Source organism: Budorcas taxicolor, chromosome 4, assembly GCF_023091745.1.
Source record: "Budorcas taxicolor isolate Tak-1 chromosome 4, Takin1.1, whole genome shotgun sequence".
Classification (NCBI taxonomy): Eukaryota; Metazoa; Chordata; class Mammalia; order Artiodactyla; family Bovidae; genus Budorcas; species Budorcas taxicolor.
In genome coordinates this window covers 2537932-2610020 of record NC_068913.1, presented here as the reverse complement: position 1 = coordinate 2610020, position 72089 = coordinate 2537932, and positions in this window count along the sequence as shown.

The following is a 72089-nucleotide window of genomic DNA, read 5'->3' as shown; positions in this document are numbered from 1 at the left end:
ACTAATTACATAAATAGTTTAGTTCAGTTCAGTCACTCAGTCGTGTCCAACTCTTTTCGACCTCATGAATTGCAGCATGCCAGGCCTCCTTGTCCATCACCAACTTCTGGAGTTCATTCAAACTCACGTCCATTGAGGTGGTGATGCCATCAAGCCATCTCATTCTCTGCCATCCCCTTCTACTCCTGCCCCCAATCCCTCCCAGCATCAGACCTTTTCCAATGTGTCAACTCTTCGTATGAGGTGGGAAAATACTGGAGTTTCAGATTCAGAATCATTCCGTTCAAAGAACACCCAAGACTGATCTCCTCTAGAATGGACAGGGTGGATCTACTTGCAGTCCAACGGACTCTGAAGAGTCTTCTCCAGCACCACAGTTCAAAAGCATCAATTCTTTGGCACTCAGCTTTCTTCACAGTCCTACTCTCACATCCATATATGACTAGAGGAAAAATCATATCTTTCACTAGACAAACCTTTGTTGGCAAAGTAATGTCTGTGTTTCCAAATATACTATCTAGGTTGGTCATAACTTTCCTTCCAAGGAGTAAGCGTCTTTTAATTTCATGGCTGCAATCACCATCTACAGTGATTTTGGAGCCCAAAAAAATAAAGTCTGACACGGTTTCCACTGTTTCCCCATCTATTTCCCATGAAGTGATGGGACCAGATGCCAGGATCTTAGTTTTCTGGACGTTGAGCTTTAAGCCAACTTCCTCACTCTCCTCTTTCATTTTCATCAAGAGGCTTTTTAGTTCCTCTTCATTTTCTGCCATAAGGGTGGGATCATCTGCATATGTGAGGTTATTGATATTTCTCCCAGCAATCTTGATTCCAGCTTGTGTTTCTTCCAGTCCAGCGTTTCTCATGATGCACTCTGCATACAAGTTAAATAAGCAGAGTGACAATATACAGCCTTGACATACTCCTTTTCCTATTTGGAACCAGTCTGTTGTTCCATGTCCAGTTCTCACAGTTGCTTCCTGACCTGCATACAGATTTCTCAAGAGGCAGGTCAGGCGGTCTGGTATTCCCATCTCTTTCAGAATTTTCCACAGTTTATTGTGATCCACAGAGTCAAAGGCTTTGGCATAGTCAATAAAGCAGAAATAGATGTTTTTCTGGAACTCTCTTGCATTTTCGATGATCCAGCGGATGTAGGCAATTTGATCTCTTATTCCTCTGTCTTTTCTAAAACCAGCTTGAAAATCTGGAAGTTCATGATTCACGTATTGCTGAAGCCTGGCTTGCAGAATTTTGAGCATTACTTTACTACCGTGTGAGATGAGTGCAACTCTGTGCTAGTTTGAGCATTCTTTGGGATTGTCTTTCTTTTGGATTGGAATGAAAACTGAACTTTTCCAGTCCTGTGGCCACTATTGAGTTGTTCAAATTTGCTGGCATATTGAGTGCAGCATTTTCACAGCATCATCTTTCAGGATTTGAAATAACTCAACTGGAACTCCATCACTTCTATTAGCTTTGTTCATACTGATGTTTTATAAGGCCCATTTGACTTCACATTCCAGGATATCTGGCTCTAGGTGAATGATCACACCATCATGATTATTTGGGTCGTGAATAATTTTTTGTACAGTTTTTTCTGTATATTCTTGCCACTTCTTCTTAATATATTTTGTTTTTGTTAGGTCCATACCATTTCTGTCCTTTACTGAGCCCATCATTGCATGAAATATTCTCTTGGTATCTCTAATTTTCTTGAAGAGATCTCGTCTTTCCCATTCTTTTGTTTTCTTCTATTTATTGGCACTGATTACTGAGGAAGGCTTTTTTAAATCTCTCCTTGCTATTCTTTGGAACTCTGCATTCAGATGCTTATATCTTTCCTTTTCTCATTTGCTTTAAGCTTCTCTTCTTTTCACAACTATTTGTAAGGCCTCCCCAGACAGCCATTTTGCTTTTTTGCATTTCTTTTCCATTGGGGGTGGTCTTGATCCCTGTCTCCTACACAATGTCACAATCCTCAGTCCATAGTTCATCAGGCACTCTGTCTATCAGATCTGGTCCCTTAAATCTATTTCTCACTTCCACTGTATAATCATAAGGGATTTGATTTAGGTCATACCTGAATTGTCTAGTGGTTTTCCTACTTTCTTCAATTTAAGTCTTCAATTAAGGCAGTAAGAGGTTCATGATCTGAGCCACAGTCAGCTCCTGTTCTTGTTTTGCTGACTGTATAGTGCTTCTCCATCTTTGGCTTCAAATAATATAATCGATCTTATTTTGATGTTGACCATCTGGTGATGTCCATGTGTGGAGTCTTCTTTTGTGTTGTTGGAAGAAAGTGCTTTCTATGACCAGTGTGTTCTCTTGATAAAACTCTATGAGCCTTTGCCCTGTTTCATTTCATATTCCAAGGCCAAATTTTCCTGTTACCCCAGGTGTTTCTTGACTTCCTACTTTTGCATTCCAGTCCCCTATAATGAAAAGGACATCTTTTTGGTGTGTTAGTTTTAAAAGGTCTTGTAGGTCTTCATAGAACCGTTCACCTTCAGCTTCTTCAGCCTTACTGGTTGGGGTATAGACTTGGATTACTGTGATACTGAATGGGTTGCCTTGGAAACGAACAGAGATCATTCTGTCATTTTTGAGACTGCATCCAAATAGTGCATTTCAGACTCTTTTGTTGACCATGATGGCTACTCCATTTCTTCTAAGTGATTCCTGGCCGCAGTATTAGATATATATCATCTGCATTAAATTCACCCATTCCAGTCCATTTTAGTTCACTGACTCCTAGAATATTGATGTTCACCCTTGCCATCTCCAGTTTGACCACTTCCAATTTGCCTTGGTTTATGGACCTGACATTCCAGGTTCCTACACAATATTGCTCTTTACAGCATCAGACATTACTTCTATCACCAGTCACAGCCACAACTGGGTATTCTTTCTGCTTTGGCTTCATCCCTTCATTCTTTCTGGAGTTATTTATCCACTGATCTCCAGTAGTGTATTGGGCACCTACTGGCCTGGGGAGTTCATCTTTCAATATCCTATCATTTTGCCTTTTCATACTGTTCATGGGGTTCTCAAGGAAAGAATACTGAAGTGCTTTGCCATTTCCTTCTCCAGTGGGCCACATTGTATCAGACCTCTCCACCATGACCCACCCATCTTGGATGGCCCCTCATGGGATGGCTTAGTTTCATTATGTTAGACAAGGCTGTGGTCCGTGTGATTAGATTGACTAGTTTTCTGTAAGTATGGTTTTGATGTGTCTGCCCTCTGATGCCCTCTCGCAAAACCTACCATCTTACTTGGGTTTCTCTTATCTTGGACGTGGGGTATCTCTTCACGGTTGCTCCAGCAAAGTGCAAACTCTGCTCCTTACCTTGGACGAGGCGTATCTCCTCATCACTGCCTCTCCTGACCTTGAACGTGGAATAGCTCCTATTGCTGACACTCATAATGTCAACAAATTTGGAAAATCAGCATTGACCATACGACTGCAAAAGGTAAGTTTTGATTCCAATCCCAAAGAAGGGCAATGTCAAAGAATGTTCAACTACCTCACAATTGCACTCATTTCACATGCTATCGAGGTAAGGTTCAAAATCTTTCAAGCTAGGCTTCAACAGTAGATGAACAGAAAAGTTTCAAATGTACAAGCTGGATATAGAAAAGGCAGAGGAATCAGAGATTAAATTGCCAACATCCTTCAGATCATAGAAGAAGCAAGATAATTAAGAAAAACATCTACTTCTGCTTCACTGACTATGCTAAAGCCTTTGACTGTGTGAATCTCAACAAACTATGGAAATTCTTAAAGAGGTGGGGACAGTAGACACCTTGCCTGTCTCCTGAGAAACCTGTGGCAGGTCAAGAAGCAACAGTTGGAACAGGATCACAAAAAAACTGTGGAAAATTCTGAAAGAGATGGGAATACCAGACCACCTGACCTGCTTCTTGAGAAACCTATATGCAGGCCTGGAAGCAACCGTTAGAACTGGACATGGAACAACAGACTGGTTCCCAATAGAAAAAAAAAAAGAGTATGTCAAGGCTGTATATTGTAACCTTCTTATTTAACTTATATGCAAAGCACATCATGAGAAATGCTGGACTGGAAGAAGCACAAGCTGAAATCAAGATTGCTGGAAGAAATATCAATAACCTCAGATACGTAGATGATACCACCATTATGGCAGAAAGTGAAGAGGAACTAAGAAGCCTCTTGATGAAAATGAAAGTGGAGAGTGAAAAAGTTGGCTTAAAGCTCAACATTCAGAAAACGAAGATCCTGTCATCTGGTCCCATCACTTCATGGGAAATAGATGGGGAAACAGTGGAAACAGTGTCAGACTTTATTTTGGGGGGCTCCAAAATCACTGGAGATCATGATTGCAGCCATGACATTAAAAGACGCTTACTCCTTGGAAGGAAAGTTATGACCAAACTATATAGCATATTGAAAACAGAGACATTACTTTGTCAACAAAAGTCCATCTAGTCAAGGCTATGACTTTCCAGTGGTCATGTATGGATGTGAGAGTTGGACTGTGAAGAAAGCTGAGTGCCAAAGAATTGATGCTTTTGAACTGTGGTGTTGGAGAAGACTCTTGAGAGTCCCTGGACTGCAAGAAGATCCAACCAGTCCATTCTGAAGGAGATCAGCTCTGGGATTTCTTTGGAAGCAGTGATACTAAACCTGAAACTTCTGTACTTTGGCCACCTCATGCGAAGAATTGACTCATTGGAAAAGACTGTGATGCTGGGAGGGATTGGGGGCAGGAGGAGAAGGGGATGACAAAAGATGAGATGATTGGATGGCATCACTGACTCAATGGACGTGAGTCTGAGTGAACTCTGGGAGTTGGTGATGGACAGGGAGACCTGACATGCTGCAATTTGTGGAGTCGCAAATAGTCAGACATGACTGAGTGTCTGAATTGAACTGAACTGAAGGAACAAGGACTGGTTCAAACTGGGAAAGGAGTACAACAGGCTATATATTCTTACCCTGCTTATTTAACTTAAATGCAGGTATATCATGTGAAATGTTCGGCTGGATGAAGCACAAACTGAAATAAAGATTGCAGGGAGAAATATCAACAACCTCTGATATGCAGATGAATCCACTGTAATGGCAGAAAATAAAGAGGAACTAAAAAGCCTCTTGAGAGGGTGAAAGAGGAGAGTGAAAAAGCTTGCTTAAAATTCAACATTCAAAGAACTAAGTTTATGGCATCCAGTCCCATCACTTCATGGAAAATAGACAGGGAAACAGTGGAAACAGTGGCTGGCTTTATTTTGGGTTGGCTCCAAAATTACTTTAGATGGTAATTGCAGCCATGAAATTAAAAGACGCTTATTCCTTGGAAGAACAGTTATGACCAACCTCAGTCAGTCAGTCAGTTCAGTCACTCAATCGTGTCCGACTCTTTGTGACTCCATGAATTGCAGCACGCCAGGCCTCCCTGTCCATCCCAACTCCCGGAGTGCACTCAAACTCACGTCCATCAAGTCGGTGATGCTATCCAGCCATCTCATCTTCTGTCGTTGCCTTCTCCTCCTGCCCCCAGTCCCTCCCAACATCAGAGTCTTTTCCAGTGAGTCAACTCTTAGTATGAGGTGGCCAAAGTACTGGAGTTTCAGCTTTAACATTACTAGACAGCATATTAAAAAGCAGAGACATTACTTTGCCAACAAACTTCCATCTAGTCAAGGCTATGTTTTTTGTTTTTTGTTTTTTTGTTTTTTTCCAGTAGTCATGTATGGATGTGAGAGGTTGGACTATAAAGAAAGCTGAGCGCCAAAGAATTGATGCTTTTGAACCATGATATTGGTGAAGACTCTTAAGAGTCCCTTGAATTGCAAGGATATCAAACCAGTCGATCCTAAAGGAGGTCAGTCCTGAATATTCATTGGAAGGACATATGTTGAAGTTGAAACTCCAATACTCTGGCCACCTGATGCAAAGAGCTGACTCATTTGAAAAGACCCTGATGCTTGGAAATACTGAGGGCAGGAGGAGAAGGGTATGACAGAGGATGAGATGGTTGAATGGCATCACCTCCGTAATGGACATGAGTTTGGGTGGATTCCGGGAGTTGGTGATGGACGGGGAGGCCTGGCATGCTGCGGTCCATGGGGTCACAAATAGTCAGACACGTCTGAGCGACTGAACTGAACTAAACTGGAGAAAGGTTTTTGGAAAAGTTTTCAGATGGAGTGTTCTATTATCTAATAGAACTCTTTAATTGTGACTAGAAAATCAGATAGAATATATTCTGATGCCAAACATCAGGGGCCATATTCACCTGTTTAAGGCATATCTGACTAACCTTAGTGTACCTTTTGCAGAAATTTCTCAATAGTCTAAATTATATAAAATAAATAAAGTTATACTTTACACTGTTTAGCCTAAGCATTTGACTTGTTTGAACATATATGAAAACATTATATCTACTAATGTGCAGAATCCCTTGAAAGAAATGTAGTAGACATCATAGTCAACAAAAGAGTCTGAAATGCAGTCAGTTCAGTTCAGTTCAGTTCAGTTCAATTCAGTTCATTTCAATCACTCAGTCATGTCCGACTCTTTGCGACCCCATGAATCGCAGCACACCAGGCCTTCCTGTCAATCACTGACTCCCGGAGTTCACTCAGACTCACGTCCATTGAGTCCGTGATGCCATCCGATCATCTCATCCTCTGTCATCCCCTTCTCCTCCTGCCCCCAATCCCTCCCAGCATCAGAGTCTTTTCCAATGTGTCAACTTTTTGCATGAGGTGGCCAACGTACTGGAACTTCAGCTTTAGCATCATTCCCTCCAAAGAAATCCCAGGGCTGATCTCCTTCAGAATGGACTGGTTGGATCTCCTTGCAGTCCAAGGGACTCTCAAGAGTCTTCTCCAACACCACAGTTCAAAACATCAATTCTTTGGCACTCAGCCTTCTTCACAGTCCAACTCTCACATCCATACATGACCACAGGAAAAACCATAGCCTTGACTTGACGGACCTTACTTGGCAAAGTAATGTCTCTGCTTTTGAATATGCTATCTAGGTTGGTCATATCTTTTCTTCCAAGGAGTAAGCATCTTTTAATTTCATGGCTGCAGTCACCATCTGCAGTGATTTTGGAGCCCCAAAAAATAAAGTCTGACACTGTTTCTACTGTTTCCCCATCTATTTCCCATGAAATGATGGGACTGAATACTATGATCTTCGTTTTCTGAATGTTGAGCTTTAAGCCAACTTTTTTCACTCTCCTCTTTCACTTTCATCAAGAGGCTTTTTAGCTCCTCTTCACTTTCTGCCATAAGCGTGGGACCATCTGCATATCTGAGGTTATTGATATTTCTCCTGGCAATCTTGATTCCAGCTTGTATTTCTTCCAGTGCAGCGTTTCTCATCATGTACTCTGCATATAAGTTAAATAAGCAGAGTGACAATATACAGCCAGCCTTGACGTACTCCTTTTCCTATTTGGAACCAGTCTGTTGTTCCATGTCCAGTTCTAACTGTTGCTTCCTGACCTGCATACAGATTTCTCAAGAGGCAGGTTAGGTGGTCTGGTATTCCCATCTCTTTCAGAATTCTCCACAGTTGATTGTGATCCACACAGTCAAAGGTTTTGGCATAGTCAATAAAGTAGAAATAGATGTTTTTTCTGGAACTCTCTTGCTTTTTCCATGATCCAGCGGATGTTGGCAATTTGATCTCTGGTTCCTCTGCCTTTTCTAAAACCAGCTTGAACATTAGGGAGTTCTTGGTTCACGTATTGCTGAAGCCTGGCTTGGAGAATTTTGAACATTACTTTACTAGTGTGTGAGGTGAGTGCAATTGTGCGGTAGTTTGAGCATTCTTTGGGATTGTCTTTCTTTTGGATTGGAATGAAAACTGACATTTTCCAGTCCTGTGGCCACTGCTGAGTTTTCCAAATTTGCTGGCATATTGAGTGAAGCACTTTCACAGCATCATCTCTCAGGATATGAAACAGCTCAACTGGAATTCTGTCACCTGCACTATCTTTGTTTGTAGTGAAGAAATGCAGTACTTGGATGCAATCTCAAAAACGACTGAATGATCTCTGTTAGTTCCAAGGCAAACCATTTAGTAGCAGTATAATCCAAGTCTATGCCCCAACCAGTAACGCTGAAGAAGTTGAACATTTCTATGAAGACCTACAAGATCTTCTAGAATGAACACCCCCCAAAAATGTCCTTTTCAGTATAGGCAACTGGAATGCAAAAGTGGAAAGTCAAGAAATACTTGGAGTAACAGGCAAATTTTGCTTGGAGTACAAAATGAAGCAGGGCAAAGGCTAACAGTGTTTTGCCAAGAGAATGCACTGGTCATAGCAAACACATTCTTCCAAAAACACAAGAGAAGACTCTACACATGGACACCACTAGATGGTCAATACCAGAATCTAGCTGAATATATTCTTTTCAGCCAAAGATGGAAAAGGTCTATGCAGTCAGTGAAAACAAGACTGAGAACTGACTGTGGCTCGGATCATGAACACCCTATTGCCAAATTCAGACTTAAATTGAAGAAAGTATGGAAAACTACTAGCCCATTCAGATATTACCTAAATCAAATTCCTTACAATTATACAGTGGAGGTGACAATAGATTTAAGGATTAGATCTGATAGACAAAGTGTCTGAAGAACTATGGCAGAGGTTTTTGACATTGTACAGGAGGCAGTGATCAAGACCATCCCCAATAAAAAGAAATGCAAAAAAGACAAAATGGTTGCCTGAGGAGGCCTAACAAATAGCTGTGAATAGAAGAGAAGTGAAAGGCAGAGAAGAAAAGGAAAGATATACCCATTTAAATGCAGAGTTCAAAAAAAATAGCTAGGAGAGATAAGAAAGCCTTTCTCAAAGAAATAGAGGAAAACAGTCCAATGGGAAAGACTAGAGATCTCTTCAAGAAAATTAGAGATACCAAGGGAACATTTCATACAAAGATGGGCACAGTAAAGGACAGGAATGGTATGGACCTAACAGAAGCAGAAGATATCAAGAAGAGGTGGCAAGGATACACTGAAGAACTGTACAAAAAAGATCTTCATGACCCAGGTAATCACGATGGTGTGATCACTTACTTAGAGCCAGACATCCTGGAATGTGAAGTCAAGTGGGCCTTCCTTAGGAAGCATCACTACAAACAAACCTAGTGGAGGTGATGGAATTCCAGCTGAGCTCTTTCAAATCCTAAAAAGATGATGCTATGAAAGTGCTGCATTCGATATGCCAGCAAATTTGGAAAACTCAACAGTGGCCACAGGTTTGGAAAAGGTCAGTTTTCATTCCAATCCCAAAGAAATGCAATGCCAAATAATACTCAAACTACTGCACAATTGCTCTCATCTTACACTCTAGCAAAGTAATGCTCAAAATTCTCCAAGCCAGGCTTCAACAGTACGTGAACCGTAAACTTCCAGATGTTCAAGGTGAATTTAGAAAAGGCAGAGGAATAGATATCAAATTGCCAATATTCATTGGATCGCCAAAAAAACAAGAAAGTCCCAGAAAAACATCAACTTCTGCTTTACTGGCTATGCCAAAACCTTTGACTATGTGGATCACAATAAACTGTGGAAAATTCTTCAAGAGATGGGAACACCAAACCACCATACATTACTTCTGAGATATTTTTTATGCAGGTCAAATATCAACAGTTAGAACTGGATATGAAACAACAGACTGGTTCCAAATCGAGAAAGGAGTATGTCAAGGCTGTATATTGTCACCCTGTTTATTGAACTTTTATGCAGAGTACATCATGAAATATGCTGGACTGGATGAAATATGACCTGGAATCAAGATTTCTGGGAGAAATATCAACAATCTCAGATATGCAGATGACACCACACTTGTGGCAGAAAGTGAAGAAGAACTAAAGAACCTCTTGATGAAAGTGAAAGAAGAGAGTGAAAAAGTTGGCTTAAAAGTCAACATTCAGAAAACTAAGATCTTGGCATCTGATCCTATCGCTTCATGGCAAATAGATGGGGAAACAATGGAAACGATGACAGACTTTATTTTGGGGGTTCCAGAATCACAGAAGATGGTAACTGCAGCCATGAAATTAAAGGACACTTGCTCTTTGGAGGAAAATACATGACAAACCTAGACAGCATGTTAAAAAGCAGATACTTTACTTGCCAATAAAGGTCTATCTAGTCAAAGCTTTGGTTTTTCCAGTAGTTATGTACTGATGTGAAAGTTGGGCCATAAAGAAAGCTGAGCACTGAAGAATGATGCTTTTAAACTGTGGTGTTGGAAAAGACTCTTGAGAGTCCTTTGGACTGCAAGGAGATAAAGCCAGTCAATCCTAGAGGAAATCTGTCCTGAATATTCATTGGAAGGACTGATGCTGAAGCTGAAGCTCTAATACTTCTGCCACTTGGAAGAACTGACTCATTGGAAAAGACCCTGATGCTGGGAAAGATTGAAGCCGAGAGGAGAAGGGGACGGCAGAGAATGAGGTGGTTGGATTCCTTCACCAACTCGATGGACATGAGTTTGGGCAGTCTTTGGGAGTTGATGATGGACAGAGAAGCCTGGCGTACTGCAGCTCATGGGGTCACAAAGAGACGGACATGACTCAGCAATTGAACTGAACTGATATGTAAAAACAGTAAAGAAACAAATTCTGCCATGGTAAGAAATAAAAACCTTGACTGAATCAATAACTATCAATATGTTTTTTAAAGTTTGTAATTTTTAGTAGATTTGTTGCTATTTTTCATTAAAAGATAATTAGCACACATAATACAACTGACAGAGATAGTTCACAGAAGGAAACCCTTATGACATTGATGCATATATCCTAAGAAAAATACTAGTAAATTGCCTACCATATTAAGGTAAGAAAGAAAAATAAAGAGTTTTATGAAAAGACTGCAATGACCAAAAAATATTTTAAGAATGGATTAAAATTAGGAAATCTATTAGTAATTTATATTGTCAAGTAAGCAGGCACTAAATTAAGAGATGCAATGAATTCAAATGTAACATGGAGAAAGGTAAATTTTTGCCATCTCAGATATTAGCACAAAAACTTTACCCACAGTATAGTGAAATGAAATCTATAAAATCAATGATAGAGACACAGTTTTTGCAAAAGACTTTTGCCAACTTCGTGCTCACCTCTACCCTTCCTGGCCTGATGCTCTCTGGCCAGTCCAGTGTGATCTGCACTGTCTCTTCAATGAATTATGACAGTTTCACACTGTCCATCTCCTTTAGCAAGCCCACTTCTTTCTGAACAGGGGAACAGTAGGGAATGGGTTGCTCGAATCTGTGTGCTCAGGACCCGGATTTGTGTTCATGCTCAGTCACAGCTGTCATTCTCAGGCTTTCCAAGCCCCTGGCTGAGGAGGTCCTAGCACCCGGCTGTGAAAAATGAGTAGGCACTGGAGGTCAGTGCATCAGGTGGTGAAAGGCAAAAGAAACTAGAGCAGGTAGTATCATGTTCAAACAAATCATATCAGTTTTGTGGCTCCACAGTGAGTAAAATCTCTGAGAGCAGAGAGTCTTTCCACACACTGCTCATTTCAAGGGGCATCTCTACCAAGACCTTCAACAAGTGAGTTGCCATCTACTGGAGTAGGCAGCAGCCACAGTGTGGGGAAACCTTTCAAAAGACATTAGAGATTTTCCTTCAGCTTAATTCTGTATTAAAATTACATCCTACTTTGAAATATGAAGGAGCTGAAGTAACTAATTTTCAATGCTTCAGTGAAAAGTTTGCCAACTCTAATTAACTCCTCCAGTCTCACAAGATTTTTTCAGTTGTCCCAGAAATATGTCTATAAGAATTGTGGAGAGAGATAAGCCTTATTAGCGTCACAGTTGGTAAAAAGAGACAAGTAAGAAAAAATCAAATCTTTACCAAGAGGCAGAAATGAAGACTGTGTGCCCAGAATTTCACCATCATTTGCAGTTTTCAGCTGAGATGTACATGTTACACTTCCTTTATGTCATATTTCTCAGTCTTCCAAAATCTCTAAGACTAGCGATAACTTAATAAAATAGCAAGCCTGTTTAAGATATCCTCCCAATCAAATACTGAAGTGGCATGGGATAGGGACATATTGTGCCTTCTTCTCAATGGGTGCTTTGAAAACTAAAAACAGAAAGAAGAAAAAAAAAAAAAAAAAAGGTTTAAGTAACCAACCTAAAGTAAAATTTTCCATTTTGTCTCAAATTATATAATTCTTCTCCATCATCCAGTTATATGCACTCCCCTAAATCAGCACATGTTCCATGCATGTTTCCTCCACCAATAATCAAAATTAGCATATTTGATGTAACTCAAAGATGCAGAGATGTATTATTCTTTAGAAGTCATTTCATCCTATGTTCTTAAAGTCACTCACATTTCATTGTTAACCTCTTTTTATTTCTTACATCATTTCATGTTCCATAAATGTTGCAATACTAATTCTACTTGCAATTTTATTTTCTTAATGAATATGTCTTTACAAAATAATTTAAATGATAGAAAAGGCTTAGCAGAATTCAAACTGTCAGTGTCGGATCTGGAAAGGGAAGATATTATTTTTCATCTGAGACACAGGTGACCATAACTCACAGTAGGTGCCCTGAGTTACTTGCCAAGGTCAAGCATAGTCTAAGGGCTCCGCCCTCAGATGTTTGGAATATTTTCCTTGTGCTGACACTGAGAAATCCCCAACTTATAGAGGCATTTGACCCTCTTATCCAAGATGCACACAAATCATCTTGTTTAAGTATTACTTCCTCATACTTTCTGTGTTTATGCCTATATTAGTTGATATTTTGCTATATATATAATATTTTACTTATTTATTTGTTTAGAGTCTGACACGATTAGAAAGACACAGCTCTTATATTAATTGTACAAGTTATTCTCAAGTATATTTCTCATGTGTTTAATATCAAAGATAAGAATAGTATTTCTTGGTTCCCCTTCTATAAAATACATGGACTTGTTGGCTTCCCACCCACATACCTCAACCTTGATTTTGTCTACAATAACTTAATATTCCTTACTCACTCTTCAAAAAACTATTCAGAGAAGGACTGTATGTCTCAGAGACCACAACTCTTTGTTTCTGCTTTAATACCTTGGTCTTTCTCCCAGTTGATTCTATGTTGTGTTTTTTGTTGTTTTTTTTTTTTTAATTCAAAAAAGGATGGCAGCCCTCTTTCCAGAGGGCAACTCTCACCTTTTCCAAGTTTCCAGCAAAACACTAAAAATGTGCAAAAATAGCAGAAAATATATTAATACTGAAAACTGTTTAATTAGAACTTCAGTGTTGTGTTTGTACTGAGTGGGCAACCTCATTGGTCCGTCCTCTTAACTTCCAAAAAAGTAAAATAGTTTTCTCAGAGACAGCAAAGGCTGTGCAGAATAGGCAGCATTAGTCATCCCTGCGAAGGCATCCAGATTCTGTTAGCATAAAACATCTAAACCCCGTCAACAAGACCCAACCCTAAGCTCAGAAAACTCGACTGGAATGGAGTGTAAGGAACAAACACAGTCAGTTGACTAAAGCAACAATTTGGTGTAACACAGGGAGCACACAAATCAGGGTGCTGAGCAGGAAAGGGAGCAGAGGACGTCAATACATTCGGGATGCTCTGCACCATCCCAAGAAGGGGAAGATGTCTTCACAGGGCCCAGGCCTGTGCTCCTGTGTCTGGTGCATGTCTCTGATGGATCATAAATGTGCGGCCCTCTCCTCATTTCACATCACAAGCAAATATTCCAGCTTTAGAGAGTAGGTCAGGTAACCTTGACCCTCATCCTGCTGCAGTTCTCATCATCAGTTCACATCACACCCTAGTAGCTGGTTTAATGTGAGCCTGCAGGTGAAAAATTAGTCTTCCCTTAGCTGACTGAAAACAACAGGATTCCAAGGGCAGAAGGCAAAGGTAGACTCAAAGTGGTGACCACCCCCCTCTCAAAATTCAACAACTTGGGAGGAAACTTCTTTGCTTTTATCGCTGACCTGTTGCTCTTTGCCACCAAATAATGCCATTTGTACTATAATGTATATCAAAAACCTGAAGGAATGTCTACTGTATATAGTGCCAATTGCATAAGATTAAGAATATATTTAAGAATTTAATGATACTAACAGAAGTCTGAGTCATATCTTATGCAAGAATCTTTTCACTGAGCTGTGATAACCAAACTGGGCTGCCCTATTTGGGAAAACACTGTTTTTTAATTGGGAAGTGGGGAGGGGTTTGTTTGTTTTGCAGTGTTTTGTTTGTTTGAAATGTTTGTTTTCATTTCTCTTATTGAGGTATAATTGACATAGAACATTGTAATACTAGTTTCAGGAGTACAGCATTATGACTTGATACATGTATACATGATCATCCCAATAGGTCTAGTTAGTATGCATCTATACATAGTTACAAAATTGTTTTCTTGTAATAAGAACTTTAAAAATATACTGTTTTAGCAACTTCCAGTTATACAATAGAGTGTTATTAACTATAGCCACTGTGCTATACATTTAGATCCCCATGACTTCCTTTCTTGGCAAACACTATTTGAGAGACATTCTTGTACTTCCCTCTCACACAGTCTTTTCCACTCTACAGCTCCCCTGTATGTCTCTCTAAATTCAGACCTTTGACCACAATCTTGATCATTTCTCTCAGTGGCCCCTGATGCAAATATCCTTTTAAAAAGTAAGTAATGGCTTCTTGTGACACACAAATGTTTGTTTGGTAACTTTAGCTATAATGAATTTTCCAAAATCATATCTTCCGTTACTTGTGATGTTTCACTTTTTAACAAAATTGAAACTTCAAAAATTCCCTGAGCAATTCAGAATGTCCTCAGGACTGTTTCTGCATTCACTCCTTGTCACATAAATATCTTCCCCTTGTTCCTTGTTCTCTTCCAGAAAAATGCTCACCTGACTTCTAATACTCAGCTCGAGTCAGCTTTTTTCTGCTTCCTTTAAAACATCAGTTTTTGGTTTTTTTTTTTTTTTTTTTTTTTTTTTTTTCCCCAATATCTGCACTGTACCCAGACTATGAAGTCCTTGGGCAAAACTACCAGATCATTTTCTTATGCTTATTTCTCTAGCACTTGTAATATGTCTGTATGAGACCTCACTTTTAGAAGTATTTGTAGAAATGAATTGGAAACCTGAAGTGTCAGCTTTATTATACTCCCACTGGCACCTCATCCAGGATGTGATCCTAAGAGCTCTCAAATTATTCCTGTTCACACAATTGATGGAAATGAAGATCATTGTATCTCGTCCAATCAATTCAGTTCAGTCACTCAGTCATGTCTGACTCTTTGCAACCCCATGAATCATAGCACACCAGGCCTCCTTGTGCATTACCAACTCCCACACCCTGCTCAAACTCATGTCCATCAAGTTGGTGATGCCATCCAACCATCTCATACTCTGCCGACCTCTTCTCCTGCCTTCAATCTTTCCCAGCATCAGGGTCTTTTCCAATAAGTCTTTTCTTCTCATCAGGTGGCCAAAGTATTGGAGTTTCAGCTTCAGCATCAGCCCTTCCAATGAATATTGAGGACTGATTTCCTTTAGGATTGACTTGTTTGATCTCCTTGCAGTCAAGGGGACTCTCAAGAATCTTCTCTAACTCCACAGTTCAAAAGGCATCAATTTTTCAGTGCTCAATTTTCTTTATGGTCCAATTCTTACATCCATACATGACTACTGGAAAAACCATAGCTTTGACTAAATAGACCTTTTTTGGCAAAATAATGTTTCTGCTTTTTAATATGCTATGTAGGTTGGTCATAGCTATTCTTCCAAGGAGCAAGTATCTTTTAATTGCATGGCTGCAGTCACCATCTGCAGTGATTTTGGAACCACCCAAAATAAAGCGTGTCATTGTTTCCATTTTTTCCCCATTTGCCATGAAGTGATGGAACCAGATGCCATGATCTTAGTTTTCTGAATGTTGAGCTTTAAGCCAACTGTTTCACTCTCCTCTTTCACTTTCATCAAAGGGCTTTTTAGAAGTTCTTCACTTTCTGCCATAAGTGTGGTGTCATCTGCATATCTGAGGTTATTGATATTTCCCCCCAGAAATCTTGATTCAACCTTGTGCTTCATCCAGCCCAGAATTTCACATGATGTACTCTGCATATAAGTTAAATAAGAAGGTTGACAATATACAGCCCTGACGTACCCCTTCCCAATTTGGAACCAGTCCATTGTTCCACGTCCGGTTCTAGCTGTTCTTTCTTGACCTGCATAAAGATTTCTGAGAGCAGGTAAGGTGGTCTGCTATTTCCATCTCTTTCAGAATTTCCTACAGTTTGTTGTGATCCACACAGTCAAAGCCTTTGGCTTAGCCGATAAAGCAGAAGTAGATGTTTTTTCTGGAACTCTCTTGCTTTTTCTATGATCCAACAGATGTTGGAAGTTTTCTATGATCCAATGGATGTTTGTCCCATCACTTCATGGCAAATAGGTGGGGAAACAATGGAAAAAGTGACATATTTTATTTTCTTGGGCTCCAAAATCACTGAAGATGGTGACTTTACAGACTCAAAGCAATCCAAGATTCAACACAAGGCTTATCAGTATACAAAGGGCAATTTTCACAGAACTAGAGCAAGTAATTTAAAAATTTGTATGGAAGCACAAAAGACCTCAAATAGCCAAAGCAATCTTGAGGGGAAAAAAAGAGCTGAGCTGGAGGAATCATGTTCACTACCTTTTAACTTAATACAAACCCACAGTAATCAAAACAGCATGGTACTGGCACAAAAACAAAGACATAGATCAATGGAACAGAATGGATAGCCCAGAAATAAACCCACACATTTGTCGTAAATTAATCTATTAATACAATAAATGATAAGAATATACAAAGGAGAAAAGACAGTCTCTTCAACAAGTGGTCCTGGGAAACCTGGACAGCTACATGTAATACAGTGAAATTAGAACATTCTCTAATACTCCATACAGCAAAAAACTAAAAATGGATTAAAAACCTACATCTAAGACCAGAAACCATAAAACTCACAAAAGAAAACATAACCAACACACTCTCACATAAATCATAATAGTAGTTTTTATTTGCCCCCAAAGCAAAGGAAATAAAAGCAAATATAAACATATGTTAACTAATTAAACATAAAAACTTCTGCACAGCAAAGGAGATCATTGATAAAAGTAAAAAGACAACCTACTGAATGGGAGAAAATATATGCAAATGATTATATGAAACATAAAAACATCTCGTACAACTTTTCATCAAAAAGACAAATGCTCAGATTTTAAAATGGGCAAAAGCCTTGAAGAGACAATTTTCCAGAGAAGATATACAGATGACCAACAGGCACATTAAAAGATACTCAACACTTTTTTTTTTTTTTTTTACCATTACAAAGTAATTTTATTTTATTTTTTTAATTTTATTTTTTTTTTTTTGCTTTACAATAGTGTATTGGTTTTGCCATACACTGACATGAATCCACCACGGTGTACATGAGTTCCCAACCCTGAACCCCCCTCCCACCACCCTCCCCATACACATATATATGGAATTTAGAAAGATGGTAATGATAACCCTATATGTGAGACAGCAAAAGAGACACAAATGTAAAGAACAGACTTTTGGACTCAACACTGTTAATCATCAGAGAAATGCTGGTTAAAACCACCATGATACATATCTCCTCACACCTCTCAGAATGGCTATCATCAAAAAGAACAGGAATAACAAATTTTGGCTAGGATATGGAAAAAAGGTTGGGGAAACTGTAAATTGGTGCAGCCACTGTGGAAAACAGTATGGAAAACACTAGCTAAAAAATATGCATGCAACCCAATGTTCATGGCAGACGATTTATGATTGCATTCCTTTTACAACAGCACTTACTTTTACAATTGCATTTACAACTGCATTTATACAATACAAAATATGGAAACAATCTAAATGTCTATCAGCCATTGAATGGATTAAAAAGATGTGACATATATATATATATATATATATATATATGATATATATATATATATATTCAACAGAAGACTACTCAGCCATAAAATAAATGAAATTTTGCCATTTACAACAAATGGATAGACTTGAAGGATATTATATGAAGTGAAATAAGTCAAACAAAAAGACAAATACAGTATGATGTCACTTATGTTGTTGTTTAGTCGCTGTCATGTTTGACTCTTTCTAACTCCATGGACAATAGCGTGCCTGGCTTCTCTGTCCATGGGATTCCCCAGGCAAGAATACTGGAGTGGGAAGCTATTTCCTTCTCCAGACTTAGGGATCGAACCTGCATCTCCTGCAATGGCAGATGGATTCTTTACCACCAAGCCACCCGGGAAGCCCTGATGTTATTTATTTGTGGATTCTAAAAAATACATCAAACTAATGAATATAATAAGACAGAAATAGACTCACAGATATAGACAGCAAACCCGTGGAGAGAGGAAAGACAGGGCAAGACAGGGCTACGGGATTAAGAGGCACAAACACTAAAATAAAAAGTTACAGATATATTGTACAGCACAGTGAATATAGCCATTATTTTTAATAACTGTAAATGGAGTATAATCTTTAATATTGTGAATCACTATGTTGTACATTTGAAATATGTGATATTGTATATCATCTATACTTCAATAAAGCAAAAACAGGGGAGAGGCATGAGACAGTTGATCTCTTTCTTCACAATGTAAGGACACATCAGGAAGGCAGTCAGGAGATGTGTGTTTACCAGACAAGGGGCAGGGGGAAACAAAACAAAACAAAACCTAGGCTTGAATGACTAGCAAAATTGAAAGGTGAGCTCCATTCTCTTATCTATCATGTTGGAGGTTTATGACCTAAACACTTGCTAATTTTTTCTGGGTTTTTGAACTTGTAAAATATATGGGAGCAAGGAGGTAGAATAAATTATGTTTCATTTCCCTTCTACCTGGACAATTGCCTGATTCACCAATAATTAACATAAGCATGTCACACAAAGTGTTCTTTTATTGTACAAATGCAAGTTTCACTTCTGTGAACTGGTGAAAGTGTCACAATTGCATTAATGGCCTGATTGCAAATTATCACTACACCTTTCTTCAGTAAAAAGTAGACCATCTGCCAATAAACTTGAACAGAATTGAAGTATGAAAGTGAAGCCTACTTAAATCGTCTGTAGACAGTTTTCTTTCTTACAAATTTTAGGGAAAGTTTTTCAAAGTTTAAATAGAAAACAGTCATGAGAAAGAAGCTTCTGAATGGGTTATCTTCTTAACTACCACAAGAATTATGGCAAAACTGGACAGGTGCCTTTCTGTTAAATTTATGTCTTGGTGAAATATATGTTATCATTAAATATAAATAATTTTTAACAAAAAAGGAGTCTTAGAAAAGTGGAGATTTTGGTCTTATTTAATCAAGTGCTAACACAACGTGCAACTTCATAAACTATAATTATATTGGAGCAGTTGGCAAGAAAATAAACTATTTTACTTCTCACATACGGAGAAGGCAATGGCACCGCACTCCAGTACTCTTGCCTGGAAAATCCTATAGAGGGAGAAGCTTGGTAGGCTGCAGTCCATGGGATTGCTAAGAGTCGGACATGACTGAGCGACTTCACTTTCACTTTTCAATTGCATGCATTGGAGAAGGAAATGGCAACCCACTCCAGTGTTCTTGCCTGGAGAATCCCAGGGATGGGGGAACCTGGTGAGCTACCGTCTATGGGGTCACACAGAGTCAGACATGACTGGTGCGACTTAGTAGCAGCAGCAGCACTTCTCACACAAGTTAAATAAGCAAGATTTTTTTTTTTTTTTTCCCCATTTGGAAGTAATCATAGAAAGAAGGAAAGAAAAAAAAAGAAAAAGAAACCCTATAACTCTAGGAGAAATTGACTAGTATAAGTACCAAAATAATTTAAGACAAAACCTAGTTTTACAAAGGGTTTACGAGAGGGAAAAAAAAGGCTTAAGTAATATAGTAAATAGTAACTCACATAGTATTGAAATAATTTAAAATATGAGTCATTAAAAAAATCTAGAGGCTTTTAAGTAGTAACTAGTCATTTAAATATAAAATATTTTGCATTAAATTATATCCCATTTGTACTTTAAGATTTTAGTAAAAACTTATGAAAATAATGATGTCCACATGAAATACCAAGTCTTTCAATCCCCAGTAACAAGACTTTCTTATTTAAGACCCTTCATAGGTATAATGTATTTTTGGCCATGGACTATGTCCCCATTTTGTTTGACAAAAATTACATTTGATCATTCTTCCTCTGTAAGAGAACCTGAAACCCAAAAGCTAGCACTTATCTATAGCATCTATAGCACACTGTATTACCCATCAGGGTAAATATTGGTACATAGCAAGAGGAAGCATTATGGACAAAGCTGGGTGTAGGGCTGAGCAGGACTTCCCAAGAGAACATCTCTTCCTTTGGGGTCTGGGAACCAGTATCATAATTTCTTGGGGACTTGTTTAAAAATGTGCTTTTTAATTGATCTTGCACTAAATATAACTATTAAGATAAAGAGAATCAGTATCTGTATAATATTGAATTATTTCATTCATTAACACAGAATAACATATCTAAATAATAGAATATTCATATATGTTTTAATCCTTAATGAATCTTGGCATATATTAAATTACAATAATTGCTAGCTATTGTTCTGTTTCTATTATATATATTTCTTTGTTTTCCTATAATTTCTAGGTTTTTACTCAGGTCTAGAGAAATGCAGGGCTTCCTGGGTAGCTCAGCTGGTGAAGAATCCACCTGAAATGCAGGAGACCCTGGTTTGATTTCTGGGTAGGGAAGTTTTTCTGGAGAAGGTAAGGCTACCCACTCTACTTAGGCTTCCTTAGTAGCTCAGATGGTAAAGAATCCACCTGCAATGCAGGAGGCCTGGGTTCAATCCCTGGGTTGGGAAGATCCCCTAGAGGAGGGCATCGCAAACCACTCTAGTATTCTTGCCTGGAGAATCACTATGGACACAGGAGCCTGGCAGGCTACTCCATGGGTCCACAAAGAGTTAAACACAACTGAGTGACTAAGCACAGCACAGAGAAATTTGACTGCTTTACAAATGTAATCAATTATCTACTGTAACATTTCCAGAAACTTATTAATTTTGTGTACAGAGGCTAACCTTTTTGATTTAAATCTTACTCTTCTTTCTTGTTTTGTAGACTAAGCTTGGACATCTGAAACTAAATAATAGAAATAGAGAATTGTTAGAATAAAATAAATGACTCAATTTTCTCTATCAGATATGATTTCTTTAGATTTCATTATATAATCTTTATTGATGATGGTAGGCAGAATTCTAAAATGACTCCCAATATTCCTGCCCCCTTAATGTATATGTCTGGTGTATTGCTCTCCCCTTATGTGTAAGCAAGACTTACAAATATGATGGAATTTCATCACCAGAATTACTCTACATTATATAGCAAACAAGCTAGCTTTTGCCCACAATGTGGGAGACCCAGGTTCAATCCCTGGGTCAGAAAGATCCCCTCGAGAAGAAAATGACAACCCACTTCAGTACACTCACCTAGAAAATCCTATGGACAGAGGAGCCTGTCAGGCTACAGTCCATGGCTTCGCCAAGAGTCAGATATGACTGAGCGACTTTTACTTTTCACTTACTTTTCATATGGCAAATATAATCTGAGAAATTATATTTCTCAGGAGAAATATTATATAAAAATTATATTTCCTGAGATATCTGCATGCAGGTCAAGAAGCAACAGTTAGAACCAGACATGAAACAATAGACTGGTTCCAAATTGTGAAAGGGGTACATCTGTCTGTGTATTGTCACCCTGCTTATTTAACTTATATGTTGACTGTATCATGCAAAATGCCAATGAACTGGACGAAGCACAACTTGGAATCAAGATTGGCAGGAGAAACATCAATAACCTCAGATATGCAGATGACACCACCCTTATGGCAGAAAGCGAAGAAGAACTGAAGAGCCTCTTGATGAAAGTGAAAGAAGAGAGTGAAAAGGTTGGGTTAAAACTCAACATTCAGAAAATGAAGATCATGGTATCCGGTCCCATCACTTCATGTCAAATAGATGGGGAAGCAGTTAGGGACTTTCTTTTCTTGGCCTTCAAAATCACTGCGGATGGTGACTGCGGCCATGAAATAGAAAGATGCTTGCTCCTTGGGAGAAAAGCTATGACCAACCTACATGGCATATTAAAAAGCAGAGACGTTAATTTGCCAACAAAGGTCTGTATAGTCAAGGCTATGGCTTTTCACAGTGGTCATGTATGGATGTGAGTTGGACTGTGAAGAGAGCTGAGTGCCGAAGAATCAATGCTTTTGAACTGTGGTGTTGGAGAAGACTCTTGAGAGTCCCCTGGACTGCAAGGAGATCAAACCAGTCAATCCTAAAGGAAATCAGTCCTGAATATTCATTGGAAAGACTGATGCTGAAATTTTGGCCACCTGGTGTGAAGAACTGAATCACTGGAAAAGACCTTGAAGCTGGGAAAGATTGAAGGCAGAAGGAGAAGGGGATGACAAAGGATGAAATGGTTGGATGGCATCACCAACTCAATGGACATGAGTTTGAGTAAGCTCTGGGAGTTGGTGATGGACAGGGAAGCCTGGCATGCTGCAGTCCATGGGTCTCAAAGAGTTGGACACAAGTGAGAGACTAAACTGTACTAATATGACTATAACAAAGGTGTTCTGCAGAATGTTATTATAGTTCCTAATCAGTTCCTAATCAAAAGGAAAGTTATTCTCAGTAAGTCTGACCCAGTCAAGTAAGTCATCAACAAGAGTGCCCAGGACTTTTCTGAAGTGAGAGATTTGTATCAAAAAAGGTGATGTGGCACACTTGAAGAATGAAATAGCCACATTGCAAACTGCTGCTGCTGCTGCTGCTGCTGCTGCTGCTGCTGCTGCTGCTAAGTCACTTCAGTCGTGTCTGACTTTGTGTGACCCCATAGACAGCAGCCCACCAGGCTCCCCTGTCAAGGCATTCTCCAGGCAAGAACACTGGAATGGGTTGCCATTTCCCGCTTATGGAGAGAGCCAAATGAAAAGACCTCTAGAAGCCGAGAGCAATCCCTGGTGGTCAGACTGCAAGGAACAGAAACTTCATTCCTATACCTCTAGGAACTGAATTCTGCTAACAAACTAAAATCTCTTGGAAACAGACTCTTTTCCGGCCAAGCCACCAGATGGAAGGCAGCTTGGTTAATACATTGATTTGAGCTGGGGAATCCTGTTCCATGGAAGCGACATCATAATAAATGTGTGTTTAAGGCACTAAGTTTGTGGTGAGGTATTATTCAACAATAGAAAATTAATGCATTGCATTACCTAAATGCCTTCCTCAAAATTATCAAGAATTCTACTACAAAATCATAGATAATCATTGAAAATTAACCAACACTTTTCTTAATATACATTGGCAGATCTCAAGTTTACTAGATTAGTGAATTATCCCTAAAAAGTTTATTTTTAAAGGTTCTGTTGAACTCAGTCAATATATATATTTTTTAATTTGTGGCCTATGCTCACTTGATAAATGGGCCTAGTTTTTTAGTTTATGTTTTCTTATCAGATTTGAAAATATAAATTTGGACCAGCCACAAAAAATGAATAGAGAAGCCTTTCTTTTTTTCAACCTTACTATATTTACTTGTATAAGATAGGAATCATTTGTTTTATGAAAGTTTGGTGAGTTTATAAAAGTTTATTAAAAAGTTTTATTAAAGTTTATAAAAGTATGTCCTTTCATAATGTGCATGCATATCAAATGATCATGTTGTACAGTTTAAATGCATTACAATTTTGGTTGTTAATTATGCCTCAGTTCAGTTCAGTTCAGTTCAGTCGCTCAGTCACTCAGTCGTGTACCTACTCTTTGTGAACCCATGAATCGCAGCACGCCAGGCCTCCCTGTCCATCGCCAACTCCTGGAGTTCACTCAGACTAATGTCCATCGAGTCACTGATGCCATCCAGCCATCTCATCCTCTGTCGTCCCCTTCTCCTCCTGCCCCCAATCTCTCCCAGCGTCAGAGTCTTTTCCAATGAGTCAACTCTTCACATTAGGTGGCCAAAGTACTGGAGTTTCAGCTTCAGCACCATTCCCTCCAAAGAAATCCCAGGGCTGATCTCCTTCAGGATGGACTGGTTGGATCTCCTTGCAGTCCAAGGGACTCTCAAGAGTCTTCTCCAACACCACAGTTCAAAAGCATCAATTCTTCAGCGCTCAACTTTCTTTACAGTCCAACTCTCACATCCATACATGACCACTGGAGAAACCATAGCCATGACTAAACGAACCTTTGTTGGAAAAGTAATGTCTCTGTTTTTCAATATGCTGTCTAGATTGGTCATAACTTTTCTTCCAAGGAGTAAGCATCTTTTAATTTCATGGCTGCAGTCACCATCTGCAATGATTTTGGAGCACAAAAATTTATGCCTCAGCAATGTTATAAAAGTGATGCAATAAACAGTCCTTAAATTTGGGAAACATGGATAATCAAAAATAATAAAATCACTTATCATGCCAATACTGAAGTTAGCCATGATAGCACGTTAGTGTATTTCCTTCAGGTCTTTTACGTAATTTACCTTTCACTTATTTAAAAACTATCCATGCACATTTAAGTGATGTTGAGCACAGTGTGAGGAGCAGGGACATCCTGGAACAAAGCAAGCATGGTCCCCTTCTGGCAGAGGTCATATTTTGATGATAGAGGCAGACTCTGAATAGGATCCACAGATGCAGCCGTGCTGGGACTGCAGGTCCAGGGAACATGGAGTGTAGGGACGTGATGTGACTCAAAGTCCAGGGAAAAGTTGGAATTACATCTGAGACTGAAGAGGAGATGTTGGCTGGGGGAGAAGGAAAGAACACTCCACAAGGAAGTGAGTGTGTGAAGACACTACAGTGGAGAAAAGGATACACTTGTGAAGACAGAATAATATTCAGATATAGCAGACTGCATAAAGTAAAGAGGAGGGGGCATGAGATGAGTTTGGAGACCTTGGCAGGACTTTGGGGGCTCTTTAAGCTGGTGCAGTTCCTTCTGCAGCAGTTATCTGGTGACATGGGGGTGTTTACTACATTCCTCTGGATCACACAGATTTAGGGGATGTGATGCATCTGATAGGAGGTGATAGTGTTCCAGTGAGTGACCATGAGACTGGATTAGATTGGTGTCTATTTTGGGAGTTAGGGAGATGTTTCTGAGATGTTTCTTAGAGGGTGAAAGAAATTTTAATTACATGTTCAATTTCCTTGGGATAATTTTATCTAATCAACTTTCCCTTTTTATTTGTGCTAGTTTGTTGTTGTTCAGTTGCCAATTGTGTCTGACTTTGTGACTCCATGGACTGCAGCACACCAGGCCTCCCTCTCCCCCACCATCTCCAGGAGTTTGCCCAGGTTCATATGCATTGGATTGGTGATACATCTAACCATCTCATCCTCTGTCACCCTCTTCTCCTTCTGCTTTCCATCTTTCCCAGCATCAGCGTCTTTTCCAATACGTCAGTTCTTTGCATCACGTGGCCAAAGTATTGGAGCTTCAGCATCAATCCTTCCAAAGAATATTCAGCGTTGATTTCCTTTAAGATAAATTGGTTTGATCTTCTTGCTGTCCAAAGGACTCTAAACAGGGTTCTGCAGCACCACAGTTCAAAAACATTAATTCTTTCTCACTCTGCCTTCTTTATTGTCCAGTGTCCAGCTCTCACATTTGTACATGACTACTGGGAAGATCAAAGCCTTGACTATACAACCTTTGTTGGCAAAGCGATGTCTGTGCTTTTTAACACACTGTCTAAGTTTGTCATAGCTTTTCTGCCAAGAAGCAATCATCTTCTAATTTCATGGCTGCAGTCACCATCCACAGTGATTTTAGAGCCCAAGAAGAGGAAATTTGTCACTGCTTCCACATTTTCTCTTCTATTTGCTATGAAGTGATGGAACCAGATGCTATGATCTTAGGTGGTTTTTTTTTTTTTTTTTTTTTTTTTAAATACAGAGTTTTAACCCAGCTTTTTCACTCTCCCTATCAAGAGGCTCTTTAATTCCTTTTCACTTTCTATCATTAGAGTGGTATCATATGCATATCTGAGGTTGTTGCTATTTCTCCAGGCAGTCTTGATTCCAGCTTGTATTTCTAGCTCACCATTTCTCGTGATGTGCTCTGTGTATAAGTTAAATAAATAGAGTGACAATAAACCACCTTGTCATACTCCTTTCTTAATCCTGAACCAGTCAGTTTTTCCATACAGTGTTTTAACTGTAGCTTCTTGGTCAGCATACAAGTTTCTCAGGAGACAGGTAAGATGGTCTAGTACCATCTCTGTAAGAGTTTTTCACAGTTTTCTATGATCCACACAGCCAAAGATTTTAGCATATTCAGTGAAATAGAGGGAGATGTTTTTCTGGAATTCCCTTGATTTTCTATGATCCAGCAAATGTTGACAATTTGATCTCTGGTTCTTCTACCGTTTGTAAACCTAGCTTGGACTGAAGTTCTTGGTTCTCATACAATGGAAACCTAGTATGCAGGATTTTGAGCAAAACCTTCCTAGCATGGGAGATGTGTTTTTTACTTTATTGCTATATTTTTTCATAATATTCTGATTATTTTAAAAAGCAATTTATCTTTTTTTTTAAATTCTGTGTTTATTTATTGTCTCTCCTTTTTCTTGTGGTCAATATTTCTAGAAACTTTCTTATATTTTTTTATAATTAAATTTATTTATCTTTAACTGAAGGATAATTGCTTTACAATATTGTGTTGGCTTCTGCCAAACATCAACATGAATCAGCCATAGGTATACTCATGTCCCTTCCCTTTTGAACCTCCCTCCCCATCCCATCCCTCTAGGTTGTTACAGAGCACAGATTTGAGTCCCCTGCCAGGAGCCAGCTTGAGGAACTCCACCCATGGCAAAGGTCATGAGGAAGGATGCTTGGCATACGCAAAGGCATGATCAAGCCTCAGGAAACCCCCTGTTCCTGAGCATCTACCCCCAAAACCAGAGTCTATCTATTTTACTGCCTCATGCTCTCACCTACACCTCTGACTTTATGGGGGGCTGTTCCCCACCGGTTCTCTCGGAGAAGGAGTAAACGTGCAGCTTCAAGTCAATAAAAATTCCTGGGCGTGACAAGAATGTTTCAACTTATGAACTCCTCTGAAGGTTATCTAGCCCACCTGTATAGGTTTGTCCAGCCACATGTGATTGTTTACAGCCTCCCAACCTGAGAGGCACGAGATGTTGTAGACTTAATAAAGGCAAATTCTTTTGGGGAGTTAGAAATTATTAGTATAGTGGCTTGGTTAGGAATTATATTGGTGAAGGTTTTTTCATTTGTTGTGCCAATAATTGCTGCTAATTCCCTGCCCTGGGTGTGACAAGGGTGTCTCAGGTCAAACCTCTCTGCTGGCAAACCAGCTTGTGTGACAGGATTATCCAGACTCCTGCCACTACGCACATGATTGTTTACTACCGCTCAACCATAAACAGCAGAGAGAGTTTGGAGTAATTTGAAAGTCTTAATTAGCATAGGGCTTTTCTCATTGTTGAGTCAATGATTGCCGCCAGGCCTCCATATCCTTAGGCACCTGGGAATATATTAATTAATGTATTTGGAAAATGGAAAAGGAAATATAGTAGTTTTTAAGGTTAGCAATACTAGACTTTTCGAGTTAATGAATTTTCTCTTTTGTAATAGATCACTGTCCTTTGTTATAAATCACTGTGTCCTTGCTATCTAAAAATGTAAGTTTATCACTATCTTAAGACTAAATAGATCTTAAGGGGAACATTGGGGAAAGGATTTTCATGTGTTGGGCTGATGTTTGCTGCTAAATCTCCATATTCCCTACCCTTATAATGAATATAACTAGCATATAGGAGAAATAAGTATTAACCTTTTAGGATATAGGAGAAATAAGTATTAACCTTTAAGATTAATCATGTTAACTTTGGGTTAAATAAATTCCTTTCTTGATTGTAACTCACTACACCCTCACCCTATAAGAATGCAACTTTATTTGGAAGGTGGTGCCTGATTTAAGAAAAAAACATCCTTGGAAAAAATAAGTTTTTTGGTTATCAGAAAGAAAGGGTCGTAAAATGTCAGCAGGTCTCATGGCCAGAAGATGATGTAAAACCCCTAAGATCTTTTTTATGTAAAGCACCTGATTTTGATAAAGGTCAGGACTGCTGACCCCCGCGTGACTCTGTATCCATCCCTATGTGTAACAAAAGGTATATAAGCAAACCCAAAAATAAAGAAATCGGATCAGTTTCCAGAAAGACTGATTCCCCCATGTCGTTCTTTCTTGCTTCCCGTTTTTCTGGCTGAATTTCCATCTGGAGCGTGGGTGCTCACCATGTCTACTTACTTGCCCCAGTTTTCAAGCCCACTCGAAAAGGAGCCCAAGGAGGGGCACCTTCTGATATTCAAGTGGCACCGGTGGCCCAACTTAGATGGTGCAAAATCCTTGTCTTGGAATTTTATTGATATCCCACGTAAACCGTTATTCAGCCTCTTTTTCTCTCCTACTGTTTTCTGGCCGAATTCCCATCTGGTGCACTGGTACCCACCAAGCCTGCTAATTTTGCCTGGGCTTCTAAGATCAGACCGGGGGGCCTCAGTGCCTCCTCTCCTTCGGGAGAATGGAAAGATGCCTGCGGCCTACATAGGTGGTGATTGGTATTCCATGTGAACTAAGTTATTCAGCCTCTTTTTCTCTGCTAATTTTCTAATCCCTCTCTATCTGTAATTAAATAAGTTATTTCCAAGGACGCCAACTCCATCCCCACCTTCAAACTCCCTGGATCCACCGGGGCTGGAACCCAGCAGTTCCCTAAGTCATACAACAAGTTCCCATTGGCTATCTATTTTACATATAGTAATGTATATGTTTCCATGTTACTCTCTCCATAGATCCCACTCTCAGCTTTCATTTCTTGTGTAGCCTTATGAGATTTTGATATCAAGTTTATGAAAACCATTGAGAAGTTTGCCAGTGTTTTTTGGTTTCTGAAATAATTTAATAATTGTGTTTTTATTAGCATTCTAATGCTTAAAATAATTCATTTGTGAAGCTAAGTGGACCTTTCCCTTTATTTTATGAAGGTTTGTTTATTAAGATTCAATTTCTTTACCAGGTAATAAAATTAGATTGTCTCCTCTACTGTATCAGCTTTGGCAAGCTCTATTTTTCTAATAATTGGTCCATTTCATCTAAATTTAAAATTTACTAGCAGAGTGTTGTCATTCTCTGATGACCTTTCTTAATGTCTCTTTGATCTAGATATATTCTCAACCTGATATTTAGTTCACTATTTTTCTTCAAGCATGTACGTTATTATTTTTCCAACCTATGTTCTTTCTCTGAATTATTAAATCATAATAACCAGTGTTTCTACATGGCTTCTTTTTATGACTTGTTACTTCAACATACAAAAATCTTCCCTTGTTTTGCTGGGGATATATATTGTATTTTTTAAAATTCTTAATCTATTTCTTCTTTCATTTATTTTTCATCATGTGACTTTGAGTATTCGATGTATTTATTTTGCTTTCATCATAGTTTTATTCCTTGGATAGGAACATTCCTCCCTGGCAGACTTAGTAAAGGTGCGTGAGGAATAACCTGTTTTAAGAAGGGGAAAGTGATGTGTACTGAAACCTAAATAAAACCAGAGACAAAATCGTGCTGTGATTGTGACTGCCGTTCCCCTCATGTCAGCAAGAATATGTGATATTCTCTTTAAGCTCTAAAGAAAGCAGCTCTGGGAAGTGACAGTTTCTTTTCTTATAATCTGCCTGTATTGGAAGTGTGAAGCAGGTGAGTATATACAGGTCGAGAGGATCCTTGGAGCTGGTTGTTTTTGTTTTTTCCTTACCCCAACAGATCATTAGCACTGCCCAAAACTTCTTCCTAGGTAACTTGCCTCACATGTGTTAGCAAAAACAACAACAAAGGAGCCCGTAAGGCTTCCCTGGTGGCTCAGAGGTAAAGAACCTGCCTGTTATGTAGAAAATCCCCTGCTGTGAAGGAGATGCAGGTTCAATCCCTGGGTTAAGAAGATCCCCTGGAGAAGGAAATGGCAACCCACTCCAATATTCTTGCCTGGGAAATCCCATAGACAGAGGAGCCTGGCAGGCTACAGTCCATGGGGTCACAAAGAGTCAGACATGACTCAGCGACTAAACCACCATCAGGGCTACATGGAGCAGAAGGAAATATTACTCCAACAAAATTCCTGAACGTGGATACTTGTCCGTACCTCTCCCAAAAGATCTAATCAGAACTGCATCCTGGATCCCAGACAGTCCCCACAACTCCTAATTTAGTTCTCACATTCATACTGTTCATCTATCCAGAGTTTTAAGTCATTTCTGACCTTTCTCTTCCTCCTTTCCTTCCTTTCTTCTTTTTCTAATCCAAGAATAGAGTATAAATTTAAGAAACAGTCAGAAGAAAAAAATATATATACAAAAGAAATGAGGTTTTGCTTTGCAAAACAATAGAGAAATATTGGCTACCTACTGAATGCAATGTAAACAGTCTACTCACAACTAAGATAATCTTCATAAGCACCACAAAAGGACATTTTTACAATGAAAAAATTCTGCTATCTATATATTTTAGAATATCAGAAATTTTAGAATATCAGAAATTCCTGAAAAATGATATATTTAATATTTTGCTTTATATAACTCCTGGTTCAAAGGGAAAACAATATAAACCTAAGAAAAGCAGAAGGAAATGAACACACAAATATAAGTTTAAAAAGTGACGCATTCAAAAACATAAGTACAGGACAATAGACAAACTAACCCAATAACAAGGTGTTTTTTTTTTTTTTTTAATCTATAAATTAGTTAATTATCTGGCAGTGATCATTAGAAATGAGGAAAAATAAATACAAATCAATTTTTGAGTCTGAAACAGAGAACAACAACAAAAAAAGAAATTGGCAGCAAGCTATACAGGGTGTCCTGCTTAAAGTCTAGGAATATATGTGCATATCTTCCAAATTACGTGGTTAGTGTCTGGCTCCCTCTCTTTTCCAGGTTGAACATTTTTACATTCTGATTTTTCCACATCCATTAAACAAAGATTTTAGCTGGATATCTTTTTCTTTTAAAGTTCTTTGCTGTTACTCTTATACTGAAAGTGTTGAATTACTTTATTTTTAATTCTGGGAATAAACCATTTTGGTAATGGTTTATTTGGTAAATTATCAAATGATTTACTTGGTAATATAACAATCTTTTTTTGGATTTCATTTGTTATTGTATTTATCTCTTTCATTTGTGTCATAATCTACAGTTTTAAAATCTATGTTCTCTAGGGTTTTTTCTACTTTTTGTTTGGCTAGTTGGTTTTGGAGCTGAGCAATAATAGTTAGGGTTTTAGGTATATTTTTTATATTTTGTGCTCTAGAAATTTGAAGTACCACAAGAATTATTGACTATCCTAGGCTTTAGAAATATGAAATTGGACCTCAGATCTATGAGTTGAATTCTTAGGTGATTTTTCAAAATCTACCATGTTTCACAAATATCTAGTGTTTCAGTTCTTCCTTGGAACAGTTCCAGCTCTTATCCCCAAATTCTTGAGCAAAATTGGGTTTGATAGTTTTGGCTATTTTTTTCCTAAAGTTTTCTTAAAAAAAAAAAAAAAACTTTTTGTAATTTTTTTCTTAGAGAGTTTATTGAGATATAATTTATGTAAAATAAGATTTGCAAGTATGCAAATCAAATTATGACAGGTATATATGTCTGTGTAACCAGTACTCAAGTCATTTCATCACCCCCAAGACTCCTTATAATATTTGCAGTTAGTCCCCACTGCTGCCAGGTTACCACTGTCCTGGTTTGTATCACTGTAGATCAGATTCACATTGAATATGTGTGCATGTTCTCAGTGTAATAGTTTTGTGCTTTATTCATGTTATTGCATGTAATGATAAAATTAATTGCTGAGTACAACACCAGCAATTGGAATTGTTGAGTTCCAATGTGATGTTGGAAACACATCACAATTTGTTCATCTGTGCTCTTGTTAAAAGATAATTGAATTGCTTCTGGGTTTTAGCTATTATGGAAAAATCTGCTGTGAATATTAATGTGCATGTCCTTTGGTGGACACGTGTGTTTATTTTTCTTGATAAATACATAGGAGTGTAATTGTTGGATCATAGAGTAGATGCATTTAAAAAAAAAAAAAACTACCCACAAAGGGACATAAAAAAACTTTTGGAGGTGATAGATGTCTGCTACATTGATTGTGATAATAATCTTTCAGATGTTTACATATGCCCAAACTCATCAGATTGTGTATATAAAATATGTGCAGTTTTTTGCATATAAACTGTAACTCAATAAAGTTATTATTTTTAAAAAAGAAAGTGCCAACCAATTTCCTAGAGTGATTTTACCCTTTTACATCGGATCAGTCAATCTTGCACCAAGAGCCTGGCAGGGAGGCTGGCAGGCAGGCTGGCAGGCTACAGTCCATGGGATCACAAAGAGTCAGACATGACTGAATGACTAAGCAGCAGCAGCAGACCAATGCAGGAATTCCAGTTGTCCCACATCTTTTCCAACACCTAGTATTGAGTTGTCAATCTTATCAATTTTAGCCATTTTAATCTTTATACAGTAGCATTGAATTGTGAGTTAACTTATATTTCTTAATGTCTAATTACAATAAGTACCATTTAATGTGCCTACTGGATATTTTTTTCTTCTTTTTTGAAATACCTGTTCAAGAGATATGCCCACATATTTTTCATTTGGGTTGTTTGTTTTTATCAGCATATATTTTCCAAAACTTCTCCTTAGTGCTTGCAGTTAAAAGTTTATTCTTTCATGCTAACAAGTGTGAATTCTAATAAACAATTCATGATGGTGATTAATAACAACCATATCTCACTTAATAGATGTCACAAATAGTTGTTAAATTTCAAAACTCCATTTTTTTGTGTAAAGAAAACATAATTATAAGAAGTAAAGAAATTAAAAAAATCAAGAATATTAGCCTCAATAAACAGCTAACATCATACTTAAATATGAAACTCTTGAAAATACACTTCACAAATCCTGCTATATAGTGCACTGCTAATGATTGTGAATGGTCAAACTTTTAGAAAATTTTGACCTTTTTCCTCACCCATGATCCGGAAAATGATCATACCATTGCTAACAAAATTTCAGTTACAGAAATGTTCGGATATTCATGCAGAGCTCTAAAAATAATTTTATTATAATATCATCTATAACCGAATAAATTAAAGCAACTTAAATGTCCAGTATAGGATAGGCATTAAATGTAACAAACTAAAGCAAAGTGATATTAGGCAAGCTTTCCAAGTCATATTTTAATAACATGAGAGAATGTATAAGTGCTATATATAAAAAGATTCATTTTTGAAGTGTAAGAAATAAAAAATGTTCAAAGAATAAAGAAATTATACCTTATAGTTTTAACCAGAGATGAGATCATAACAAGAATTCTTTCAACTGCATAGGAAAATAGGTTTGTGATTTTCAAACAAGACTGAGTGACTTTCACTTTCATAGGGTACCAAATGTTATCCAGATTCTCACACCTCCAGTCCTGGAAGCTCTACTTTCATAATGCCTTAACATACTATTACCCAGTCCTCAATGTTTAATTAAAATACTTTATATTAAACTTTATCTGTTGACATAACTAGCATACTTTCTTTATCTTGACTCGATCCTACCTGGTGGAGTGGGTAAAAACGAGTCCCTTCAGACCTAATCCATGATTGCCTACTAGCTTTGGAGCTGCCCTGCAGCCAGTCAGCTGTCACCAGCAGTAAGCTCCCCTTTTTGTCTCCTCTCCACCAAACTGGACACATCTGACATATTAGCCATGCATTTCTTTGGTTTCTAGCTGAAAGAGTACATCCTAAAATTATTGGCCATTTAATTGTTGTCTTAATGTATAATATTTTCATGTCCTTTAACTCATTCTTTCTCATATTTTCTTTATTTTATTCTGGTTCTCTTATATTTCTCAAGTTGAATCCTTGTATTTTAAAGTATATTTTATCAACCTGATTTTAATTTTTCATTAAATCAACTTTTGATTTTTCTTAAAATTTTTTAAGGCAAATTGACCACTGTCTGATAAAGTCCTAACTGTGGAAACACTGTCTTCTTTGGTTCCATGTTTCTAGTTTTGCTTCTCAGGTTACATCCTGTGCCAGGCTTACTTCTTTCTTCTTTTGCTCTCAGTTCTTTCAATTCTTCTGTGAACTTGATTTTACCCCATGTGCCTTGCCCTTTCTCTTCAGCACTTGGAGACTGCCCTCCCCCCCAACACTTGGCATGCCCGGGCTGCATGCTCACCTGAGGGCAGGTGATAGGCCAAGATATACTTCTATAAAACTGTAACAAAACAGGCTCTTGAATAGATTAGAAGGCTGGGATTCAAGCATGAGAGCTGGAGTTACTAATATCTAAAATTAACCTACTGAAAGAAAGAGAAGACAAAATTTATCAGTCTAGAGGAAGACAAGTCTCTAGATTTAATCGTATTTGTTCTACTTTGTCAGTGACATGTACACGTCATGGAAGTGAGAAAGGCTAAAGTAAATTGATTATGACATGGATAATAGAATATAACCTGGATACAAAGAGAAATAAAGAGGTAATTAGGAAGATGGGCCAACAAAAGGTAATGAGGTTAACAGATGGGAGGTTTTGATGGGGGTAAGTATTAGAGAGGCTGTGCTGGAAAACAGATGCAGGAAATTTAGGGAGGAATATTCAAAGAGTGGGAAATCTGAAAATAAGATTCCCATCCTACTAAGTTGTGTTTCGTAATAGTATCAGAAATAATAGAGTTCAATTATCTTAGAGCCTGAGAAGTATCAGTATCAGAGATGCTGTGGATGAATAAGAATGAAAACTTTTGGGGGACAGTATTTGGTACAGGATTATGGAGATCGTGAATCTTAGGAACATCATTCAGGAAGACACTAGGATACAGGAAAATCAAGTCACTCACATTTTTTGGTATTCATGTTTTAGTTAAATGTATAAGTATGAGATTTAGAAATCATAAAATGAGTAGATTTAAAATCACAGCCAGTAAATTTTAAAAACTATACAATGATAGAAATATAGTCTGCCATCTTTCTTCCTTTAATTATTTGTCCTTATTAGGAATAGATTTATCTTACTAAGAAAAATCTATATCTTGCATAATGATTGCCGAAGAGAGGTAAATAAAAATGAAGACAAATATTCATTCTGAAAATGCTTATTCTGAGACCTTTAAAAATATATTTGTTGGTCAAAGTGAAAAGTGAAAGTCTCTCAGTCGTATCCGACTCTTTGCGACCCCATGGACTATATAGTCCATGGAATTCTCCAGGCCACACTACTAGAGTGGGTAGCCTTTCCCTTCTCCAGGGGATCTTCCCAACCCAGGGATTGAACCAGGGTCTCCTGAATTGCAGGTGGATTCTTTATCAACTGAGCTATCAAAGAAGCCATTTGTTATTCAAAATTTAGGGCTATTTTATCATTGCAGAAATAGGTGAAATTTTTATAACAATGTGAGATCTCAAAGTTTGCATTCCATGATAAATAGTAACGAGAGAGCATGTTTGATGAAATAGCTTGTGTCTCTTTCTGTCACAGTTTTGCTTTTATTAAATAATACACGTCATTAACTGGGGACCTTTCAGGCCTGTGAAGTAAGTGCAAAGGGAAGGAGAGATAATTATTTTCTCAGAGAGCTGTGACTATATGTAAGTGGCTTAAAACATGAGTTTCACTTATTGTTTCAAAATAATTAAATTACAAAATATTAATGCTGAAATATGTACATTTTAATGAGTTTCAGAGTGCTTGTTTACTCCAGACTAATCTTTAATGCATTCTAAAATTTTCTTTCTTCTTTTCTCTTACTCATGGTTCATTAAATATTGCTCACAGTTTCCATAGAACCTTGCCTATCTCTCTTTCGTTTATTATAGACCTGAAATAGATTTTTTTAAAATTTCAATTAGTTCTATTATGCTTTAGAATGTCAGAAAAAAGAGGTGCAAAGGATACTTTTATAGGTCTTTATCTTTCTAAATTCAATGTATAACTTTTAAGTCCTGAGTTCACAGATTTATAGGCTATATTCAATATTTAGAAAGATGAATGAAGTTCTGTGCATTTGTGTGGTGGTTTTCATGTTTAGGACCCATCAAAATCACTCTGGAGACAAAGATTGAAAATAAAAGCCTGGCAATCAAAGCAATATTCTCTAAAATTGATAGATATAACTTAATAAATATAAAGAATGGCCCAATCCAAGCAACAAATTCTTAGCTTCATAAAATATAAATATGCATTGCCTTTTAAATATACGATGCATAGCTTACATGCAGGAAAACATGAAATCTTAATTGCAGTTTATGAATTTTGACAAATATATACACATTTAACCAACACAAGATATAGTGCATTTCCTTTATCACCAATGATTTATCATGCTCTCTCCCATCAAAGTCCCTACCTCACAGAAGAGAAAATTATCATTGATTTCTATCATAGATTAATCTTTTCTCTGCTGAATTATATATAAGCAAAATCATTCATTATTGTTATTATGTCTAATCTATTTTGCTGAACATTATATCAGTGTGGTTCATTCATGTTAGTTTGAGTAGTAGAAGTTTGCTCTTTTTTATTATGCAACATTAATGCACAACATTAAAAACAAGTAACATCATGGCATCCTGTCTCATCACTTCATGGCATCTGGCCTCATTACTTCATGTCAATGAAAGGGGAAACAGTAACATATTTTATTTGCTTGGGCTCAAAAATCACTGCAGATGGTGACTACAGCCATGCAATTAAAAGATGTTTTCTCCTTGGAAGGAATGCTGTGGCAAACCTAGACAGTGTATTAAAAAGCAGAGACATCACTTTGCTGACAAAGGTCTATATAGTCAAAAGTATGTGTTTTTCCAATAGTCATGTATGGATGTGAGTTGGACCATAAAGAAGGCTGGGTGCCTAAGAATTGATACTTTCAAAATGTCAACAAAGAGATGTCTCTGCTTTTTAATATGCTCTCTAAGTTTGTCATAGTATCCCTTCTAAGGAGCAGGCGTCTTTCAATTTCATGGCTACAGTAACCATCCACAGAGATTTGGGAGCCCAAGAACTTTTCCCCCTTCTATTTGCCTTGAAGTGATGGAACCAGATGCCATGATCTTAGATTTTTGAGTGCTGAGTTTCAAACCAGCTTTTTCACTCTCCTCTTTCACCCTCATCAGGAGACCTTCTACTTCCTCGTTATTTTCTGCCATCAGAATGATATCATCTGCACATCTGAGATTGTTAATATTTCTGCCAAGAATTTTAATTGCTGCTTGTGATTTACCCAGCCCAGCATTCCGCATGATATACTCTGCATATGAGTTAAATAAGCAGGCTGACAATATACAGCCTTGTCATAACCCTTTCCCAGTTTGGAGCCAGTCAATTATTTCATGTCCAGTTCTAACTGCTGCTTCTGGATCCACATACAAGTTTCTCAGGAGAAGGTAAGTCAGTTTGGTACTCCTATCTCTTTCTTACAACATCCTCTTATTATTGGCTTGTCTGTAACATCTATAGTGATGTCTCTATTTCATTTTTGACATGATAATTTACATTGTTTTTCCTGTTTTTTATCTACCAGTCTTACTATGGATTTATTAATTTTACTGAATTATTTAAAAAAAACTAAAAAATTCAGTTTCTTGAGTTGCTTTATTGTATGACTCCTTTCTGTTTTATTGACTTTTTTCTCATAGTTTTATATTTGATTTCAGTTTAATGATTTATTCTGCTGCCTTTTAATAGCTTCTTAGAATGAAAGTATGAAAGTTTAGATAATTAATTTTCAACATTTTTTATTTTCCTTTATATGTATTTAGAGCCATAAATGTCCTCTCAAGCATTGCTTCTGATGTATCCCATAAGTTTGATATGCCTTGTTTCTGTTTAACCTTTCATTTTAAAATATTTAAGAATTATAATTGTGATTACTTGAGTACACTATAAAATTATGAGTGCACTATGTTAGTTGCTCAGTCATGTATGACTCTTTGGCATCCCACTGATTATACCTTGGCAGATTCCTCTGTCTATGGAATTCTCCAGGCAAGAATATTGGAGCGGTAGTCATTCCCTTCTCCACAAGATCTTCCTGACCCAGGAGTCAAACCCAGGTCTCCCACATTGCAGGCAGATTCTTTGTCCATTGAGCCACCCGGGGAACCCTGAGTACACTACAGGTTATTGAAAAGTTTGTTGCTTTATTTTCTACCTTCTGGGGATTTTCTAATTATCCTTTGTTGTTGTTGTTGTTAATTTCTAGTTTAATTCCACTGTAATCAAAGATTATAATCTTTATTTTCTTATTCCTTCAAAATATGTTCGAACTTGATTAATGGCTCTAAACAAAAATTTTTTTGGGGGGTGAGGGTGAAGAATCTATGTGCCTTGGAATGGGACTGACATATATACACAACTAGGTATAAAATAGATAACTAGTGAGAACCTACCATATAGGACAGGGAATTCTACTCAGTGCTCTTGGTAACCTACATGGGAAGGAAATTGAAAAAAGAGAGGATATACATATACATGTGGCTGATTCACTTTGCTGTACAGCAAGAGAGTAACAAAATATTGTAAAGCAATTATATCCCAATAAAAATTTATTTTTAAAATGCAACAACAACAAACAAAAGTGACAAAGTTTGAAAATAATGGCATGTCAAAAGTTATACTTGGTAGATGCAAAATAAAATGTTAGAGATGTAACAATTATAATATTAGACTAAATATTTCTCAACACACGATGATTTAAGTAGATTCAAAAGGATAAATTGAGGTATTTAATAATAATAAATGTTCTTATGCACTAGAAATGCATTAATTGTAAAAATTTAAATACCTAATAAAAGCAATTAAAAAAAAAGAATCCACGTGCCTTAACGTATTTTAAAATAATGTGACTACTACATTTGTACAAAGTAGTACAAATGTGTGTCAGGGAGGTCAAATTGTTGATCAATATGTTAATTGTATTGTTCTAATATTCTGTATTTTTTACTGACTGTGAGGTTGGTTTTTTAGTTATTGAGAGAGTGAGTTAAAATCTATAGCCATGATTATGAATTTATCCATTGCTCCTTTTCTCTCATACCTTTCATTGCATATATTTGATATAATTCAATGCATACAAATTTATTAATTTGTTCTTCTTTTAGCATTACAAAATCTTCTTCTTTATTTTTAGAAATATTATTTACTGTAAAGTCTAACTTCTCCAATAGTAAAATGGATGATATAGTTAGGTACCTGTGAGCCTCTGGTCACAACTCTCACAAATTGCTAACTACCTAACCCTGTTTTTGCCCTCTTTTGTATGTGTTTCTATCTAAAGACTCCTTATGTAAAATATATTGTTGGTTCATTAACATTGAACTTGTGGGCAATAGCACTATGACATATGTCTGAATGATGCTCATCTTAATTTCTCCAAAAGGCACATCACAGCCTTTTTTACCATTATGAGCATGAGACATCACTTCAATACTACTTTGGGGGCCACTTAAATACAAAAATTCATGCACACACACACAACCCCACACAAAAATGCAAAATATGTGGCACTAAGTATACTGCATATACCTCATGCAAAGAGTTGACTCATTGGAAAAGACTCTGATGCTGGGAGGGATTGGGGGCAGGAGGAGAAGGGGACGACAGAGGATGAGATGGCTGGATGGCATCACTGACTCGATGGATGTGAGTCTGAGTGAACTCTGGGAGTTGGTGATGGACAGGGAGGCCTGGCGTGGTGCAATTCATGGGGTCACAAAGAGTCGGACACAACTGAGTGACTAAACTGAAGTATACTGCAAAAAGGACATATTTACTGTACAAGATCTGAAACAAGAAGGCATAATGTCACCTTCTTCAACCTTGTCTAGAATCCTGTGTGTCAGGAAGTGCAGATTTTTCACTGCTGTACAGAGGATTCAAGTTTATACATGACTTGAAAGCATGGGAGCATTGATTTCAGGGATACAAGTAAGTTGTAATGAGTAGGTGAACTTTGAATATGTGAATAATGAGAATCAAGTATACATAATTTTTGTCCTTTCAAGTTAAATCTGTGTCCTAATAACTAAAGTGTATCTCTTTGAAACAGCAATGTTTGAACTATGTTTGGTTTTTTTTTTTTTTTTTTTTAATATTGATCCTGATGATCTTTATCTTCTAATTGGAAACTTTAACCATTTAAAATTAATGTAGTAATTACATTAACTTTCAGATATAATTTTTGAGTCTATAATCTTTCTACTTTCTAATTGCTTCACATGTTTTATGTTCCCTTATTTTACCTTTCTTGCCTTCTTTTGGAATATTTATTACTCATATTACCTACATTTTAGCTATACATTTCTAAAATTTAATGTAGTAGTTCCCTATATACTACAATATTAGTTCTTTACCTGTTAGAGTGTACCTTAAATGACTCTTTTAAAAACTTTCCAGGTAATGCAAGAACCTTATAACAGGATGGGGTCCTAAGATGGCAGAGGAATAGGATGGGGAGACCACTTTCTCCCCCACAAATTCATCGAAAGATCATTTAAACTCTGAGCAAATACCACAAAACAACTTCTGAACGCTAATGGAGGACACCAGGCACCCAGAAAGGTAGCCCATTGCCTTTGAAAGGAGGCAGGATAAAATATAAAAGATAAAAAGAGAGACAAAAGAATTAAGGATGAAGACCAGTCCCAGGGAGGGAGACATGAAGGAGAAGTTTCCAAATACCAGAAAACCCTCCCAATAGCAGGTCTGTGGGGAGTTTTGGAATCTTACAAGACAACAAAACTGGAAGGAAAAAAACAAATAAAACCCACAGAATATGCGTCTAACTGCAGCTCCCAGCAGAGAAGTGGCACAGATGCTCACGTCTGCCACAAGCAAGCAGGGACTGAACAGGAAGGCCCCAGCTGCATTGCTTAGGGTAAGGACCAGGCCTGACTGCCATGAGGGCAATCTGAGGGAGCTAACGTGAGATAGCAACCCAAACCATGGGATAGCCAAAGAGAGAGAAAAAAAAAAAGAGAGAGAGAACTTTCCCTCTCAGTGCGCTAATCTAAGGCACTGCTGGCCTGCTCACAGAATAAAGGACTGAGCGAATACCAGAGGAGAGCTAGCCAGCAGTGGGCTGCCCCATCCCCCGCAGGAAGCAGGGAGGCAGGCTGGCGACAGCCAGAGCTGGAAGGCAAGGGGCCTCAGAGACAGCATCCTCTACCAAACTGAGCAGGCTCCCAGTTTCTAACCAAGTTTTCCTGGGATCCTGGATGGTTAACATCTGCCATGAGGGTCACAGACAGAGATCAGCTCTCCAGAGGAGACACATGGAACCCCTGAGATGGCGTTCCCATTGCACACCCAGGAAACAGAGCAGCTGAGACAAGGGAAGTGATAAAATGCACCACCTACTTGGGGAGAGTGTGCTCGCCAAGCACCTGGTTGCCTGAGCAGCTCTTACCAGGGAAGGGCACAAAACGCAGACCCAACTGAGTCTGTGCCTTTGTGGAGTACCCAAGAACCTGAACCTAAGCAGCTTTGACCTGGGAAGCACACGCAACCCAGGGCCTACCTTAGACAGTTCCCCTGCAGATCATCCTGGAGCCTGAGCAGTATAGACCGGGAAAGCACACATGCTATGGGAGGGGGCAAACCCTGTGTGGCCCAGACACTGTGAGCACTCCCCACAGTTGTCAGTGATATTTGTTTGCAGTGTTCCTCCCTCCCTGAAGCTCAACTGAACAAGTGAACCTAAGTAAATAACCACCTTTGCCGCCTTGTGTCAGGGCAGAAGCTAAATACTGAAAAGAGTTGCTAATAGCAGGAGCCAAAAAAAAAAAAATAAGAGGGAACTGCTTTGGAAATGACAGGTGCAACAGATTAACACCCTGTAGTTAGAACTGGCTACATTGGAAGGGACCTATAATCCTTGAGAAGAAGTATAAGCTGGAACAAAGAACTATCTGAAACAGAACTGACCCCACACTGCCCTCAACAGCTCCAGAGAAATTCCTAGATATATTTTACTATTATCACTTTTTAATTTTTTTTATTTTTAAGTACTTTATTGCTCCTTTGATTTTCATTTTTAAAACCTACTATTACCTTGCCCCAAAAAAGACCCTATTTTTAAAGCAAATTTCATATACTTTTTTATAACTTTGCATTTTGCTTTTTTTTTTTTTTTTTTTTAACATTGTAGTTTTGAGAGTCTAACTTCTACTCTAGATTTTTAATCTTTGTTTTTTGGTATTTGTTAACAATTCTTTACCTTTAAGAATCCAATATTCAGTACACAGTTTTACTTAGGAGTGTTACTACTGGCTTTATTGCTCTCTCCCATTTTGGCTCTCCTTTTTTACCCCAAGTCACTTCTATCTCCTCCTTCCTCCTTCTCTTCTCTACTTAATTCTGTGAATCTCTTAGGGTGTTATACGCTGTGGAGAACACCTAAGGAACTGATCACAGGCTAGATTTGTCTCTCTCCTTTTGATTCCCCCTCCCCTCCTCCTGGTCACCTCTATCACCTTCCTCCCTCCCTCTTCTCTTCTCTGTGGAACTCCATGAACTTCTCTGAGTGTTCCAGACTGTGGAGAGTAAATAGGGAATTGATTACTGGCTAGATTGGTCTCTCCCATTTTGACTCTCCCTCTTCTCCTCCTGGTCCCCTCTATCTCCTTCCTCCCTCTTCTCTTCTCCACATAACTCTGTGAATCTCTATGGATGTCCCTCACTGTGGAGAATCTTTTCACCATTAACCTAGAAGGTTTATCACCAGTGCTGTATAGATGGAGAATTCTTGAGGCTACTGTAAGAATAATACTGAAAGCTAAAGGAAGGAGGTTTAAATCCAAAACTTGATAACACCAGAAAACTCCTGACTCAAAGGAGCATTAATCAACAAGAGCCCATCCAAAATCCTCCATACCTACACTAAAACTAAGCTCCACCCAAGAGCCAACAAGTTTCAGAGCAAGATAAACCAAGCTAATTCTCCAACAACGCAGGAACATAACCCTAAGCATTAAAATACAGGGGGCCAAAAGTCACACCAAAACCACAGACATCTCAAAACTCACTACTGGACACTTCATTGCATTCCAGAGAGAAGAGATCCAGCTCCACCCACCAGAACACCGAGGCAAGCTTCCCTAACCAGGAAACCTTGACAAGCCACTTGTCCAAGGAGGAAGGGCGGAACCTCCACAGTAAAGAGGAACCACAAACTTCCAGCATACAGGAAGGCCACCCCAAACACAGCAACCTAAACAAGATGAAAAGGCAGAGAAATATTCAGCAGGTAAAGGAACATGATAAAATCCCACCAAACCAAACAAAAGAGGAGGAGATTGGGAGTCTACCCAAAAAAGAATTCAGAATAAAGATAGCAAAAATGATTCAAAATCTTGAAAACAAAATGAAGCTACAAATAAATAATCTGGAGACAAGGTTTGAGAAGATGCAAGAAAAGTTTAACAAGGACCTAGAAGAAATAAAAGAGAGTCAATCAATAATGAATAATAGTCAATAAAAATGAATTAATAACTGAGATCAAAAGCACTCTGGAGGGAACCAACAGTAGAATAACTGAATCAGAATATAGGATAAGTGAGGTGGAAGATAGAATGGTGGAAATAAATGAAGCAGAGAGGAAAAAAAGAATTAAAAGAAATAAGGACAACCTCAGAGACCTGTGGGACAATGTTAAATGCCCCAGCATTCAAATCTTAGGAATCCCAGAGGAAGAAGACAAAAAGAAAGCCCATGAGAAAATACTTGAGGAAATAATAGTTGAAAACTTCCCTAAAATGGAGAAGGAAATAGCCACCCAAGTCCAATAAACACAGAGAGTCCCAAACAGGATAAACCCAAGGCAAAACACCCCAAGGCACATAATAATCAAATTAATGAAGATCAAACACAAAGAACAAATATTAAAAGCAGCAAAGGAAAAACAACAAATAACTCACAAGGAGATCCCCATAAGGATAACAGCTGATCTTTCAATAGAAACTCTTCAAGACAGAGGGAATGGCAGGACATACTTAAAGTGATGAAAGAGAAAAACCTACAACCCAGATTACTGTACCCATCAAGGATCTCATTCAAAAAAGAAGGAGGAATCAAAAGCCTTACAGACAAGCAAAAGCTCAGAGAATTCAGCAACCACCAAACCAGCTCTTCAACAAATGCTAAAGGATCTTTTCTAGATAGGCAACACAGAAAATATTTATAAACTCAAACCCAAAACAACAAAGTAAACGGCAATGGGATCATGCTTATCAATAATTACCTTAAATGTAAATGGGTTGAATGCCCCCACCAAAAGACAAAGAATGGCCCAATGGATACAAAAACAAGACCCCTATATATACTACAAGAGACCCACCTCAAACCTAGGGACACATACAGACTGAAAGTGAAGGGCTTGAAAAAGATATTTCACACAAATGGAGACAAAAAAAAAAAAAAAAGCAAGAGTAGCAATATTCATATCAGATAAAATAAACTTTGAAATAAAGGCTGTGAAAAGAGACAAAGAAGGACACTACATAATGATTAAAGGATCAATCCAAGAATAAGATATAACAATTATAAATATATATGCACCCAACATAGGAGCACTGCAATATGTAAGGCAAATGCTAACAAGTATGAAAGGGGAAATTAACAGTAATACAATAATAGTGGGAGACTTTAATACCCAACTCACACCTATGGATAGATCAACTAAACAAAAATTTAGCAAGGAAACACAAACTTTAAATGGTAGAATGGACCAGTTAGACCTAATTGATATCTATAGGACATTTTACCCCCAGTGAATTTCACCTCTTTCTCAAGTTCACGTGGAAACTTCTCCAAGAATGATCACATCCTGGGCCATAAATCTAGCCTTGGTAAATTCAAAAAAAAATTGAAATCATCTCAAATATCTTTTCTGATCACAATGTGGTAAGATTGGATGTCAACTACAGGAAAAAAAAAAACTATTAAAAATGCAAATATATGGAGGCTAAATAACACACTTCTGAATTACCAACAAATCACAGAAGAAATCAAAAAAGAAATCAAAATACGCATAGAAACAAATGAAAATGTAAACACAACAACCCTAAACCTATGGCATTCAGTAAAAGCAGTGCTAAGGGGAAAGTTCTAGAGAAGGCAATGGCAACTCTCTCCAGTATTCTTGCCTGGAAAATCCCATGGATGGAGGAGCCTTGTTGGCTGCAGCCCATGGGGTCGCTAAGAATTGGTCACGACTGAGCAACTTCACTTTCACTTTTCACTTTCATGCTTTGGAGAAGGAAATGGAAACCCACTCCAGTGTTCTTGCCTGGAGAATCTCAGGGATCGGGGAGCCTGGTGGGCTCCTGTCTATGGGGTCGCACAGAGTCGGACACGACTGAAGTGACTTAGCAGCAGCAGCAAGGGGAAGGTTCATAGCAATACAAGCCTACCACAAGAAACAGGAGAGAAATTCTATAAATAACCTAACTCTACACCTAAAGCAACTAGAAAAAGAAGAAATGAAGCAGCCCAGGGTTACTAGAAGGAAAGAAATCATAAAAATAAGGGCAGAAAGAAATGCAAAAGAAACAAAGGAGACCATAGGCAAAATCAACAAAGCTAAAAGCTGGTTCTTGGAAAAGATAACTAAAATAGACAAATCATTAGCTGAACACATCAAGAAACAAAGGGAGAAGAATCAAATCAACAAAATTAGAAATGAAAGTGGAGAAATCACAACAGACAACATAGAAATACAAAGGATCATAAGAGACTACTAGCAGCAACTATATGGCAATAAAATGGACAATTTGGAAGAAAAGTACAAATACTTAGAAAAGTATAACTTTCCAAAACTGAACCAGGAAGAAATAATAGGCTATTTTAATAGACTATTTTAAGATATATGTATCTATCTTAATAGACACATCACAAGCACAGAAATTGAAACTGCAATCAGAAATCTTCCAACAAACAAAAGCACAGGCCCAGAAGGCTTCACAGCAGAATTCTACCAAAAATTAAAGAAGAGCTAACACCTATCCTACTCAAACTCTTCCAGAAAATTGCAGAGGAAGGTAAACTTCTAAACTCATTCTATAAGGGCATGATCACATAATACAAAACTCTGACAAAGTTGCCACAAAAAAAGAAAACTACGAGTCAATATCACTGATGAACATAGATGCAAAAATCCTTAACAAAATTCTAGCAAACAGAATTAAAAAACATATTAAAAAGATCATACATCATGACCAAGTGGGCTTTATCCCAAGGATGCAAGTATTCTTCAGTATTCGCAAAGCAATCAATGTGATACACCACATTAACAAATTGAAAGATAAAAACCATATGATTATCTCAATAGATGCAGAGAAAGCCTTTGACAAAATTCAACATCCATTTCTGATAAAAACCCTCCAGAAAGCAGGCATAGAAGGAACATTCATTTCAATTCAGCTTAGTTCAGTTACTCAGTCGTGTCCGTTTCTTTGTGGCCCCATGAACCGTAGAACCCCAGACCTCCCTGTCCATCATCAACTCCCGGAGTCCACCCAAACCCATTTCCATTGTGTCACTGATGCTATCCAGCCATTTCATCTTCGTTCGTCTCCTTCTCCTCCTGCCCTCAATCTTTCCCAGCATCGGGGCCTTTTCAAATGAGTCAACTCTCTGCATCAGCTGGCCAAAGTATTGGGGTTTCAGCTTCAACATCAGTCCCTTCAATGAACACTCAGGACTAATGTCCTTTAGGATGGACTGGTTGTATCTCCTTGCAGTCTAAGGGAGTCTCAAGAGTCTTCTTCAACACTGCAGTTCAAAAGCATCAATTCTATTGCACTCATCCTTCTTTATACTCCAACTCTCACATCCATACATGACTACTGGAAAAACCATAGCCTTGACTAGATGGACCTTTGTTGGCATACTTCAACATAATAAAAGCCATATATGCTAAACTCACAGCAACGTTACCCTCAATGGTGAAAATAAAAAGCCTTTCCCCTAAAGTCAGAAATAAGACAAGGATGACCACTCTCACCACTAGTATTGAACACAGATTTGGAAGTTTTAGTCACAGCAAAAGAAAAAAGAAATAAAAAGAATCCAGATTGGAAAAGAAAAAGTAATATTCACTGTTTCCAGATGACATGACCCTCTACATCAGTTCAGTTCAGTTCAGTTCAGTTGCTCAGTTGTGTCCAACTCTTTGCAACCCAATGAATCGCAGCACACCAGGCCTCCCTGTCCATCACCAACTCCCAGAGTTCACTCAAACTCGCGCCCATCAAGTCAGTGATGCCATCCAGCCATCTCATCCTCTGCCATCCCCTTCTCCTCCTGCCTCCAATCCCTCACAGCATCAGAGTCTTTTCCAATGAGTCAACTCTTCGCATGAGGGGGCCAAAATACTGGAGTTTCAGCTTTAGCATCATTCCCTCCAAAGAAATCCCAGGGCTGATCTCCTTCAGGATGGACTGGTTGGATCTCCTTGCAGTCCAAGGGACGCTCAAGAGTCTTCTACAACACCTACAGTTCAAAAGCATCAATTCTTCAGTGCTCAGCTTTCTTCACATTCCAACTCTCACATCCATACATGACCACTGAAAAAAATATGGCCTTGACTAGTTGGACCTTTGTTGGCAAAGTAATGTCTCTGCTTTTCAATATGCTATCTAGGTTGGTCATAAATTTTCTTCCAAGGAGTAAGCATCTTTTAACTTCATGGCTGCAATCACCATCTGCAGTGATTTTGGAGCCAAAAAAAAAAAAAGTCTGACACTGTTTTCACTATTTCCCCAACTATTCCCCATGAAGTGATGGGGCCAGATGCCACGATCTAAGTTTTCTGAATGTTGAGCTTTAAGCCAACTTTTTCACTCTCCTCTTTCACTTTCATCAAGAGGCTTTTTAGTTCCTCTTCACTTTTTGCCATAAGGTGGTGTCATCTGCATATCTGAGGTTATTGATATTTCTCCCAGCAATCTTGATTCCAGCTTGTGCTTCGTCCAGCCCAGCGTTTCTCATGATGCACTCTGCATATAAGTTAAATAAGCAGGGTGACAATATACAGCCTTGATGTACTCCTTTTCCTATTTGAAACCAGTCGGTTTTCCATGTCCAGTTCTAACTGTTGCTTCCTGACCTGCATATAGGTTTCTCAAGAGGCAGGTCAGGTGGCTTGGTATTCCACCAGAAAAGTACTAGAGCTAATCAATGAATATATTAAAGTTGCATATATAAAATTAAAACATAGAAATCCCTTGCATTCGTATACTGTAACAATGAGAAAACAGAAAGAGAATTTAAGGAAACAATTCCATTCAATGAAAATAATAAAACAGGAATAAATCTCCCAAAATAAGCAAAAGACATAAATAGAAAACTATAAAACACTGATGAAAGAAATTTTAAAAATGACACAAATAGATGGAGAAATATACCCTATTCATGGATTGGAAGATTCAATATAGTGAAAAAGAGTATACTACCCAAAGCAATTGATAGATTCAATGCAATCCCTATCAAGCTATCAATGGTATTTTTCAGAGAACTTGAACAAATAATTTCACAATTTGTATCAAAATACGAAAAAGACCTCGAACAGCCAAAGCAATCTTGAGAAAGAAAAATGGAACTGGAGGAAACAACCTGTCTGACTTCAAGCTCTACTACAAAGCTACAGTTATCAAGACAGTATGGTACTGGCAGAAAGACAGAAACATAGAAAAATGGAACAAAATAGAAAGCCCACAGATAAATCCATGCACCTATGGACACCTTATCTTTGACAAAGGAGGCAAGAAAATACAATTGAGAAAAGACAATCTTTTTAAAAACTGGTGCTGGTAAAACTGGTCAACCATGTGTAAAAGAATGAAACTAGAACATTTTCTAATACCATACACAAAAATAAACTCAGAATGGATTGACGATATAAATGTAAGGCCGGAAACTATAAAACTCCCAGAGGAAAGCATAGGCAAAACACTCTCTGACATAAATCACAGCAGGATCCTCTATGACCCACCTCCCAGAATGTTGGAAATAAAAGCAAAAAATAAAAAAATGGGACCTAATTAAAAGCTTTTGCACAACAAAGGAAACTATAAGCAGGGTGAAAAGACAGCCTTCAGAATGAGAGAAAATAATAGCAAATGAAGCAACTGACAAAGAATTAATCTCAAAAATATACAAGCAACTCCTGCAGCTCAATTCCAGAAGAATAAGTGACCCAATCAAAAAATGGGCCAAAGAACTAAACGGACATGTCTCCAAGGAAGACATACAGATGGCTAACAGACTCATGAAAAGATGCTCAACGTCACTCATTATCAGAAAATTGCAAATCAAAACCACAATGAGGTACCTTCTTATGCTAGTCAGAATGGGTGCTATCAAAAATTCTATAAGCAATAAATGCTGGAGAGGGTGTGTAGAAAAAGGAACCCTTACTCTTGGTGGGAATGCAAACCAGTACAGCCACTATGGAGAACAGCATGGATATTCCTTAAAAAAAAAAACAAAAAAAAACTGGAAATAGAACTGCCATATGACCCAGCAATCCCACTGCTGGGCATACACATCAGGGAAACCGGAATTGAAAGAGACACGTGTACCCCAATGTTCATCTCAGCACTGTTTACAATAGCCAGGACATAGAAGCAACCTAGATGTCCATCGGCAGACAATGGATCAAAAAGCTGTAGTACATATACAAAACTGAATATTACTCAGCCATTAAAAGGAATGCATTTGAATCAGTTCTAATGAGGTAGATGAAACTCAAGCCTATTATACAGAGCAAAGTAAGTCAGAAAGAAAAACACCAATACAGTATAATAATGCATATATATGAAACTTAGAAAGATTGTAATGATGGCCCTATATGTGAGATAGCAAAAGAGACACACATGTAAAGAACAGTCTTTTGGACTCTGTGGGAGAAGGCGAGGGTGGGATGATTTGAGAGAACAGCATTGAAACATGTATATTATCATATGTGAAATAGATCACCAGTCCAGGTTCGATGCATGAGACAAGGTGCTCAGGGCTGGTGCACTGGGATGAAACTGAGGGATGGGATAGGAGGTGAGAGGAAGGGTCAGGATGGGGAACACATGTCCACCCATGGCTGATTCATGTGAATGTATGGCAAAAACCACCACAATATTGTAAAGCAGTTAGCTTCCAATTAAATAAATTAAAAAAAAAAAAGAACCTTATAACAGTTCTAAAGAATAGGCTTCTGAAATATTTTAATAGTACAAGCCCCCAGAACTTTGCAAAGTCATCTACATTCCTTTCTTAATTGGGTTCATCATCATCACCCTGTTGAAGAATGATTGGATATTTACAACAAAGCTTTGTTTTAAGGAAATCAACTGAGAATTGTATTATGTTTAGCTTAAATTGTATCATGCAGCTCCTACCGCAGGGCATGTCATTTGCTTTTCTTATTGTTCAACATTGTTTAATCAAAGATGAGCTAAACATTACTATTACATAAAACCTACAAAGTAATCTTGTACAAAGCTTAAAAAGCTCTTTTAAAACATACCTTCATTACATAAGTAAATTACAAAATATTGTATAATGTTGATCAATTAGTATAAATAAATTGAAAGAATGTATTGTATAATTTTACTGTCAGCTGAATTTTTTTAATGTTTTATTGAGTTATAGATGATTTACAATATTACAGTATTTCCAAGTATATAGCATAGTGATTCAAAATTTTTTTAGAAAGAAGTCCATAACCTTATGGTTAATTAATCTACAGTAAAGGAGATAAGAATGTACAATGGAGAAAAACAGTCTCTTCAATAAGTCATGCTGGGAAAACTGGACAACTATATGCTCAAGAATGAAATTAGAACATTTTCTCATACAATATAGAAAAAAAAATACTCAAAATGAATTAAAGACCTAAATGTAAGATCTGAAACCCTAAAATCCCTAGACGATAACAAGCTGAACACTCTTTGACATAAATTATATCAATATTTTAAGGGGGATCTATCTCTTAAGGCAAAGGAAACAAAAATAAAAATAAACAAACAGACCCTAATTAAACTTAAAAACTTTTGCACAGTGAAGAATGTCATCAGTAAAACAAAAAGACAACCTAGTGAATGGGAGAAGATATTTACAAATGATATGTCTGCTGCTGCTGCTGCTAAGTGGCTTCAGTCGTGTCCGACTCTGTGCGACCCCATAGACAGGAGCCCACCAGGCTCCCCCATCCCTGAGATTCTCCAGGCAAGAACACTGGAGTGGGTTGCCATTTCCTTCTCCAATGCATGAAAGTGAAAAGTGAAAGTGAAGTCGCTCAGTCGTGTCTGAATGATTTGTCAACTAAGTGATTAATATACAAAATATACAGAGATCTCAAACAACTCAATATCAAAAAGAAACAATCCAATTTAAAAGTAGGCATAAAACCTGAATAGACATTTTTCCAAAGAAGATAATCAGCTCATTCCTGTCAGAGTAACTGTCATCAAAAGTTTACGATAAATCCTGGAGAGTGTGTGGAGGAAAAGGAATTCTCCTACGCTGTTGGTGGGAATGTAAAGATATAGCCACCATGGAGAACAGTATGGAGGTTCCTCAGAGAGCAAATAAATCAGCAGTTCCACTCTTGCATATATAGCCAAAGAAAAGAAAAATTCTAACTCAAAAAAATATATGCATCCCAATGTTTGTGACAGCAATATTTATAGCAATCATCATTAGATATAGATATGCATATATAGATATGCAATTAGTTTAGCTTTGAAAATTATTTTTATGCTGAAAGCTTTTTCTATCCTGTGCAATAGAAACTTTTTGAATCTTGACACTTAAAAACAGATCTAAAACTACATGGTTAGGTATTACCAAAAAGTAGAGTGAGAGAGATGCAGAAATGTATACCTAGTTAGTAGTTACTGATTTTTAACACATAATTTGTAATCCCTAATTTTATTAAAAAAAATTTGTGTATATTATTACCATTTTCTCCATTTTTGCAGACCTTTTTGCATATTATCCTCAAACATATTGCATATGCATTTTAATCATGAGAGCATTAAATTCCATCATACTAAATTCTAAAATGCATTACAAAAATGAAAACTCACTATTAACCTTAAGCATCTGAAAAGAATCATTGTTAAACCTTTAGAGATTTATTAATCCAGTAATATTCATTCAGTCTACTCATTTCAAATTAGTTAATATGTATATTCATTCTATTTTATATTATTATGGATTTGGATTGAAAAAAGTTATTAAAAGATATGTTCAACATGATAATACTTAAGAATACTAAAAAATGATAATTAAATTACTTTCTGGGTACATATATGTATAGAAAATATATTGAAATAAATAAAAATTATAACTTTCAAATAGAAGTTAACTAAGGAAAGGCAGAAATAAAAGTGGCCTGACGATACAGGGTCTTTGAACTTTGTAACATTTCTTGGATGAAATGGAGAGCAAGTTGAAGCAAGTATGATAAAATATGCTTTGTCTGGTTGACAAATGTACTGTTGCTTTTATTATTATTTTCTGGATGATTCTATTTTTATCCTTAAAATATATATTAAACATATAAAAAAGAACCAGATGCTAATCATACTTAACAGTTCTGTGTTTTCTACTTGCTAATTCAACAATTTTCCTCCTTAAAATTCCATCCCTCCTCCCACTTTTATGCAATTTTATTTTTGATAACTACTTACTTTGAATGTTGAATTATAAAAACAAAAATTCTTGATTAGTAACAAAAATGTTTAAGTTGAGAAAAATCTTTCTCAGTACAGTTTTAGAAAACTCTATGTGTTTTGGCATAAAGTATTCTCACTATAATAAATATGTAGAAATATACTTAAACAAATACCTTACAATTTTTGGACCATTTAGTAAACACTGATTATTTCCTAATATTATTGTCCCAGATTCTTTATTATACATTTGTATATTTCACATTACCTAATACATTCCAAAGTATGCATTTTTTAAAAACCCAAAATAATAGAACCTAAAATCTGTTCCAAATGTGACAAATTCATGGAGAACTGGAATGTAAATATTTAAGTTGTACGATTTTTGTAACCTTCACCATTTTTTACAATATTAAACATTTTTTACAACATTAAAAAACAATCAGAGCACAAAAGTCAGTGGAATCCTGTAAACACACTAAAACTGACTCATTAAAAGAATACTAAAATATAGGTGGGAATTTTTGTTATTTAAAAATAAATCCCAATTTCACTATCATATTCTTATTTCAGTCAGGTATCCTTTAGCACAATTATTTCTAGACCACCATAAGTAGGCAAGATCACATTTTTCCAAGTAAAACAGAAGACAGAAAATTAAATTTTATAGCATCTTCCAGTTTGTTGTTAGCTCTCTAAGAAGACTTTTGAAGTGCTTCTTTTAGATATTTGACTCTTTTACATTTTAAAATCATCCTGTAACTGTTAGCATATTCTCCACAATACTGCTCTCCCATAAAAACAATTGGAAAAACCTCACTGACTGTGGGGTTCCCAGGTGGCACTAGTGGTAAAGAACTCACATGCCAAAGCAGGAGATATAAGAAATGCAGATTCAGTCCCTGAGTCAGGAAGATCCCCTGGAGGAGGATGTGCCAACCTACTCCAGTATTCTTTCCTGGAGAATCCCACGGACAATGGAGCCTGACAGGCTATGGAAAGAGTTAGACACAACTGAAGCAACTCAGCACATACTAACCAAATTTGTTAATAAACAAACAAATTTCATATAACTTACTTCTAACCCACTGAAAGGAAAATACGTCTAAAAATTGAAGAGATGAGTCAAAATGAATTATACAGTTTATTGTATAAATTCATCACTAATAGTATACTATCAATAATATTTAATTTTCTGAATCAAAAGAATATATACTTTAGATATTTTCAACAAAGAGATACTTAAAATAGTTGACTCCACGTGTGAACTATAGTCTATTTGGGGTTTCCTATAGTCTTAGCTTTTTACTCACTGTTCAATTCCATTCATTCTGCAAACAATGTTGAGAGTCTGCTGTAGCCATCGAGCTAGGTGCAGTGAATTCAGTGTTTAATGAGACATGTGGTTGATGCCTGCTTGGGTCTTACAGTCTAGTATGAAAGAAAAGTATTAGATCTGTGTGTTAAATCACTTTAGTTGTGCCCAACTCTTTGTGATGCTGTGGACCATAGCCCACTAGGATCCTCTGTCCATGGGATTCTCCAGGCAAGAACACTGGAGTGGGTTGCCATTTCCTCCTCCAGGGAACCTTCCCAACCAAAGGCTCAAAACTGCATCCCTTACATCTCCTGCATTGGCCAGGGAGTTCTTTATCGCTAGTGCCACCTAGGAAGTATGAAGAAAAACATTAGATCTACTAGATGAATAATTGCTTATCTGATATTGCAATAGGCTCTGGAAATACATGGGGCACAGAGTGTTTATAAAAAGATATAAATTGGGCCACACTAATCAGCCCCAAGTGTCAGTAAAGAAAGGAATCATACAATTATGGGACAGTTATATGTGTCAGATTTACCTGCAAACAAATTTAATAAACAGAAAACTAGCAAAAATATTGGGACATCTATAAGGGAAATTTGGGACGTCTATAAAAAACTATGGTGATATCCCCAAAATTCCAATTCATAAAAGAATATAGAGCTTAAGATATATAACAAGGGAAATGAACAATTTTTATGTTGTTACACTCTGTACAATTTAAATGGCAAAGAAAATGGGTGAAACATAAAAAACTAGGGCATAAGACAATATAGCCTGAGATGAAAACAAGAGTAGCCTATGATAACATTGAATATCAAAGCAGAATTGAAGATCTCACTAGGAACTGAGGACAGCCTATGAGGCATTTTGGAAAACTGAGTTAGTAATTCCAAGTGGATCTTAAGAAGCTATTCAAAATGCAGCAGAAAAATCAGAAAAGAATATAATGAAAGAAGAGATAAAAAATAAGGAAGACAGAAGAAGAGTGATAAACTGTGTAAAAGGAACAAATCAAGTGGGTCTGAATTAATAATCAAAGTTAAAAATGAAAATTTAGTTGAAGAAAAATGATGTAGGGTAAAATGGCCCATCAAATTCAATATAATAAAATAATTTTTTAAAAAAAGAAAATTACTAGTGGTTAAATTCATTTTTGTGTCTGTCAATAATTCTCTGAATTTTGACAATGGATATATAATTTTTAAAAGTAACATCTTTTCATGTATTTTTAAACATTTTATTTTAGAACAGATTTAGATTTACAGAAAGATTGAAGGAATATACAGAGAATTCCTTTCTTGTACACTCCATACTCAGTTTCCCCAGTTACTAGCATCTTACATTGTATGGTATATTTATTACAAATAATAAATAAATGAGGATAAATTATTATTACATAAGGTTGATAATTTATTCACATTTCCTTAATTTTTACCCAATGTTCCTGTTTCAGGATTCCATTCAATTTATCAAAATACATTTCGCCATCATTTGTTCCTCTTGACTGTGACAATTTTTTATGCTTCATTTTCCATAGTTTTGACAATTTTGGAGAGTGCTGGCCAGTTGTTGTGTAAAATAGCCTTCAAATAACATTTATCTGATGACTGTTTTTTTGTTTGTTTGTTTGTTTGTTTTTTAATAATTAGACTTTGATTATGGGTTTGGAGGAGGTAGACTTCAAAGGTTAAATACCATTTCATTACTCCACACCAAGGATCTATATAAGTATGTGTGCTCAGTCACTCATTTTATCTGACTCTTTGTGACCTCATGTAGCCCACCAGGCTCCTTTGTCCATGGAATTTTCCAGGCAAGAATTCTGGAGCCAATTGTAATTTCCTACTCCAAGTGACCTTTCTGACTGAAGAGTCAGACCCAGGTCTCTTGCACCTCTTGCATTGTTGGCATACAGATTCTGCCATCTGAGAAGGATAGTTCACATAAATTTATTCTATGCTTTGGGTTATAATAAATACTACTTCGCTTACTTTTTGTTCAAATTGACCCAGCCTTGACACAGAATTCTTTGTTGGCCCTGGAGTCTTTTTGCTTTGTCCCCATCACTGTGTATTATTGTACTGAGCACCTGCTTACTCTCTGGCACCATACAAATTTCTGGTAAGCTTTGTGGACTTCCTGTCACTTTCTTAGAGTGAGTCATTTCTTCAAGAGTTTCTTGTTGTGATTATTAGAAAAGGGTGTTAGGAAACAAATTCTTATGCCAATAAAATGGACAACTTGGAAGAAATGGACAAATACTTAGAAAAGTACAACTTTCCAAAACTGAACAAGGAAGAAATGGAAAATCTTAACAGACCCATCACAAGCACAGAAATTAACATTGTAATCAGAAATCTTCCAGCAAACAAAAGCCCAGAACCAGATGGCTTCACAGCTGAATTCTACCAAAAATTTAGAGAAGAGCTAACACCTATCCTACTCAAACTCTTCCAGAAAATTGCAGAGGAAGGTAAACTTCCAAACTCATTCTATGAGGCCACCATCACCCTAATACCAAAACCTGACAAAGATGCCACAAAAAAGAAAACTACAGGCCACTATCACTGATGAACATAGATGCAAGAATCCTTAACAAAATTCTAGCAAACAGAATACAACAACATATTAAAAAGATCATACATTATGACTAAGTGGGCCTTATCCCAGGGATGCAAGGATTCTTCAATATCCATAAATCAATCAATGTAATACAACACATTAACAAATTGAAAAATAAAAACCATATGATTATCTCAATAGATGAAGAGAAAGCTTTTGACAAAATTCAACATCCCTTTATGATAAAAACCCTCAAGAAAGCAGGAATAGAAATAACATACCTCAACATAATAAAAGCTATATATGAAAAACCCACAGTAAACATTATCCTCAATGATGAAAAATTGAAAGCATTTCCCCTAAAGTCAGGAACAAGACAAGGGTACACACTCTCACCACTACTATTCAACATAGTTTTGGAAGTTTTGGCCACAGTAATCAGGGCAGAAAAAGAAATGAAAATAATCCAGATTGGAAAAGAAGTAAAACTCGAACTCTCTGCAGATGACATGATCCTCTACATAGAAACCCTAAAGACTCCACCAGAAAATTGCTAGAACTAATCAATGAATATAGTAAAGTTGCACATTAAAAATTAAAACACAGAAATCCCTTGCATTCCTATACTCTAACAATGAGAAAACAGAAAGAGAAATTAAGGAAACAATTCCATTCACCATTACAACGAAAAGAATAAAATACTTAGGAATATATCTACTTAAAGAAACAAAAGAACTATATATAGAAAACTATAAAAAACTGGTGAAAGAAATAAAATAGAACACAAATAGATGGAGAAACATGCCATGTTAATTGATTGGAAGAATTAATAGAGTGAAAATGAGTATACTACCCAAAGCAATCTATAGATTCAATGCAATCCCTATCAAGCTATCAACAGTATTTTTCACAGAACTAGATCAAATAATTTCACAATTTGTATGGAAAAAAAAAAAAAAAAAACTCAAATAGTCAAAGCAATCTTGAGAAAGAAGAATGGAACTGGAGGAATCAAACTGCCTGACTTCAGGCTCTACTACAAAGTCACAGTCATCAAGACAGTATGGTACTGGCACAAAGACATGAATATAGATCAATGGAACAAAATAGAAAGCCCAGAGATAAATCCACACACATATGGACACCTTATCTTTGACAAAGGAGGCAAGAATATACAATGGAGAAAAGGAAATCTCTTTAACAAGCAGTGCTGGGAAAACTGGTCAACCACTAGTAAAAAAATGAAACTAGAACATTTTCTAACACCATACACAAAAATAAACTCAAAATTGATTAAAGATCTAAATATAAGACCAGAAATTATAAAACCCCAAGAGGAAAACATAGGCAAAATACTCTCTGACATAAATCACAACAGGATCCTCTATGACCCACCTCCCAGAATTCTGGAAATAAAAGCAAAAATAAACAAATGGGACCTAATTAAATTAAAAGCTTCTGCACAACAAAGGAAACAATAAGTAAGGTGAAAAGACAACCTTGAGAATGGGAGAAAATAATAGTAAATGAAGCAACTGACAAAGAATTAACCACAAAAATATACAAGCAACGCCTGCAGCTCAATTCCAGAAGAATAAGTGACCCAATCAAAAAAATGGGCCAAAGAACTAAACAGACATTTCTCCAAAGAAGACATACATATGGCTAACAAACACATGAAAAGATGCTCAACATCACTCATTATCAGAGAAATGCAAATCAAAACCACAATGAGGTACCATTTCATGCCAGTCAGAATGGCTGCTATCCAAAAGTCTACAAGCAATAAATGCTGGAGAGGGTGTGGAGAAAAGGGAACCCTCTTACACTCTTGGTGGGAATGCAAACTAGTACAGCCACTATGGAGAATAGTGTGGAGATTCCTTAAGAAACTGGAAATAGAACTGCCTTATGACACAGCAATCCCACTGCTGGGCATACACACCAAGGAAACCAGAATTGAAAGAGACATGTGTACCCCAATGTTCATCACAGCACTGTTTTTAATAGCCAGGACATGGGAAGCAACCTAGATGTCCATCAGCAGACGAATGGATAGGAAAGCTGTGGTACATATACACAATGGAGTATTACTCAGCCATTAAAAATAATGCATTTGAATTAGTTCTAATGAGCCATGAAATTAAAAGACGCTTACTCCTTGGAAGAAAAGTTATGACCAATCTAGATAGTATATTCAAAACCAGAGACATTCCTTTGCCAACTAAGGTCTGTCTAGTCAAGGCTATGGTTTTTCCTGTGGTCATGTATGGATGTGAGATTTGGACTGTGAAGAAGGCTGAGTGCTGAAGAATTGATGCTTTTGAACTGTGGTGTTGGAGAAGACTCTTGGGAGTCCCTTGGACTGCAAGGAGATCCAACCACTCCATTCTGAAGGAGATCAACCCCGGGATTTCTTTGGAAGGAATGATGCTAAAGCTGTACTTTGGCCACCTCATGCAAAGAGTTGACTCATTAGAAAAGACTTTGATGCTGGGAAGGACTGGGGGCAGGAGGAGAAGGGGACGACCGAGGATGAGATGGCTGGATGGCATCGCAGACTCAATGGACGTGAGTCTGAGTGAACTATGGGAGATGGTGATGGACAGGCAGGCCTGGTGTGCTGAGATTCATGGGGTTGCAAAGAGTCGGACAGGACTAAGCGACTGAACTGAACTGAACTAATGAGGTGGATGAAACTGGAGCCTATTATACAGAGTGAAGTAAGCCAGAAAGAAAAACACCAATACAGTATACTAATGCATATGAAAAATGGTAAGGATAACCTTGTATGCGAGGCAGCAAAAGAGACACAGATGTATAGAACAGTCTTTTGGACTCTGTGGGAGAGGGCGGGGGTGGGAAGGTTTGGGAGAATGGCATTAAAACATGTATAATATCATAAGTGAAACGGATCACCAGTCCAGGTTCGATGCTTGATACAGGGTGCTTGGGGCTGGTGCAGTGGGATGACCCAGAGGGATGGGATGGGGAGGGAAGTGGGAGGGGTTATTATAATGGGGAACACGTGTACACCCATGGTGGATTCACGTCAATGTATGGCAAAACCAATACAATATTGTAAAGTAATTAGCCTCCAAAAAGTAGATAAATAAATAAATTTTGAATAAAGAAAAAACAAGTTCTTAGAGAAAGTGTGCTCATTGCTAGTGTACCTGGGCCTTCTCAGATGATGAAAATGGAAATATAAGTGAGTATGCATTAACCATGTATATACACACATATATTTCTTTAGGTAATCAACTGCATCTTAATTATGTTACTCATCAGTCAGTTCAGTTCAGTCGCTCAGTCGTGTCCGACTCTTTGCGACCCCATGAATTGCAGAATGCCAGGCCTCCCTGTCCATCACCAACTCCCGGAGTTCACTCAGACTCACGTCCATTGAGTCAGTGATGCCATCCAGCCATCTCATCCTCTCTGGTCCCCTTCTCCTGCACCAGTCCCTCCCAGCATCAGAGTATTTTCCAATGAATCAACCCTTTGCATGAGGTGGCCAAAGTACTGAAACTTCAGCTTTAGCATCATTCCCTCCAAAGAAATCCCAGGGCTGATCTCCTTCAGAATCGACTGGTTGGATCTCCTTGCAGTCCAAGGGACTCTCAAGAGTCTTCTCCAACACCACAGTTCAAAAGCATTGATTCTTTGGCGCTCAGCTTTCTTCACGGTCCAACTCTCACATCCATACATGACCACTGGAAAAACCATAGCCTTGACTAGACGGACCTTCGTTGGCAAAGTGATGCCTCTGCTTTTGAATTTGCTATCTAGGTTGGTCATAAATTTTCTTCCAAGGAGTAAGTGTCTTTTAATTTCATGGCTGCAGTCATCATCTGCAGTGATTTTGGAGCCCCCAAAAATAAAGTCTGACACTGTTTCCACTGTTTCCCCATCTATTTCCCATGAAGTGATGGGACCGGATGCCATGATCTTCGTTTTCTGAATGTTAAGCTTTAAGCCAACTTTTTCACTCTCCTCTTTCACTTTCAGCAAGAGGCTTTTTAGTTCCTCTTCACTTTTTGCCATAATCTGCATATCTGAGGTTATTGATATTTCTCCCAGCAATCTTGATTCCAGCTTGTGTCTTCCAGTCCAGCGTTTCTCATGATGTACTCTGCATATAAGTTAAATAAGGAGGGTGACAATATACAGCCTTGACGCACTCCTTTTCCTATTTGGAATCAGTCTGTTGTTCCCTGTCCAGTTCTAACTGTTGCTTCCTGACCTGCATACAGATTTCTTAAGAGGCAGGTCAGGTGGTCTGGTATTCCCATCTCTCTCAGAATTTTTCACAGTTTATTGTGATCCACACAGTCAAAGGCTTTGGCATAGTTAATAAAGCAGAAATGGATGTTACTCTGGAACTCTCTTGCTTTTTCGATGATCCAGCAGATGTTGGCAATTTGATCTCTGGTTCCTCTGCCTTTTCTAAAACCAGCTTGATGTCTCCCATTCTAACCCATGACCACATGGTTCTTCATGGTTTTCCTAGCCTCCTCTTGTTGCTTATCTGAAACTTCCCATTCTAACAGTGAAAGATTGGCTCCCAGTCACCTACCACCTGTTCACACTAATTCCAGTGTAATATGCAGTGACTTATGGAATGTTAATTCATGCCCTCAGGAAAAACAACTCTGTTAGCTGGAACACAGTGCTTGAGATCATTTCCTCTCCCCTTTAGACTTTTCTATAGACTCTACTCAATTCCAAAGTTACTGAGCTCAACACCTTTCCCTCACTACGTTCAGCAACTTTGTTTCACACAAATGTGATAGTTAGACTCCTTTATTATATTCTGCATTTTATCTTGGAATCTGAAAACTTCAACCGAGGCTTTAAACGTGCATAGGCTAAACGTTATAATACAAAATTATAGTACAAAGGCTCATACTTTGTACTATAAATTTCTGAGTTCTGAAAAAAATATTTTATATCCACCACTACAGTATCATACAATATATTTGAAAGTGAAAGTGAAGTCGCTCAGTCATATCCAACTCTTTGTGACCCCATGGACTGTAGCCTACCAGGCTCCTTTGTCCATGGGATTTTCCAGGCAATAGTATTGGAGTGGATTGCCATTTCCTTCTCCGGGGGATCTTCCCAACCCAGGGATCGAACCCGGGTCTCCCACATTATAGGCACACGCTTTACTGTCTGAGCCACCAAGGAAGTCACAATATAGTTACATTACCCTAAAAATGTAATGTTCATCTTTTCAAACTTCTCACCGACTTTGAGCCCCTGTCAACCACTCTTTTGTTTACAGAATAATATACAACTGGAATCAAACTGGATACAGTCTATTCAACTTAATCTTTTATTTGATAATACGCATTTAAGATTCATCCATGTTGTCATACAAATTTAATAGTTAGTTCTTTTTCATTGCTTAAGAATATTACATTATAGATATGTACTGTAGTTTATTTATTCACTTACCTATTATAAGACATTGTAGATGCTCTAGACACTATAAATTAAGATTTATCAATAATTGTACATTCTGTTTTTTTGTGTGGATATATGTTCAAATGGGCTCAGAGGTTAAAGCATCTGTGTGCAATGTAGGAGACCTGGGTTCGATCCCAGGGTTGGGAAGATCCCCTGGAGAAGGAAATGGCAAGACACTCCAGTATTCTTGCCTGGTGACGCCCATGGGTGGAGGAGCCTGGTGGGCTACAGTCCAGGGGGTCACAAAGAGTTGGACACGACTGAGTAACTTCACTTACGTCACTTCCTTACTTATGTACTCAAATAAGTTTTGTAAATATCTGGAAGCACTATTGCTTATCATACATTAAGGCAATGATTAGCTCTGCAAAGCTCTGTAAGCATGTGTTGTAAAGTGGTTGTACCATATTGCATTCCCACAAGCAATGAATGAGAGTTCTTGTTGCTTTGTATCCTCATCAGTACTTGGCATTTTTAGATTTGGGGATTTTAGTTATTCCAATAAGTGTTCTAGTTTTATATTTTCACTTCTCCAATGACAAATACATTGAATGCTTCTTCACAATACACTGAATACCCTCCCCTCTTTGGTAAGGTATCTGTTCAAATATTGTAAGTTCCTTATCAAATACGTTTTTAAAGTATTGTCTTCAAGTCTATAGCTTGTCTATTTATTCTCTTAACAATGTCATTCACATGGAAGATATTTTTAAGTTTCATGAGTTCCAACATAACCATTTTTCTTTAATGAACTGTGTTTTTGGCATTTTATCTAAAAAAAAAAAAAAAAAAAAAAAAAGATCACCACAAAGCCCAAAGTAATGTTGATTTTATCCTGTTTTCTTCTAGAAGGTATACAGTTGTTTTTAACCTTACTTAGATACTTTACTCAGTATTTTAAATTATAGAATGATCAGTAATACAGACATCACTTTAATTTTTGCCAGCTGTAATCAACATAATACAGAGAATTAGATGCTGAGGAATGCCACAGTGCATGCATGCTCAATCACTCAGTTGTGTCCTATGCACTATAGCCTGCCAGGCTCAGAAGTTATACAACTTTGCATTCTAGATTTGTGTCTATCATCTTTCTTGAGATAAATTTTGTGAAAAGTGTACCATATATGTCTAGGTGCATTATTTTATTAATACATACAGAAGTCCAATTATTAAATTACTGCTTGTCAAATACTATATTTTCTCTATTGAGTGGTCCTTGTGCCTTTGTCTCTTCATGTATATTTTTAAATTTAAATTTATTTATTTTAATTGGAGGGTAACTACTTTACAATATTGTATTGGTTTCGCCATACATCAACATGAATCTGCCATGGGTGTACACGTGTTCCCCATCCTGAACCCCTTTCCCACCTCCCTCCCCATACCATCCCTCTGGGTCATCCCAGTGCACCAGCCCCAGGCATCCTGTATCCTGCTTTGAACCTGGACTGGCGATTCATTTCTTATATGATATTATACATGTTTCAACGTCATTCTCCCAAATCATCCCACCCTTACAGAGTGAAGTAAGCCAGAAAGAAAAACACAAATACAGTATGCTAAGGCATATATATCAGAGAAGGCAACAACACCCCAGTCTAGTACTCTTGCCTGGAAAATCCCATGGATGGAGGAGTCTGGTGGGCTGCCATCTATGGGGTTGCACAGAGTCAGACACAACTGAAGTGACTTAGCAGCAGCAGCAGCACGCATATATGGAATTTAGAAAGACGGTAACAATAACCCTGTATTCGAGACAGCAAAAGCAACACAGATGTATAGAACAGTCTCTTCATGTATTTTTAATCACTGATGTGGACACATTTCCAAAGTCTCTTGAAGTAAGGGTAATGGATTTAGATTAGTTTCATTATTTAACAAACAATTATTTATCTCAGGCATTGAACAAAGATATATCCAGCTTCTAGGTATATAACGTTTTACTGAATTGTAGTTGTTATTCTTTCCCAGGGACATTTTTATTGTTAGACACCGAGTTAAGTACTGAAGAAAAAACATTGAGCAAAATAACTCAAATCCTACATAAACAGAGCTAATAGCCTGTCAGGAAAACCAAAATTTTAAAGAAGCAATTGCCACACAGTATGATAAGTTTTATAAGAAAAATAGAGAGTGATTAAGAATCATAGGACAAGGGTATACTAGTATGAAAGAATCTGGAGTGCATTAGTTTTATGTTGATTTGGAGTCACAGGCTAGGGGTGAGGACTAGGAATGTCAGGGGTCCGGGTGGGGAAGATACTGTTCAGAGAGAGAACACTGTGTGCTGACAAAGCATGGTTCATCACCAAGTAGGAGAAGGAACACAAAATTTAAATGTGTCAGTGACAAGCGATAAGACTAAAGCTGTAGGCAGAAATCTGGTAGTAGAAATAATCCTAAGACTGTAGCAATTATTCCAGTGATCATGTTGAAATAGTGAAAATATCTGATTTGCACATTCAGAAAATCCTTATTACTACAGAGCAGAAAAGACACAGGGTAGTGAAGAGTGGAAGGAGGCAACCACATTTGAAAGTTTATGTGATTCAGATAAGTGATTATAGTGCCCTGGTGTTGAAGCTAAGAATCAAAATTCGAGTAATTTAAGCAGGTAAATCAGCAGCCCTTGTAGTTCAGTGAACAAAGGGAAAGAGAGAAAGAAAAAAGCAAGATGACTTGGAGATCTTTTAATTGCAGAATGATTTACAGTATAAGGCCATTCCTGACTTAGAAAACAAAATAAGTACAGATTTGGGAAGAAGATGTGAGTTTGGCATGCTGGGAGATATTTTCAATAATCAGGTAATCCTAGATCTCAGTAGAGATACTTTAGATAAAATTACGGTCCTGGGAGCTGCCTATAGTGTAATGAAACTGACAGAGCTGAAGTTGTCAAGAATTAGGTAAAGAATGAACAGAAGGTGGAATAGGACAGAGTGCTTAGCAGTACTGAGCAGAGTGGAAAAGGGGGCCTTGAAAAAAAGGTTCATTTCAGTTCATTTCAGTCTCTTAGTCATGTCTGACTCGTTGTGACCCCATGGACTGCAGCATGCCAGGCTTCCCTGTCCATCACCAACTCCTGGAGCTTACTCAAACTCATGTCCACTGAGTCAGTCATGTCATCCAACCATCTCATCCTCTGTCATCCTCTTCTCATCCATCCTTCAATCTTTCCCAGCATCAGGGTCTTTTCAAATGAGTCAGTTCTTTGCATCAAGTGGCCAAATTATTGGAGCTTCAGCTCAGCATCAGTCTTTCCAACGAATATTAAGGACTGATATTCTTTAGGATTGACTGGTTCAATCTCCTTGCTGTCCAAGGGACTCTCAAGAGTCTTCTCCAACACCACAATTCAAAAGCATTGATTACTCAGTTGTCAGCTTCCTTTATAGTCCAACTCTAACATCTATACATGGCTACTGGAAAAACCATAGCTCTGACTAGATGGACCTTTGATGGCAAAGTGATGCCTCTGTTTTTCAATATGCTGTCTAAGTTTGTTATATGTTTCCCTCCAAGGAGCAATAGTCTTTTAATTTCATGGCTGCAGTCACCATCTGCAGTGATTTGGAGCCCAAGAAAAGAATGTGTGTCACTGTTTCCTGATTGTTTCCTCATCAATTTGCCGTGAAGTAATGGGACCAGATGACATGACCTTAGTTTTCTGAATGTTGAGTTTTAAGCCAACTTTTTCAGTCTCTTCCTTCACTTTCATCAAGAGGCTCTTCAGTTCCTCTTCACTTTCTGCCATAAGTGTGGTGTCATCCGCATATATGAGGTTATTGATATTTCTCCCGGCAATCTTGATTCTAGCTTGTGCTTCATCCAGCCCAGCATTTCTCATGTTGTGCTTTGCATATAAGTTCAATAAGCAGGGTGTCAATATACAGCTTTGATGTACTCCTTTCTTGATTTGGAACCAGTCTGTTGTTCCATGTCCAGTTCTAACTGTTGTTTATTGATCTTAACACAGATTTCTCAGGAGGCAGGTCAGGTGGTCTGGTATTCCCATCTCTTTCAGAATTTTCCACAGTTTATTGTGATCCACACAGTCAAAGGCTTTGGCATAGTCAATAAAGCAGAATTAGATGTTTTTCTGTAACTCTCTTGCTTTTTCAATGATCCAACTGATGTTGGCAAATGAAATTAAGCAGAACGCTGAAGGGTCCTCATAGATATTTCTTGTATGAACCAAAAGGTCTCTTCAGCCTTCCCTTAGCTCCAAAGAGTAGACTTATCTGTCTGCTCAATTGTGGCTGACTCTTTGTGACCCCATGGATGTAGCCCATCAGATTCCTCTGTTCATGGGATTCCCCCATGTAAGAATTCTAGTGGGGGTTGCCATTTCCTCCTCCAGGGGATCTTTCTGACTCAAGAATGGAACTCATGTCTTTGTGTCTCCTGCATTGGCAGGCAGATTCTTTACCTGCCTGGGGAACCCAAAGCACCTTAAGCAGTTACTGATTAGGGAAGTGAGGGAATTCAGAAACAAAGGCAAAGCAATCCAGCAAGACAACAAATGGTAGCTTAAACAATACTCAGTGATAAAACAGTCCGAGTTCTTCCTCAAGGGATAAACAACAATGTTATGCGTATCTTTGAGTTGTTCTGCAGAAACCAAGAAGACTCCTATCCGGGTAAACTTGGGTAGGAGACCTGGTGACTGTCTGCTGAGCATAAACACTAGACCCCAGACTGGTTGGAACCAGAAGGTTGAGGATTTAAGATTCCTGTCACCTCACCACTACTCAAGCACAAGATAGTCATGCACCTTGTAGCCCTCACCCCAAATATTGCCTTTAAAAATGGTTCCCTGGAAACTCTCAATATCTTTTGATTTGGGGTAAGAAATCAAGAGAAAGATGTTCAGAAATCAAGAGGAAAGACCATCTGTGAAGAATGCAGTAGTCTTCAAAATGAAATGATGTTAAGAAGCCAAAATAGGTAAGGAATGGAAAATGTCTGAGTTTTATTTTGCAAAAGAGATTAAAGTCATTGCAGTGAAATAATTTCAGGGGATTTTTGTTGGCAAAAATCCAGATTACACTGGATTAAATAGTGAATGAAAGTGGGCATAAGTCATCTTTTGCATGTGCACACAGATGGGTTTGTTGCACTGGAGCTTGCTGCACTTCATAGAAGTTCTTATAAATAAAATTTATAAGAAGTATTATTACAAATGGAAGAGAGAGTCCATGAGGATGGTCTGGGAATAATGTGATTCCATTAGAGTGTATGTGGTGTAAAGAACAGAAAATCAGGAAAAGCAGACCTAGAGGAATGTGCATTGCCCATAACAAGTCCCCTGCCCATCCTCATATTTGTCCTGTGTCTTTGCCTTTTTGCTATGCTGCTCTGGAATGCAGATATGATTTTGTTGAACCGTGAGGACAAAAGGAACATTCTGCCTTTCTGAGGCTCCCAAGAGTAGAAAGCCTGATGGGCCCTGAACCACTGATATCCACTCACCATTGTCTACAGGACAGAGAGTTGAAGTTCAATCTTGCTTAAGAGTGTTGTTATTTGTTTGCTTTTTATCACTCTGAGCAAAACTTAATTCTTACCAATAATTTTGTCCTCTTTAAATAATTAACTTCAATCCTGCAGGAAGATTGTGTGTATGATGACAGAAAATTGGGTGAACTTTTCTTATGATTGAGAGGTTATATTTAATATTTGGAGTGAGAGTAGTGTGTTCGCACATCATAAAAGAGGAGCTCTGAACCTGATGGTTGAAGAAGCTGGCAAAAGTCTGAAATAGTAGCTGTGGGGAATGGGAGTAAACCAACTAGGAAAATAATAGAGTTGCTATTACTTCAGTGAAAATAACAGAGTTACAGGCTTCACTGAGGAGCTGTTTGAGGTTGGTGAAAATGAATGTTTAATGATGTCAGTTTAATGGTAATGATTTTGAATTTCTTGTTAACTTTTCATTAAAGGGAACTACAGAAAACATAAATGTTTAAATCAATAAATTATCACACTGAGAATACACACAAAACCAGTTCCCAGGACAAAAAACAGATATGACCAGCCCCCTTCGAGTCTTTCTACAATTTCAATATTGACTTCCGCTCTGATTTTTGTTTTTTGAAATTGTATTGAATAGTACAATACAGTACATTATTCTTCTGTTTCTGACTTCTTGTGCTCAATATGTGTATGAGGTGTGTCAATTTTGTTGTTTATAGCTGTGTTTGTTAATTTTCTTTGATTTTTGATATATGAATACACAATTTATCTATTCTACTGTAGATAAACATCTGGTTTATTTCTAGTTTTGAGGTATTAAAAGTAGTGCTATTGTAAATATGCTTGTACAAGTTTCTTAGAAAACATTTATACACATTCCTATTTTAATATTAGCATAGCTACAACTAAAAAAAAGTTGATGTTGTCAAGTGTTGGCTACCCATAAAGCAACATAAGAAAGCTCATGCTGTTTACTAGGAACAGTAGCAAAATAGTGCTACCATTCTTAAACAGATTGATATGTCTAATAAATCTAAGATATGCTTAACACTACCAACTGTAATTTTCCTCCTATATATATGTACAATATAAATGTATGTATATCTACGTTCCTTCAAATTATAAATCACTTCAAAAACCCTTTGATCATAGAATTCTCTGGGTCTCCTTAAAGAAGCTTACTTACATACTAATACCATGAGACCTAAAATGCCACCATAGTTCACCAGTTTAGTAACTTATTGAAATCATGTCATAAATGGAATCTTGGATCTGGTCAGCGCATTAAGCACAAGCAGCTGGGATGGCTGGCACACTAAGCGCAAGCGGCTGCGACGGCCGGCTCACAGTGCTGCCGAGAGGAGCTACCCCATGTTCAACGTCAGGGGCGGCAGCCAGGAGGAGCCAACCCACGTTCGAGGTTGGGGCAGTGGCCAGGAGGAGCCACCCTCCGTCTGAGGTCAGTGGTGATGGTCTGGAGGAGCCACCCCACATACAAGCCCAGGGTCGGCGGCCAGGAGGAGCCCCCCCATGTCCGAGGACAGGGGCAACAGCCAGGAAGAGCAACCCACATCCAAGGAGCGGTGGCTGCGCTGGCACAGGAGGGCCTAGAGGAGCTATCCCACGTTGAAGGTAAGGAAGGGCAGTGGTGAGGAGATACCCTTTGTCCAAGGTAAGGAGCAGTGGCTGTGCTTTGCTGGAGCAGCCATGAAGAGATACCCCACGCCCAAGGTAAGAGAAACCCAAGTAAGATGGTAGGTGTTGCAAGAGGGCATCAGAGGGCAGAAACACTGAAACCATACTCACAGAAAACTAGTCAATCTAATCACACTAAACCACAGCCTTGTCTAACTCAACGAAACAAAGCCATGCCCACGGGGCAACCCAAGATGGGAAGGTCATGGTGGAGAGGTCTGACAGAATGTGGTCCACTGGAGAAGGGAATGGCAAACCACTTCAGACCACAATTCTTGCCTTGAGAAACCCATGAACAGTATGAAAAGGCAAAATAATAGGATAATGAGCAAGTAACTCCCCAGGTCAGTAGGTGCCCAATACGCTACTGGAGATCAGTAGGGAAATAACTCCAGAAAGAAAGAAGGGATGGAGCCAAAACAAAAACAATACCCAGCTGTGGATGTGACTGGTGATAGAAACAAGGTCTGATGCTGTAAAGAGGAATATTGCATAAGAACCTGGAATGTCAGGTCCATGAATCAAGGCAAATTGGAAGTGGTCAAACAAGAGATGGCAAGAGTGATCGTCAAGATTCTATGAATCAGCAAACTAAAATGGACTGGAATGGGTGAATTTAACTCTGATGACCATTATGTCTACTACTGTGGGCAGGAATCCCTCAGAAGAAATGGAGTAGCCATCGTGGTCAACAAAAGAGTCTGAAATGTAGTACTTGGATGCAGTCTCAAAAACAACAGAATGATTTCTGTTTGTTTCCAAGGCAAACCATTCAATATCACAGTAATCCAAGTCTATGCCCCAACCAGTAATGCTGAAGAAGCTGAAGTTGAACAGTTCTATGAAGACCTACAAGACGTCGTAGAACTAACACCCCCAAAAATATGTCCTTTTCATTATAGGGGAATGGAATGCAAAAATAGGAAGTCAAGAAACACCTGAAGTGTCTCTTTCAATTCTAGTTTCCTCGGTGTGTATGCCCAGCAGTGGGATTGCTGGGTCATATGGCAGTTCTATTTGCAATTTTTAAAGGAATCTCCACAGTTTTCCATAGTGGTTGTACTAGTTTGCATTCCCACCAACAGTGTAGGAGGGTTCCCTTTTCTCCACACCCTCTCCAGCATTTATTGCTTGCAGATTTTTGGATCGCAGACATTCTGATTGGTGTGAAGTGGTACCTCATTGTGGTTTTGATTTGCATTTCTCTAATAATGAGTGATGTTGAGCATCTTTCCATGTGTTTGTTAGCCATCCGTATGTCTTCTTTGGAGAAATGTCTATTTAGTCCTTTGGCCCATTTTTTGATTGGGTCGTTTATTTTTCTGGAATTGAGTTGCATAAGTTGCTTGTATATTTTTGATATTAGTTGTTTGTCAGTTGTTTCATTTGCTATTATTTTCTCCCATTCAGAAGGCTGTCTTTTCACCTTGCTTATAGTTTCCTTTGTTGTGCAGAAGCTTTTAATTTTAATTAGATCCCATTTGTGTATTTTTGCTTTTATTTCCAGAATTCTGGGAGGTGGATCATAGAGGATCCTGCTGTGATTTATGTCGGAGAGTGTTTTGCCTATGTTCTCCTCTAGGAGTTTTATAGTTTCTGGTCTTACATTTAGATCTTTAATCCATTTTGAGTTTATTTTTGTGTGCGGTGTTAGAAAGTGATCTAGTTTCATTCTTTTACAAGTGGTTGACCAGTTTTCCCAGCACCACTTGTTAAAGAGATTGTCCTTACTCCATTGTATATTCTTGCCTCCTTTGTCAAAGATAAGGTGTCCATATGTGTGTGGATTTATCTCTGGGCTTTCTATTTTGTTCCATTGATCTATATGTCTGTCTTTGTGCCAGTACCATACTGTCTTGATGACTGTGGCTTTGTAGTAGAGCCTGAAGTCAGGCAAGTTGATTCCTCCAGTTCCATTCTTCTTTCTCAAGATTGCTTTGGCTATTCGAGGGTTTTTGTATTTCCATACAAATCTTGAAATTATTTGTTCTAGTTCTGTGAAAAATATTGCTGGTAGCTTGATAGGGATTGCACTGAATTTGTAAATTGCATTGTGTAGTATACTCATTTTCACTATATTGATTCTTCCGATCCATGAACATGGTATATTTCTCCATCTATTAGTGTCCTCTTTGATTTCTTTCATCAGTGTTTTATAGTTTTCTATATATAGGTCTTTAGTTTCTTTAGGTAGATATATTCCTAAGTATTTTATTCTTTTCGTTGCAATAGTGAATGGAACTGTTTCCTTAATTTCTTTTTCTACTTTCTCATTATTAGTGTATAGGAATGCAAGGGATTTCACACGTACCCCAATGTTCATCGCAGCACTGTTTATAATAGCCAGGACATGGAAACAACCTAGATGTCCAGCAGCAGATGAATGGATAAGAAAGCTGTGGTACATATACACAATGGAGTATTACTCAGCCGTTAAAAAGAATACATTTGAATCAGTTCTGATGAGATGGATGAAACTGGAGCCGATTATACAGAGTGAAGTAAGCCAGAAAGAAAAACACCAATACAGTATACTAACACATATATATGGAATTTAGAAAGCTGGCAATGATCACCCTGTATGCAAGGCCGCAAAAAAGACACAGTTGTGTATAGCGGACTTTTGGACTCAGAGGGAGAGGGAGAGGGCGGGATGA